Source organism: Panthera pardus, unplaced genomic scaffold, assembly GCF_024362965.1.
Source record: "Panthera pardus isolate Hobbes unplaced genomic scaffold, ASM2436296v1 HiC_scaffold_20, whole genome shotgun sequence".
Lineage (NCBI taxonomy): Eukaryota > Metazoa > Chordata > Mammalia > Carnivora > Felidae > Panthera > Panthera pardus.
This window is the reverse complement of record NW_026526766.1, coordinates 46069711-46141799: the sequence shown is the minus strand read 5'-3', so window position 1 is coordinate 46141799 and position 72089 is coordinate 46069711. Positions and strand designations below refer to the sequence as shown.

The 72089-nt window shown below is 38.8% G+C and overlaps 1 long non-coding RNA gene across 2 annotated transcripts; it reads right to left on the bottom strand.

Annotated features, from left to right (window-relative positions):
- Positions 1–26833: 26833 nt before the first annotated feature.
- Positions 26834–67701, bottom strand: LOC128778586 (uncharacterized). 2 transcript variants are annotated; one of them, XR_008424215.1, is made up of 4 exons: positions 67484–67701; positions 58209–58339; positions 57439–57631; positions 26834–27468 (listed from the first exon to the last, which is right to left on the bottom strand). It is a non-coding gene; the product is annotated as an uncharacterized LOC128778586 (long non-coding RNA). The 2 variants fall into 2 exon arrangements; XR_008424214.1 differs by lacking the exon at positions 26834–27468 and having other exon boundaries at positions 56890–57631; positions 67484–67700.
- Positions 67702–72089: the final 4388 nt, after the last annotated feature.

The following is a 72089-nucleotide window of genomic DNA, read 5'->3' as shown; positions in this document are numbered from 1 at the left end:
GAGGAATGCAAAAAAGAATTGGTTAAGAAAAATATCCTTCACCATAAATAGTTTAAGAAGCACCAGTTTACTACACTAAGGTCTTGGTAAGTACCTCTGGGTCTGCCTTATAAAGCTTAAGAATCATTAAACAGAAGCCACTTTATAAAGAGACATTTTCTTTCAGCCAACAGACTACTCTCTCAAGTGCTTGAAGCCTGTAGGTCTTGGAAATAAAACTGATACCAATAATAGTAATTTTTGAACTTATGTTCCAATGATATATGTGAAATGAAATACAAAATTGTGATGAGCCACTATCTGCATATGTTTTAAGAATGGTGGATTTCATGTGCTCAGGCAGTTCAGCCAGAGTCCTTGGTCATTCTTGATAAGAGTCAGAGCTATTCCTTGCATGCCCTATAAAAAAGAAAGGAAGAAAGAAAGAAAGAAAGAAAGAAAGAAAGAAAGAAAGAAAGAAAAAGCAAACCCAGTGGGCATTTCTTCTAGAGTACCTGCAGAGACCAGCTCCAGGAATTGCCCTGATGAACAGGATTGACCCAGTCTTCTTGAAGATACAGAGGCGGTGGAAACAGCCCTCGTGGTTCTTCATCAGCATGCACTAGAAGGTGAGCAAATGTCACTTATAACCTGCCTGTGTCAGTCCTTTGCTTAGTGAAGAAAATATCTCCCTGATGAATTTTGAAATTCTATGTTTCCCATCAGGAAAGCCAGGGTGGGAGGTTTAATTTGTACCTCTGGGAAGCTCTGGAACATGAAAGCAAATATATTTAATTAAATGTGCCTCTAGGTTGGTAACACTCCAGGATCTTGTCAAAATGAAACACGAGATCTTTTCTGGAACTTTGGGCATCTTCATCCAAGTATCCTCAGTATTCTGAAACAATTATGATTGGCCAAATATGAGGAATAAGATGTTTGCAAAAAAGGAGCAAAAATATGTGAGAAAAAGGAAACAAACATAACTTCCAAGAGTGAAAATCTAATTGCCACAATTAAAAACTCACTAGATTATTTAAATAGCAGATGAGAATAAGCCAAAGAAAGAACTGGTAAACTAGAAGCTGGATTTCAGTAAATTATGCTTAATACTTCACAGAGAGACAGAAAGTTGGAAAATATATGTTAAGAGATGTGGAGGATAGAATGAAAAAAAGGCTAACAGTTGTCCAATTCGAGTTCCAGAAAGAGAAAACAAAGAAAATTGGATTGTGTTAGTTATCAATAACCATGTAACAAATTACCCTAAAATTCAGCTGCTTAAAAACAACAAACAGGGGTGCCTGGGTGGCTCAGTTGGTTAACCAACCAACTCTTGGTTTCAGCTCAGGTCATGATCTCACAGTTTTGTGAGTTCAAGCCCCACATTGGGCTCTGCATTCGCAGCACAGAACCTGGTTGGGATTCTCTCTCTCTCTCCCTCTCTGCCTCCCAACTCAAGCTGTCTCTGTCCTTCTCAAAATAAATAAATAAACTTTAAAAAATAAAATAGCAAAAACAACAAACAGTTGTTTCTCATGGTTTCAGAGGGAAGTTTCAGTTTTGGTGTCAGGAATCTGAGAGCTGCTCACCTGAGTAGTTCAGCATCTCACAGGAGTTCAGGGTCTCACAGGAGGTTTCAGTCTTGCTGTCAGCCAATGCTGCAGTCACCTAGAGTTTGACTAGTTCAATTAGTCAGAATGATATAAAAATTATAAACCTGTATGTAGCTATTAACATGGCCTCATAACATACAAAGCCAAAAAGTTAACGAAGTTGCAAGGGGAAGTTGACAAATGCACCATAATTGGGGGGAATTTTAACACACCTTCTACACAATTAATAGATAAAGCAAACTATTATAATCATGGGAATAAAGAATATTTGAACAAACACAATTAATAATTTATGTAATGGGGACAAATTAAGCCCTGCACACATTATGATCAGAGAACATATTCTTTTCAAGCATACGTGGAACATTGATGAAAGCTGACCACATATCATACCATAAAAAGATTTTCAGTAAATTTCAGTCAGTATACTTCAAACCATATTCTATTTGTTCAATGCAATTATATTTGGAATAAGTAAAAACAAATATTACAAGAAAATAGATTTGGGAAAAGTCATAAACATAATTTATTAAACAATCAAAAGATTAAGAAAAATCATAATGAAAATTAGAATAAAGTTAATACTAGACTGCAACTCTGATAAAGACAAAAGCTATGTGTGTTTAATAACTTTACATTCTAGAATTTAGCAGGGACCTCATCAGTAATTGTCAAATAAATATCTGAATGGATTTGAGTCATAAAAGTTAAAAAATATTGCATGTAACTGTTTATTACATTCTTGTTGCTGCCTGCATTTTTCTGAGGTAATTTTAAAAAAATTGTCCTCTCACACCTGTCAGAATGGCTAAAATTAACAACACAAGAAACAAAAAGGGTTGGCAAGGATGTGGAGAAAGAGGAACCCTCTTGCACTGTTGGTGGGAATGCACATTGGTGTAGCCCCTTTAGAGAACAGTATGGAGGTTCCTCAAAAAACTAAAAATAGAACTACCCTATGATCCAGCAATTACACTATTAGGTATTTACCCAAAATATACAAAAATACAGATTTGAAGGGGTATGTGCACCCCTATGTTCATAACATTATCAACAATAGCCAAATTATAAAGAGAGCCCAAATGTGTATTGACTGATGAATGGATAAAGAAGATGTGGGGTGTGTATATATATATATATATATATATATATATATATATATATATATATATACTGGAATATTACTCAGTCATCAAAAAGAATAAAATCTTGCCATTTGCAACAAGGTGGATGGCGCTAGAAGGTATTGTGCTAAATAAGATAAGTCGAACAGAGAAAGACAAATACCACATGATTTCACTCATATGCAGAACTTAAGAAACAAAACAGATGAACATATGTAAATGTGGTGGGAGAAGAGGAGAGAGGGAAATAAACCACAAGAGACTCAACAATAGAAAACAAACTAAGGGTTGATAGAGGGAGGTGGGTGGGAGATGGGCTAGATGGGTGATGGGTATTAAGGTATTAAGGAGACACTTGTGATGAGCACTGGGTGTTGTATGTAGGTGACGAATCACTGAATTCTACTCCTGAAACCAATATTGCACTGTATGATGGCTACCTAAAATTTAAATTTAAAAAATGTTTATTTAAAAAAGTCCCCTAGATGTTGTTATATTGCGAGATGTCCCTAGCTGAGTTCTTTAAAAAGTCAGCTTGCAGGAAGATTAGTTAGATTATTTTTTCCTCTTCAGTTTTACAGAGACGTAATTGACAAGTCAAAATTGTATATATGTAAGGTGCACAACTTGATGTTTTAATATACATATACATTGTGAAATGATCACCACCATCAAGTAATTAACATATTACTTTTAATTTGTTTAAATTAAACAAATTAATTTGGTAACTTCTTTTTAATTTGTGATGAACACTTATCTACCCTCCTAGCAAATTATAGGTATAAAAGTACACGATGAAGTATTGTTAACTATAGTCACTGTGCTGTACCTTAGATCTCCAGAACTTATTCTTGCATACCTGAAACTTTGTAACATTTAACCAAATTGTCTCCCATTTCCTCTATCCCCTTTGCCCCCAATTACGTGGCAATCACCGTTCTGCTCAGTGTTTCTATGAGTTCAACTATTTTAGATTCTACATATAAGTGAGATCATACAGTATTTATGTTTCCACATTTAGCATAATGTTGTCCAGATTTACCCATTTGTCACAAATGGCAGGATTTCTTTCTTTGTAAGGGCCGAATAATATTCCATTGTACAATGCGTGTAATTTTTGTAATGACCATAACAGGTTGAAGCAGCTATTTTCATGAAATCTGTTTTTAAAAAGAAAAAAAAATATTAATTATAAAATAAAGGAAAACATTAGGAACAATCTATTTTCACCTGGATACAACTACACACATAAAAATGCTATTGTTTCAGAAGGTGAATCATATATCATAGTGAGTGAAACGGCATGAAAATGTTACATTCAGTTAAATCTCCACATTGTCCCTGTGTACTTATCTTCATAAATTCTACCATTTTTATCAGTTCCCAAGGAAACACTGGCATAAATATTTCTGAACCAACTACCTATGTGCTCAGGAGAGGAAATAGGACCGAGTAATGAGCATTTATTCTAGCTGAAGATGTCTGAAATTGGCTGGAAATGTGCCTTTTTTTTTTTTTTTTTGCATTCTGTAATCCAAGCTTAATTTTTTTTAAGGATAGCAGGGATATCACTTGCAAAACAGAAATGGAGGTTTATCTTTCACAGTCTAAAGTATTCCAGTAAATCATAAATCAACTGGTCATTTCTCTATTTAATGATTTACCACCTTATCAAGAGCATCTCCTTGTTAGCTTTTTATGAGGCTTATCATCTAGAGCCAGTCTCCAAAATTAGAGGCTAATAAATTATTAGCTACATGTCTAGATGTGCAACAGCTGACTGAGGAGTAATAAAAGATCCCTCCTTCCTTACCATTCAACTGGGTAATTAGTCTGTATTCACCAGCACAATGTTGTAAAGATCTGAAAGCGATTCTATTCATGCATTCAGTACAGGCAGCTGAGGGGAAGGTCTGGTCAAAACAGCTTTGGAGAAAGAAGCTCAGTAATATTTGACTGTTTCTTCTGATCACATTTAGAAGTCTCAGACCTCTACCTCCCTCTGTCATCTGTCTGTAGACAGAGGCAGATACTGATATTTTTATTTACAATTCTGAAAACCATGGGCTTTTCAAGCATGCTGTCAAATTTCACCATTCCTGATTCGGGTTCCACTAATTTCAGAAGTCCAAATAATGCTAGCAATAGCTGCAAAAGGGCCACTTTTTAAAAGCAGATCCTTTCTTTCCTGGTAAATTTGCAAGTAAATTATGTAAATATATTTTAAGGGAAGAAGATGTTTTCTATTCCCTTAGTAAAAGTTTTCATGCATCTGAGAAATATCCTTTCTAGCCCAATCTAAATACAGATAGAGTAGATAGCTAGGTAAACAGATGGAAGGAAGGAAGGAAGAAAGGAAGGGAAGAAGGGAGGGGAAAGGAAGGGAAGGGAAAGAAGGGAAGGAAGGGAAGGGAGTTGAAGAGAAGGGAAGGAAAGGAAAGGAAAGAGAAAGAAAGAAAGAAAGAAAGAAAGAAAGAAAGAAAGAAAGAAAGAAAGAAAGAAAGAAAGAAAGAAAGAAAAGAAAAGAAAAAAGAAAAGAAAGAGAAAGAGAAAGAAAGAATCTGCAGATGACTAGGGACCTAGGACCTACCATCATTCTTGTTTGTAGATCTAGAAACTTGATACACTTGATTTTCTTGGGATTGATCAACCTCCTGGAAGCTGACTCAGCCTAACAATCCCACAGAAGAATATTTATGTTGATATTTACAGTCATTTTAAAATTTCACTGGAAGAATACTCCCTGACCAAGGTCTAAGGCCAATCGCCTGCCTTCTTATGGAAAGACATATTCAACAGGAAAGTTCGGTCAGTGGAGAAAGAATTTGAACCCAAGGAGTTGGTATTCTCTGGCAGAGGTCACTATTAATATTACAGAAAAAACAGAACAGAGTAACTAAAGTAGGTGAGCTGATGGCTGCAGCAAAAGGTTACAAACAGCCCTGCATTCTCTGGGTCACCACATTCAAGATTCAGTCCAGAGATCTGAAAGGGCAGAAACTCAGTGCTGATGGTGCAGTCACGGAAGATCAACCAAAGAGGGAATAACCCTTGTGGATATCATTCACAATAGCTGAGCGCATATGGCAACACTCTCCACAAAATGTTTCCTGCTTTTCACTTTCCTGATACATGGTAGGATTATCTTCCCTCCCACCACCATTGATATTAGACATGCTCTTTAGTTTAGCCAAGAAAATATAAATAGAAGTGAAATGTGTCATTTCCAGGCTGAAGCTCGAAGAAGCAGGATGTTATTTGCCTGCTATGGTTATTATGGATGCACAGAAAGGACTACAAGGAGCAAGGAAGGCCCTGTGTCAACCTTTGTTGGGCGTGTGTGTGAGAAAGAAAGAAATAATTGTTGGGCTAAGCCCCTGAGACATTGGGGGTATTACTGAACACAACCCAACCTACCCTTCCTGTTGTGGTATATGTCCTGAAATTAAAAAATATTTTACATTAAGGCTTCTTAGAGTCAGGGTACATTGATAACCTAATTAATACTTAGAAGGTGACTTGCTTTTTATATAATCAGAACAAAGAGAGCTGAATAGTGTTTTGAGATGCCTGGAAAAGCATAACGGACCCCTCCTGCACTGTAATAGAGCATACTTTCTGGTAATGGCATTAGATCCACCTGCCAAACACCTCATTTACTCATTCATTCATTCATTCATCCGTCCCAAAATATGTATAGAGTGCTTACTACACGCCAGACACTGTGCTGGATCCTGGGAATATGAAAGGATTGAGACAGTCCCGCTCCTTACGTATGGACTTAGCCTCTTTACTCTCATTCTTCTAGATTCCATTTAGACCATGTACTTTAAACCAGCACATATTCCTTTATCATAACTGTTTAGTATCAAACTGCCACTTTCCTTAGTCATGTTTTCGTTCTAAACACACACTCTACATCAGTGCTTCCCAAACTTATCATGTTTCCTTTCTGCTCAATTCCAGACTAGGGCTTAAGTAAAATACTATACAATACAAATAAGTTACTAGAAAAATATTTCGTGTGATTGAATGCCAACACAATGGCGATAAGCTATAAAAGTTTCTAAGTCATTACTTGCAGTTTCGGGACTTCTTTCCTTCCAGGTGGACAAAAGTTCCCTGACCATCGCTGGTCTGTGGACTATTCTCTGAGAAGGACAAGTAGTGAGGACCTAAGCAAACTAAGGTTTCTGTTTTCATTTGTAAAACCATCTGCCTCTTAATTACCAAAGTTAAAAAGTTTCATGTGCTGGGTACCTCTTCCGATGAGCCCCCGTTGCCTATTCAGCTAACCACTTGCATTATTCTTTAGTTAATGTTTTTTCCAATCACCTCACTTTTTATATGGATACATATTTTAAAAATGTCTACTCCATGTAAATAGAAAATCTGTTTCACTTGCAATAAATAAGACGTAACTGTGCAAAGAAGGGTTATGAATAAGTAGTTATTCAAGCCTAGGGAAAGAGAGGCGGTCGCCTGCTCCGAGGAGAACTTAAATCTTACTAATGTGGAACTAAAACTTCCTACTTGACATAATCAGAAAACTGAGAGAAAACTAAAGAGAGCTTTTTACTCATTATGTATTCCAGTGCTATGTAATCCTCTATTTATATTTCCATCTAAAACCATTTTAAGGACCAAACAGTAGTCTCTCTATTCTTCAGAAAACAGGGCAATATTTTAACTTGCCCAATATGAGGGCTGTTCCAAGTTGTCCACCATGTCTACAGTCACCCATCTGGTGGTCATAATCACATGGGTAACCGAACACAAGCATCGAATGTCACCGCTTCCTTTCCTTGGTAACCCTGTCATAGGGACTACTGGCGCTGTAGACCATAGGCTTACTTCAATTCTGGAAGTAACACTCTCCTCAGGTCTAAACAGTCTTTATGAGATTTTTTTTTTTTCAGCAGACTTCATGCCCAACATGGGGCTGGAACTCACACCCCAAGATTAAGAGTCTCATGCTCTTCGAACTGAGCCAGCCAGGCGCCCCTATGAGACTTTTGGGAGTCCTACCATGAGTACCCAACTAACCTGTATTTTCTTCCTTCTTCCAATAATGATCAGTTTCTTTTCCTGATGAGACAAGAAAAATATTTTTTAAAGACTGTAATTCCCCCTCAGGCTCCTTTGTAGCTACAAGGAGAAAAATTAACTCTTACCCACTTATTTTTTACTGCTTTAAGTGACTTAATCATAATCCACAATTTTTTAAAAGAATGTTTTGCATGGTGGATACACAAAGATATTTACAGAATCCACCAGCAGTTAGATGCCATGATTAAATTAGGCGATTCACAAAATTCACGTGGTTTAAAAAAAAATCATGACCCACAATTAAAATGTTGGTCATATCAGACAGACCTTAGAGGTTTGGCTTGGCCTCTCTGTTTTCATGTACCTACAACACTATCAACTCTGAGCATTACTTTGACGTCAGGGAGCAGGAATTCTAAGGACAGAAGAAGAGTCATTTGGCCTGAGTTTACAATTCAAGTTGTGAATTCTCCGTTAATTACCCCTAACTAAACTCCAGACCCAGGCTTCTGTGTGCACTAGCTGCAAATACGCACAGTGTGAATATTTAAGTTTGTGTGATATTCCCAGAGACGTAAATATGAGCTGAATCTTTACAACAACGGAGAGATCCTTCCGGAGGCATCGCTTACCTAATGCTGACCTTTTATCAAAGAATTTTTTTCCCCAACTAACTGTTTCAAATAAATGCTAACCATACAGGGTCTCTTCTCTCCCTTCAGGATATACAAACCACAGAATTCCGATGACTCACCCCAAAATAGCTTATGAATATGCCAGGGGCGGAAGGGCATGCTGTTTGGTTCTCTAAAACTTCCTGCCAAACTGTAGAAACTGAACATACACAGATATTTGGGGACTAACTGTGAGTAATAATGAGAATTTAATCCCCTTTAGTCTTCTGAGTTAGCAACAGCTTGCCTAACATGTCCGGTTACATCCTGTTTGCTACGCATGTGACTCCTCAAAAAAATAATAATATAATATTAATAGCACAATGTTTCATTGTTAAGACTGCTATTATCTATGTCAATGGTTCTCAAACATTGGCAGCCATTTGTAGACTAAGGTCACTTCTTGGAAGAGCTATAAATCCGTGGCTTTATGAAACAAACATATTATTATTATGTCTTTGAAATAAAAAGCCAGGATTCAAGGTATGGAATTTTAAGGCACCCAAGTCCTTAAAAGGGAAAGGCAGTTACGTATATTGATTAGAATCTTGAGTTGGAATCAGTTCTTTCGCCACCTAGGCCACATTTTGCAGGTACATGGCCTAAGTCCTAATTTCCCCGTATGTAAAATGAAGAGAATGGTAATACTGTCCATATTTAAGGTTAGAATTCTAGGTCCATACAGTGAGGATTAAATAGGGAACATCCCTAAATAAGGACTACTGCTAAGTAGCCCAATAAATAAATTATCTAGTGCCATCTCTTTTCACAAATAAAGAATCTGAAGACCAAAGCTACGAAGTGCCCTATGAACAGCCGCTCACTCCTCACAGCAATGCCAAGGAAAAGCCCTATAAATGCTGTGGGTAAAAACGGGCTCTGAATCCAGTCAGCCCAAATTCAAGCCCCAGTTTTCATTCTTGCGAGCTGTATAACCTTGGGCAAGTCACTTAATTTTTCTGTGCCTCTATCTTCTCATCTATTAAATGTTAAAATAATATTTAAATATTAAAGTAATAGTAAAGTTTATTAAAATATAATGAAAATAAGAAGGGTATTATTATTAAATAATATTAAGCTATTAAAATTATTATATTAATATTAAAATAATAATAGTATTTTTCTCACAGGGTTGTTAGGACAGCCTAAGAATGTAACATGTAATAGTGCCTGGCGTGTACTGACTAATCAATAAATACTACTACACCGATATGGAAAAGTTCTAGTTCTTCTAAAAACAGATTTTAGAGTAAAATACACGTCCACAATGGCAGGCTTGAAAAAGCTATATCCATAAAAGCAACCCAAACCTAAAAAAAATAAAATAAACAACTCAAAAATTTATTTAATGCAATTTACAAGGTCATCGGAATACGTACAGATGTCTTTTCAGATTAAGGTATGTGTCTTCTTTAACCACGTTTAGGTGTCATATTTCCCTTCTCTTATCGGGAAAGGATACCAAAAAACAACTTAATATTCCAAACAACAGCCACAATTGTTCTAGAGTCATTTTGATCGGACTTTGAAAAGAATGCCAGTATCCAGTTGCCCTTGACATTTGTGGAGGAAGTATAAGGCAATGGGAAAAACACCAGACTCCCCTTTCCAGTCTAGGCTTTGCCATTTAACAAGCTATAGACAAGCTACTTGATCTCTGAGTCGCCATCTATAAAATGGGGACAGCTTCTGCCTTGTTACACATACTACACGGAAACAAGTATGAGACATGTTTCATAAATAGACTTTGTTCTATCTATATGCATGATTTGTTATGGTACTTTACCTGAGTAGTTTGTTCAAAACTGTTCTGCAATAGTTAAGCGTCAGAAATATACTTTCCTTTGCTTATTACATACTCAAAGGACACAGAGACTCTCATTTTAAGGAGATGTGTAGAAGAGAAACAGGAGAAAACCTTTCAATCTCAGAGAAAGAAAGAATTTGAAACTTACCAGTATTGACACGTGACAAAGAGGCACACAAGACTATATACTTCTCCATCTCTTGACAATAATAGACGGTTAAGATGTATCTGTTAAAAGAATGGGCAAGACATGAATTAAAGGATTTATGGTGTCTTAAATTATTTTAGGATTTATTGTGTCTAAATTGACACAATTAGTATGCCCTCGTTGACACCACTTTATCCCTACTGCCACCCAATTAGTCCCTGATTTGAAAATCACTGACCCAGGCACAGCCATTGATGACCTCCGAGAGCTATATGCCTATAACTGCTAGCACCTTAACAAAAGGTTTAAAATGGGACCGTGGAATCAATAAAGAATTTCTCCTAAACTCATCATTTGTTTTCTAAGCAATAGACTATACTTTGTCTTTGAATTGTTTTAAAATTCTGCAAGTGATTTCAATCCTGAATTGAAACCAAGAGGTCAAAGGACCTGAGAAACCATACTTCCTACCCTCATAGACGTCATTTCCAAAAGTGAGAGAGAAAAAAAAAAATATCTGCATGACCTTTGTACTCCATTTGTCTCTTTGAAGCACCATAAAAACATGAGAAGGAACGTTTTGTGATGCGGGATGGGGGCCTGGACAGGTATGGACCCTCACAGCTCCTCACACCTCCCAGGAAAAAACCTGCTGAACAGAACTCTGCTTGAAGACTTCAGGAAGCATCACAGTTCAGGCTCCTCCCTCCCAGTCACATGGGACCCAAAGATCAGATGGAGACTGGGCTTCAGCGTTGCACGTGTTTGCTGGCACAGCGTCCTCAGTACGTCAGAGCCTCACCTGACACTGACTCATTGCTGGGTGGAAAGCCAAGGCCTAATTGTGTTGGTCATATGTAACTTGCCACTTCCAGCCAAGTATTCCAAGCCCTTTCAGAAATAGTCCACCAACTTGCTTTCCTACTATACCCTGAAATAGATCCCACAGACTCCTGAATTCTCTTGCCCCCGAGAGTTTATTCCTGCCTCTTCTGATGGCTCCCCCCCCACCCCGCCCGCCCCTGCCCTTGCCCTGTTACTGCTGACCTCTGTGTCAAACTTAATGCAGAGGCTGGGAGGCTCCTCTTTGTGGGCTCTCAATAAATATTCATTCCACTCAATTCAGTCACTCTCAGAGATAAGAGGCAGCAAGGATTACCAGATTTCCTAAATACATCTGAAAACCCATTGCCTGGGGTCAGGGTGACAGGAGGTTGCTTCTTTACTGAAAAACCAATTTTCTCAAATGCACAGCAGTAAGCCTCAGTACAGATACTGTGTCTTACTCGAGCTTTATACAAAATTCAACACGTCTGTCACAGGAGCTTATGGCTTCCAAGGCAGAAAATCTAAATCCGTAACAAATTTCTCCCAAAGTAATAGATGTTTCAAAGAGTCGAACCCAACATGAAATACGTATTGGACAAAAATAGCAAAGAGTCAGCTCTTATTTCTTGATATTTCAAACCATATGTTCACCCATTTTCCATGGTAGATTCCTTGTCCTATTTGTTTGTGTACACACTGTGCCTGCCATGTGCCAGGAACATACATATTTTGGATTTTTTTTGGTCACAGAAATAAAGAACGGATGGGTATGGGATTGCGAGAAATCAGGAAAAGCAAATGAAAAAGGAAAGAAAAAAGAAAGACTAAGCCTGTGGCAAATCAACATTTATTCTATGAACATAAGCACTTTAGTATGATTTTTGTGTGAATTAACATCTTAATCTAAAAAGGAGCCTCTGGAGCCCAATTCTGTATACAGTGGAAAAAGAGACATAACACCTAAGCCTTGAACCCAAGAGAGTAAGTTGGGAAAAGGAATTTTCAACACACACTGTTAAAAAAAAAACATACCAAAGTTATTTATGATAAAAGTACTGGACATGTGGCCAAACAAAGCTAATTTACCCAGGACTGGCATATTCTACATTTCTATAATTCGAGAGGCAAGAAAGGCCATGATAGGCAAGAGTACAATGTGTGTGTGTGTGTGTGTATATATATATATATATATATATATATATATATATATATATAAACAAACCAATAAGAAAAAGTAGGTGGGCCTCAAAAAATTGGGGGGGACTTAAACAAAATAGAAAAGAGAGAATTTCAGGGACAAAACTGGGAAAGATGTTTCCCAGGTGCATGTGTGTGGAATGACTTAAATTAAGACAAACGGTCACCAAGGAGTGAGGAGGAGATAGACTCAGAGCTGTCCCTCCCCTTCCTGAAGAAATCAACGACTTTTTTTTTTTTTAAGTAGGCTTCCTGCCCAATGCAGGGCTTGATCTAACGACCCTGAGATCAAGAGTCAGATGCTGTACCAACTGAGTCAGCCAGGCACCCTGAAATCAATGAGGCTTAATTGTAGATGATAATTAGTAATATTATATTATAAATATTAATAATACCTGTTAATAAGTAACAGCTACAAATCCAAATTGGGTGGGAAAAGGATGGAGAAAGAGAAAAATGTTGAGAAAGATTGAGTCTGGCAAGGCCATTTGGGGATAACTGGGGAAGGCAAGGGCTGTCTCAAGTAGAAGGCAGGTCTGTGGAGCCATACTTGGCCACTGGAGAGGGAACGGCTCTCTTCCGGGTGCACACCTAGCTCTTTTCACATTTGTAAGCCAGAGAAAGTATTCTTATATATTACTGAATTTGTTGTTTTCCTTGCCAAATTTATCACCTCCTGTCATGGTGTTAGCTTATAGCAGCTACTTAGTAAACAGTTGTTAAATGAAAAGAAAATCAACCAACAATAGACACTCTGACACTGGCAGACTTTGCAAGCAGCTTAGGTGGGAGTAAGTTCAGCTCTGGTACAGGCTCTTTGAAAAAACCCTAACCCTGACTCTAAATTTGAGTCTGCCCTCGCATACCCTAAACAAGGAAATTCAGTAAGAATGGTCTCCCAACCTGGACAAAGCTAAACTCTTATCTATTCTCTGCACCTGTAACCGCTTGATTTATAAATAGTTTGCCCTTTTACTTGGCTTCACAGTCAGCTGCACAGCAGAAGAAATGCCTAAGATCACGTTGCTGTCGTGACTAATCTCTGAGAAGAACAGTTCGTAGATGAAAGGGAAAGTATCTCCAGAGCTCTCACAACCAGGAACAGGGTGTGCACCGGCTCCATGCACACAGTTGAAATGCAGACATCTCCTGAGATGTGACTTGTTGAAAGAAAGAAAAAGAAAGAAAGAAAGAAAGAAAGAAAGAAAGAAAGAAAGAAAGAGAAAGAGGAAAAGAAAAGAAAAGAGAAAAGAAAAGAAAAGAAAAGAAAAGAAAAGAAAAGAAAAGAAAAAAGAAACAGTAAAAGCACTGAAAAGGACTGGGGCACCATGGGACAGAAACAGCACCAGAAAATAAAATAATTGACCAGTTTCTGAGGATTTTTGCACTTACACGACTGCTGTTACAGTATATTAGTTAAAAATACACTGCCCCAATTAATCAATGCAATGATACATTACACAGCCACAGAATTATCATGATGCTTATATGGTAGCATAAAAAGCCCCTTATTTGTTGATCTGATGAGTACTTATCGACCTTCTCCTATGTGCCGGCTCTGCTTTATATGGAGGTGTGCACGAGGGGGTGAAACAGGCAAAAATCTCTGGTATAATGTGCATGATATAATGCTATATCAAGGCCCAGGAAAAAAAAATCCAGGTCAGTAAAAATCCAGGGCAGGAAAGAGCTTTCGTGGCCTGGCAGGCACAGTATTAAACCCCAGTTGTGCTCCTGACGTATATAATCTTCAGCAAGCAATCAGCTGCTCTTGCTGATTCCCTTTTCTATATTTATAATAAAGGGGGACATAATAGCTATTTTGTGGTATTCTTGTAAAGATGAAACAAGGTAGAAAATCAATCAGAACTGAATCTGACAATACAATGCCTTAGGTGTCCAAAGAAATCCTCCCAGGAGAGAATACCCCCCATTCACACACACACACACACAAAGTAACATATAAAGTAGTTGCTTTTAATGTAATGCATGGCTAAACATGCAAGCGTATCAGGGAAATCCCCAAAGGCCAGAAACAAGGAGAAAACACACATGCAGAGAGATAAGCAAGTGCTTGAGACAACAGTCCTCTCCTGGGCACCTGCCACACTACTCACATTGGACCCAGGATCAGGGTACCAAAAAGATGGGGGAAAAAACCCTAAAGCTTGGATTCCCCAAAGATCACACTTTCAAAGGGGCATGGAGCTACTTCCTTGTCTCATCCTTAGATCTGGTTGGAGAATAAATATCCAGAAAGCTACTAGCCATAATTCTGCATTCACACAGATTTAGGACCTTCTGGTCTCAGTACCTGTGTAAACCTTAAAAAATAAAAAATAAAAAGGTGAAAATTTAGATGAAAAGATTCTTGGTTTGCTGGTGCCTCTGTCCTGTGGCCCACTCCCTACCCCACCAGCACCTGACAGCAGTAAATATAAATTCTTTCTACAGGACAGCTCTTTAAACTCCATCTTCGAAGCGTTTCCACAGATAAGGTGGCAAGGCACATGGTGTCTACACACAACAAAACCAGCCACTACGGATGAAAAATCCATAGAAATAATAAATGTTAACAAGTAGTCGAAAGTATTAAGTCTAATAAATATTTCAAAGAAAGAAATTAGTACAAAAATACATAAAAGGGAATGAGATTTATAAAAATGGCCAGGCAGATTTGTTTAAAAGTAAAACTCCTAGAAATGAAAGATACAATCATTGAAATTAGCAATGTGCTAGGGGAGTGTCCAGCCCATATATGGGGGCATGTTTATTTCTGTACACTTATATCAATGAGCCTTATGTTTTCATTGTTACTTTTAACAGCTTTATTAGGTACAATTGATATACAAAGAACTGCACATGTTGAATGTACAATTTGATGAGTTCAGGCAGATGTAAACACCTCATGGTATCCTCACCATAATTAACACCTTCAACACCTCCTAGTTTCCTTGTGTTCCTTTGGGTTTTTCTTTGTTTTTGGTTTGTTTTGGTTTGGTTTGATTTTTTTTTTTTTTTTTTTTTTGTAGTCAGAACACCTACCATGAGGTGTGTGTGCTCTCTTAACAAATTTTGAAGTGTGCGATCATTGTGTATCGTTTTGTTAACTACAGGTACTGTGTTCTACAGCAGATCTCTGTAACTTATGTACGACATAACTGAAACTTGGAACAATCACTCCTCCTTTTCCCCAGCCCCCAGCCCCTAGAAACTATTATTGTATTCTCTGCTTCTTTTTTTAAGTTTATTTACTTATTTCGAGAGAGAGAGAGAGGTGGGGGAGGGGCAGAGAGAGAGAGAGAATCCCAAGCAGGTTCTGCACTGTCAGCACAGAGCCCGACGTGCCTCACGAAACCACAAGATCACAAACTGAGCCGAAATCAAGAGCCAGACACTGAACCGTCTGAGCCACCAGGAACCCCAGCTTCCAAGTTTTTATATAGATGTTTGTCACAAATTTAATAGTGAAAGAGGAAAAGAGTAAAGAGAGAAAGAAGAAGTAGAAGATGTGTTTTGCAATCTATCAAGCTATAAACTCTTACCTCCTGTCTTACAGAAAAAAAAAAAAGTCATTTCAATGCCTCTACTTTCCTAGTTATTTCCAATTCACTCATCTAAAAATTTTTGCTGGAAACCGGGCATACTTTCAACCTCTTGAGGAAGCAAATTGCTTACATTTACTACCCGATGTTTAAAATGCAATTAGTCTTGAGATGTTTGTCTGAGTTTGGTATTCCGTGCTGTGTTTAAAAGGCTGCATGAAAAATTAAATAAATAAATAAATAAATAAATAAATAAATAAATAAAAGGCTACGTGATCACATTGTCTTAGATCTTTTTCCAAAATACAGAAATGAAATTCAAATATTTTCCCTTCACACTGATAATTTTACTCACTTTAACTCCCTCTCTGGACCTTTTGTATGGCATTCTCTCTTAGTCCTCGGATGTCTACACGTTTGTGCCTCGGGTTCATTACACTCAGCTGACCCACCACACCCCGGCCAGAACTTCAAAAGAAGCTGGGAACAGCCGCACTTGTTCTAGCTGGAAGATCATCCCAAGTCCCTCCCTGTTTACTCTTGAGATGTTTGGGCCTTTCATCTCTAGTTCTCAGATTCTGGCACAATAACCCAGCTCTGACGTCAGGATCTAACCCTCCGGATTCCAGGCTGTCACTGAAATGTTTATGCCATGATGATTCTGTGGCTGTGCTCTCCACACTAATTGTACAGTTGCCACCGCCTTGAGTGAGAAATCTCCCTATCTAGGACGAGCCTTCAAATCCCCAGATGACGGGGATTTGGACATCTACTGTTTCTTTTCATACATCCCAGCCACACCTGGAAAGATTTATATCATTAGCCACAGTTGAAACAGGACTTTTAAATGATCCACTGTATGATATCATTGATTTTTTTCCCTGTAACTAAAATAAAATCAACGTTCTTGTTACACTTTCAAGGTATATTTTTGTTATTTGTTTGTTGTTTTATTTTAGAGAGAGGCAAAGGGGGGGGAGAGAGAGAGAGAGAGAGAGAGAGAGAGTGAGTCAGTCTTAAGCAGGCACCACACTCAGCAGGGCCTGATCCTGTGACCCCTGGATCGTGACCTGAGCTGAAATCAAGAGTGGACCTCTCATCTGACTGAGCCACCCAGGCGGCACCTTCTTGTTACACTTTAAATTCTACTTCAGCAAAGTGACATGCCCAATATACGTGAAAAGTGGCCTTCTCTGAAGTTTTCTCAAGGGTTGGAAAATGCAAGGATTTACACCTCACAACCCAGGGAAAAATTTCCCAAAAAATGTTTCTTACTCATCTTTCCCTATCAAATACATCATCCAGCAGTAGCCTCCCCCACCCCCCATCTCTCTGTGCCTCTCTCTCTCTGAATCTCTAGCTGATTGCTGCTTTCTAACTTCCATGCAATTATAAAAGAGAATGAGGAATATCACTATGAACTGATTTGAAACAACTTCCCAAAGACGTCGTGAAGTGACCAACAACACAATGCATAACATCATATATATTATACTACCTTTTGTGTAACGAGTTATACATATACCTGCATATCTTTACAAAAAAAAAAAAAAACAATAAACGAGAAACCTGAAAACAATGCACATGGTTACCTACAAAGAGTAGGGAACCGGGTGGAAGGAATATGCAAGGCAGTGACATTTCCCTGAGAATTCCTATTTTTATAGTTATGACTTGAAATCATGTAATTACATGCTCAAAGAATAAACATAAATATAAAAAGGGGATAAAAAAGAAAAACTAACAAAGCAAAGTGAAACAAATGAATCCAATGTTATTTCCAAAACAAAAAGGCCCATAATATTACAGGGATGGAACAGCAGTGAAAGAACTAGCCCAAGTCCCTAATGACCACAGTATCTGACTCTTGGCCTTGGGCCCAGCATAAAGTAGGGAGTGGAGAACAGCAAACACATTCTAAATTCTTATTAACAGGTTTGTTTTCTAATTGCACAGGCAAAAAGGTCCTGGAATTATTTTATATGTATTATAGGATTTAGAGAATAAAGTAATGCATCAAGATTGTTGAGAACCATGGTTTTGTCACTGGGAAGAATGGGCAAACTGATATGAAACAAGGAAGGCAAAAACCCTGGAGGATGCAACTGAATTGGTAGTATCAGTGTGGACTCCAGATATCTTTTTTTGTTTTTAATTGTTTTACTTTGAGGGAGAGAGAGAAAGAGCACATGCACATGTGCACAAGCTGGGGAAGGCAACGTGTGAGAGAGAAAATCTCAAGCAGGCTCCACACTCAGCACAGAGCCCAACAGGGGGCTCAATCTCACAACCCTGGGATCAGGACCCGATCCAAAATCAAGAGTCAGATGCTCAACCGACTGAGCCACCCAGGTGCCCAAGATTTCATATATATATATATATATATATATATATATATATATATATACACACACACACACACACACACATACATACATACATATGTATATATGTCTACATATATACATATATATGTCTACATATATACATACATATGTATATATGTCTACATATATACATACATATGTATATATGTATATATATGTTTCTATGTGCATGTGTATGTCCACATATATATGTACTTATGTATGTGCATATGTATTTACATATAGCCTGTATTTTCATAATTTATATATGTGTATATGTATGGTGTGTGTATACATATAGATGCTGTCAATAGAATTCTATTCACAAAATGGCTTAAAGGCTATCATAGTAGTAATGAACACCCCTAGTGCCCAGATATTAATCTCAAATACCATTCCTCAATAAGGGAAACAAAAATCCTAGTTTCCTTGACACCAGACTTCATTTAACTGCTCAAACTAAAACTTTTTAATTAACTTTTAAAATGAATAGCCATTACTAATGATTAAAGATCTCCAAATGCTCTCCATGTTTTTTTGAAAGGTATATAAAGACCTTCAACCTTTAATACTTTAAAATCAAATCAAATTCCTAGAGTACTTTGGCAAATAACTTATTAAAATCCTTAAAGAACCTTATTTTATCATTTGAAACAGAAATAAGCTGTTGATATGAGTTTACTGGGTTTGGGGATAGCAAAAATGTCAGAATGCTAGAAGACATAAAACTCTGTCTATATCTACGTCACCAAAGAAACTATTTAGGAAATTAACTTGTAAATAGAGTAGTCTTAATGTGGAAAATACATCTATCTTTTGCTTCAACAAACTTTTCCTAGATTAGATAGAAGTTATTCAGGAAGATCTCTGATCTACGAGTTAAGCCAAAGGTTTGTCATTAACGCTTCTTCTAACCTCCTTGAGAATAACTAAGTGAACATTTTTTTTTTATCTAAGACAGATGACCATATAAGGAGAGTTGTACACCTTTGTTCACTCCAGGCGACCTCCTGTTTTGCATCCTATTTCACTTGATTTAACTTTTTGGCACTAAACCTACAGTTTTGTTCCCAGTAATAGTTAGCAGACTTAGCAGACTAGCCGATTGTAAAGAGTGGCTTACCATAAACATGGTCTTAGCGTGTTCTTCTTTTAATGAGGTGTGACCTTGGGTTCCTTCATGGGACTTAGGTTCAGATGGCATCAGGAAGCAGCCCTAACTCGTCAGCAAATGACTCAGCCTGCTTCCTACTGATAAGGCCAATGAAGAAAGGAGTGGCCAAAGCCTCAAGGGGGGAAACCCCTAATTGGGACGGACCCAAGACACCATCCCAGGCAGTTAAACCTATAGTCTACCCGGGATCTGACTACAGTCAGTTCGCCAGCCAGTCAGCGTGGGTGTCCTGAAAACTCAAAACAGGAAAGACACCTGGATTTCATTCAGGTCTACTAGTTCATTCTTCAGAGATCAAAAGTGAGGCGAAGCGAATTGCCCAAGACTAAACAAAACAGTGGCACACCTGGGACTAAAACTCTAATCTTTGGTCTAGGTTCCAGAATTTTCTCTGGAACAGAATTTGTGTAATGCTGGTTTTTTATGTAAGCTGCTTTAATCAGCTCATGGATATAATGTACACAAGTTATTAAATGTATATAAAGGAATTGTTGAGGTAAAATTGCCTATTTTTGAAAAACATTACAGATGAAAACAAAGGCAAGTGATGTATTGTAAAGGAAATGAACAAAAATTCTTAAAGCATGGCGCGTTAGCGCTGAAAACATACTGAAAGATTGTCCGCTTCAACGATTTTACAAGGAGTTTTTGTTACGGCTGTGTGTGTGGGGGGGGGGGGGAGTGGTGGTTATGTTTTTGGGGGGAAGGGGAGAGTGTTTTGTTGTTTTGGTTTTGCTTGTTTAGTTCACTTTAAACAGCGCCCCCTGAGGCACCTTTTTCATTCCCAGGGACTCAATCCGTTTGAAAAGCCCCATCTACTTCAGCCCCGGGTTTTCTTTCAAGGGAACTGAAGGCCAGACACCGAGGTCTTTCCGTGAGAAGCAGAGACGTTACTTAATGAAGTAACGGAATAAAAATACTGTCTTCATCCGTTCTTACTAGGCTGCAAAGGGAGACGGAGAGAAAGGGGAGGAAGTGGGGAGGGGCATCTATCCTCTGTGCCCCTTGCCCGGAACCGTGTGTTGTGTCCGGAACCGTGTGTTGCGTCCGGAACCGTGTGTTGCGTCCGGCCCCGGGCCAGACCCGCAAGCCCAGAGGCCGAGCCGGCGCGGACGCGCAGCCACACAGTGCCAGGGACGCCGCGGCCTCCTGGAGACTGGGAGGAGGTAGGAGGTGGCCGGAAGGCTGGAGATCCGCTCCGCTGCTCGGGTGGGAGGAGGAGCGCAGCAAGGTGCGGGCTCATTCAAGAAGCCAACATCTGGAGAGTGAATGCAATACTGCGGGAGGCTGCAAAAGCAGAAGATCGCGTCCCTGCGGGGATGTAGGTTACGGTCAAGTTGGATCGCTCCGGGGGGGGGGGGGGGGGGGGGGCGCGCGCGGGACGGGGGTGGGGGGGCGCTAAGAAAGAAGCCCCAGAGGCAAATTCTTAGGAGAATTTTGTTGAGCTAGTCCAGAACTAGTTGGTATATATGGATATCCTGCTGAACTGATAAGACACAATGCAATCTTCAAAGATCTTTTTGCAAAAGATGTCTGCCCGTTACGAGGGTTTCAGAAATACCAGCCTGCGTCACAATTGCTTTGGATGATGAATTAAAATGCCTTAGATCCAAATGTTAATCTTGATCCTGGGGACCGTGAGAATCTAGCTTGGTGCTCCGATTTAGTAAATAACTATGAAAGTTAGTTACATGAAAGAATCATAAGATGGCAGGGTCATTAAAAAACCCATCAGGCTCAGCACCTTTTTTTTCCCCCAAAGTTAAATATTTAAAACAGTCAAAGCAGACATTTATTTAACTTAAAGTTAATACCTTCTCAGGTATATTAATGACTCATTAATCGCTTATTTCACACAACACATTTTCACTGACTACCATGTTCAAAGTAATGAAGGACAATCTACCAAGGAAAGAGAATAGTAGACAGCCCATTTACTTGTAAATCAATGCACCATTTATAGGCCAAAGTGGAGATAAAAGTTTAATGTGTGAAAAAAAAAAAAGCTTATTGTGTGATAAAGAAGTTTAGTATGTGATAAAGTTACTATCAAAAAAATTAATAAGGAAAGGAAAGGTTATCCCTTAATATGATATGAAAATGAAATAATTGGCAAAAGTCCTGTTTGTGCTTTTCATCACACCACACTCCTAAAGTTAATTCAGAGAGAATGAAGGATAAAGTATTTTTAAAAATCATAAATCAACATGAGGTAAATTTGAGTATATATTTACTATTTGAGAATGGGAAAGACTAAGTAAAATCTTTGAAATAAATAACAATAAAAGCCATTGATAGGCTTGACTGTAAAAATGTAAAAGTTCTTTAGGAAAAAACAAATGAAATTAGAAGAAAAAGAAAAATATTTCCCAACATAAGACACACAAAATGTTTATATCTTCACTATAGACAAAATATTAACAACTCAGTGAGATGAGCCCTGAAAGAGAAAGTTGGTCACACATTATAATAGGCAAAAACTTACAGTTATGGATATAAACATTTGAAAAAATATTTCAAAAAACACCGAAACATAATTCATTCTCACAGAAAGTTAAAAGAAAAAAAGAAAACAGATGTAGTATTTCATACATCAATTTATCAAAAAGATTGCATTTTAGTATTTCATGCTAATGAAGTTGAATTAAAATAAGTGCTCATTTTCTGGAAAAGGAAAATAATTTCTGAGGGATAATTAAGCAATAGATACTAAAAAGCTTACAAGTATTCATACTCCTGAACACAGTAATTCCATTTTAGGGACTTAGGCCATGGAGTAGTCATAGATTCACACAAAGATTTTTAAAAATAATAATTGTTGCTCAATGGCTTGGGAAATGCATAAAATAAAATGTAAATTGTAAAAAGTAGGTTACAATAGCCACACCAAAGACTGCAGGAAATATTCCAGGATATTGAACAGTCATCACTGGGTCATGAAGTTATGATTGATTTTCCAACATTTTTATAAGGAACATGAATTACTTTCATAACCAGAAAAATAAATATTATAAAATGGAAAGCAATGCAAAAGAACAAAAATAATCTATCCAACATTCTCAGGAAGCCAACTACTATAAAAATTAAAAAAGAAAAACTTTCAGGGGTACCCGGTTGGCTCAGTCGGTTAAGTGTCTGACTCTTGATTTTGGCTCAGGTTGTTTTCTCATTTGGTGAGATCGAGCCCCACATTAGGGTCTGGGCTGACAGCTTGGGATTCTCTCTCCCTCTCTCTCTTCCTCTCTCTCTTTCAAAATAAATAAATAAAAACTTAAAAAAAAATTTTTTAAATAGCGAAACTTTTAAATTGACTCTCTAAAGTATTATGCAACTTAAAACTAAGGACTTTTTGAGCTTAATCCCAGAGACAATAATTATTTTTACCATAATAGATCACAAGTCTGTCATCACCATCATCATATATTATTAGTATGTTCCTTCAAATAAGTGGCTTTTATGATTTCTAGTGACTTTTCACATTATTTTTGCATAATTATAACACAGGGAACTTATTGTTAAAATATGAGATAATGATGTAAATTTGAATATATTGACTATATTAAAATTGAATATATTAAAATTGTGAATTGACTGTATGAAATATATATTGAATATATTAAAATTGTTAATTTTGTTAAGTTGTGATAATGGCATGGTTTGTACATAAAACAGTCTTTTAATTAGCAATGCATACTGAAGTATTTATGGGCAAAATGACACAATGTCTGGAATTTGCTTAAGTGCTCTAGGCTCTCCTCACACACAAAAGTGAGGGTCAAAATGAAACAAGATTGCAAAAATATGTATAACGCTTGAAGCTGGATGATCGGTTCATGAGAACTTACACATTTTTCTCTACTTTTGTGTATGCTTTAGATTTTTCACAATTAAAATTTTTTAAAAGGCCAATGGAATAGTTTGGGTAGCTACCAATAAATACTTTTCTCAGATAGGAAAGAACATCATCCAAAAGAAATCCGACAGAATGACACATTTGAAGGCAGCAGAATCTTTCCTCAGTACTTTGTATCTTGTTCAAGTGTAAAATACCACTTGCTTCTGAGTTGCCTCCCCTCCACACCCCCCATGTTCTTCTCCTCTCTATTAAAAATGTTTGCCACGGGGCGCCTGGGTAGCGCAGTCGGTTAAGCGTCCGACTTCAGTCAGGTCACGATCTCGCGGTCCGTGAGTTCGAGCCCCGCGTCAGGCTCTGGGCTGATGGCTCGGAGCCTGGAGCCTGTTTCCGATTCTGTGTCTCCCTCTCTCTCTCTGCCCCTCCCCCGTTCATGCTCTGTCTCTCTCTGTCTCAAAAATAAATTAAAAAAAAAAAAAAATGTTTGCCACTACATGAATACTGGCAGTGGGTCAGGAACCATGGTGAAAATGTCTCCCTCTCTCTCTCTCTCTGCCCCTCCCCCGTTCATGCTCTGTCTCTCTCTGTCTCAAAAATAAATTAAAAAAAAAAAAAAAATGTTTGCCACTACATGAATACTAGCAGTGGGTCAGGAACCATGGTGAAAATGTTTTAAAATCTGAATAACCTAAATGCGGTGTAACGTATTTTTTAAAACCATGTTCTCTAATTTATATATTTTTAATAAGTAATAGAAGCATATTACTCCATTTCTATTTTTTAAATAAGTCAACATTCCCATCAGTTATAAATGGAAATAAAAATGTCTTTGTGGGGCGCCTGGGTGGCTCAGTCGGTTAAGTGTCCGACTTGAGCTCAGGTCATGACCTCACGGCTCGTGTGTTCGAGCCCCGGGTCAGGCTCTGTGCTGACAGCTCAGAGCCTGGAGGCTGCTTCTGCTTCTGTGTCTTCCTCTCTCTCTCTGCCCCTCCCCCACTCACACTCTGTCTCTCTCCTCAAAAATAAATAAACAATTTAAAAAAATTTTTTAATGTATTTGTATAACTGTTGCCAATGTCAATCTGCAAAAAAGTACCATCCCCAGAATTGGCGCTACTGTGCTATATTCGGTAAAGTGTTCCTTATTGCTAGAGCAGGGAGCAAAGTTTGGGAAGACCATTAAGATGAGATGGACTGCTGTAGATCTCTTGTGTTCTTCCAATTTTTTTCTTTTCCCCCGCTATAGATTTCAGATGGGAGGTAGTACAGAAACATATTATTACAGAAAACGAAACCTCTTACTTATGAAAATCTTTCATCACTTTAAAACCGATATGAGACTTCCTCCATATGGCTGAGCGGACTCTGTCCCAGAGTCTTTAGCTGATCTGTTTTAGTGGTGATATGCAAACACAATGGGACTTGAGGCCATCAGGTTTCTTTGATTCTAACACATCCTCATAGTCCTTACCCGTCTCTGAACTTCTGGCTCTGTGACCCACTCCCATCCTTGGCTGCCGCACCACCATAGGTCTTGATGTTTATAAGTTTTTCCCCTTCTGCAGTTTCCCCCCAAAGGCCTTGATTTACCATGCTTTCGGTTATTCCCTTTTGCCTTAACTTTAGTTCCAATGCGTTCTACATGCCCGCCTCCCAGTTTTTTTTAGCTTTCGTACTTCCCTGCCCCTCCTCCAGCCACTCAAACCACAACCCAATATAACTCAACGTAAGTATCTGATGCTCCCAGGGCTACGGGCTTGTGATATCGCATCTACCAGCCCTAAGCACTTGATTCTCACAACATGTCGCTTTGAAAAGTATTATAAAAGATATGCTGATAATACGTATTCTCTTGGGGTGTTTTGACCATCACCTTGGTCAGAAGGAAAGGATGTGGGCTTCATGTACAGTTGTGGGAAAAATGACACATATATTTTGAAAGTAGGACTTTCCTCATACTCGCTCAATGCAGATACTGCTTCCTGGTAATAAGGAAAATGAGTAAAAACTTAAACTTGAGGCTAAAACCAAAAGCTTCATTTGAGTCAGTATTTTCTAATTTGCCAGAAACCAATCTTACACCAGAAAAGTGGACCAGATTAAAAAAGAACTTTACTTTGAATTTCACTTAATGTCCCTCAGTTTGCATTTAAACATTGTGTAACTTAAAATATTTTCTTTTCAACTCTTCATCTATTCCATGAAACACCTTTTTTTCTGTGGACCACTCTAGTCAATACAACCAACGTTGCCTAGGCATCGGTTATGTTCAAAATACTGAAAATATAAATGTGTCATAATAATCAGAGCTCAGTTATTGAGTGCCTACTCTGTGCACAGCAAGTGTCGTGTATTATTTAACCCTAATGGCAAAACTCTGAGGTAGAGGGCCTATTCTTTTCAACTACTAAACTGAAAATTCCTTCTCAAGCTAAAAACTTTAGAGATCGAAGTTTAGAGATACTCTAAAGTATTATCAAAAAAATGAGTTACATTTTTAAACGAAAAAATGACATAAGAAACACATACAGGCTGGAGGCAAAGGTACTGAAGACCGTCTCCCACTTACGCAGAGTCTGAGTTCACAATGGGCCTTACCATTGATGTCCTACTGTAAGAGTTTCATTGTTTGTTAGCATTTCTTCCAGGAGATGGGAAGGTGTGGGGATAAGAGGAGAAAGGAGAGAAAACTAAAATTAAATTTTTTCAGCTGCTCTGGGGAGAAGTTGGTTAAGGGATAATTGGAAATGACTGATTTGGTCAAGATTTTGAATTCACCATAATCTCCAAGATCCAGATATATATATATATATATATCCATATATATATATATATATATATATATATATATACATATATATATATGATATATGGATATATATATATGGATATATGGATATATATGGATATATATATAGGATATATATATATATATATATAGATATATATGGATATATATATATCTCCAGATATATATATATACATATATATCTATATCTATATCTATATCTATATCTATATCTATATCTATCTATATATATATATATATATATATATACCTATATATATATGTTGGAAATTAAGCTAGAAACCATTCACTTTTGGCCACCTATAAAAACTAAAGGCTTTCTCTACATTATCCCATTTAGTAATTACAACTATACGACGTAGTAGGTTTTCACATTCCTATTTTATAGATAAGGAAACCAAGTCCCACAAAGATAAAGTAATGTGTTGACGCATCAAAACTGTGATATCTCGGGGGTGGGTAGCTGAGAAGCCTCAAGGAAAAATTGAGTTTTGAGCTCAGGTAGGTATGAGTTCAAATTAGAGCTCTGATACATTCTCGCTATGTAACCTTGGACCAATTCCTTAACCTGTCTGAACTTCTGTTAACTATAAAATGGAGAGAATAATGCCTATTACATAGAAATACTGTAATAATTAAATGAGGTAACATATGTGAGGTAGATGATAGTTCTTCAAATGATAGTTTGAAATGGTAGTACAGATTATATTTCTTCAGATTCCTACCCAATGTGATTAATGTAATAAAGGGAGAATCTAGGTCTGCCTCACTTGGGCCAAGAATTTCCCCCAAATGGCAGTCACTGTGCCCTGGGGTCAAAATGTAGAGAATGACAGAAAATAGGATGAAGTATATATGAGGTGTGGCCAAAAAAAGGAGGGCCAGAGAGAGCTATTCATATTGAATGATACCGTATCAAAGTTTCTTTCATTTCAAACAACGTAAACCACATTTTGAAAGGAATTTATTGGAAAGATATGGGATGAAGTACCTCACAAAACCAAAAAAAAGAAAAAACAAAAACAAACAAATAATGAGACTTCTCACACAATGACTGCCTCACCAGTCATAAAGGCAGGTTGAATAATCTCTTCAGATACTGCCATGGCAATGAAGCCTCCAATCATTTCCCCTTCTTAAGACACTCCCTAGGATACAGGATCCTGGGAGAGAGTGTCAGCCTATGTTGGGTCACATACCTGTTCCTTGGTTAAATAGTCACCTTGAGTGGTAGTCTGGTACACTTCAAATGACAGGTCCTAATTGGGAAGGCATGATTCACCAGGGAAAATTGGGGCCCTGTTAGAGAAGGAGTATGGACAGGTGAAAACAACTGGGTCTACAACAAAGTATATGTGGGTGGTGTGAGAAAAGGCACAGGAGGAAACCTCTTTTATATCATTGATCAAAATGTTTTACAAATGTTCCTTTACCTGGGGGTTCCATGACAGTGTGGACTTCTTGAGGGCTAGAGGCTACTTTGAATATTTGTCCTCAGTGTTGGTCACACAGAGAGCTCTCAATAAATCTTAGACTCACAGAAATTTCCTAATTCGCCGCACGAGTGTCACCATGGAACCATCATTGGTTGGATCCCATAAACAAAGGAAGAATATTCATTTACACAAATGCTGCATATAGATGAGTAATATTCAGGATGAGAGGATGAATCTAAATAAATTTGCTAAAAATTATAATAAAGTTAATAAATAATTTAATAATAAATTAGTTAAAACTTCACATTTCATTCTCTAGAATTTGTGAGTAATATAAGTGAGAAAGACTGGGGTTCCTGGGTAGCTCAGTTGATTAAACGTCTAACTTCGGCTCAGGTCATAATCTCACGTTTCATGAGTTCGGGTCCCGTGTTCAGCTCTGTGCTGACACCTGGGAGCCTGGAGCTTGCTTTGGATTCTGTGTCTCCCTCTCTCTCTGCCCCTCTCCCCCTCACACTCTGTCTCTCCCTCAAAAAAAAAAATATTAAAAATGTTTTTAATATATATATGAGAAAGAAAAAGATCTTAAAAGTCTGGTAACCAACAATAACAACTTTTATTGTGTACGTTGATATGCACAATAAATTTATTCCTGGCTAGTTTTAAAAGAAAGTTGAAATTTCATTTAAAGAACAAATGTGATGCATCCAGAAAGAGGCTGTTCCTTTACTTCCATCCATGGAGAGGTGATGACATCCTTTATCAACTACCACTCCCCAACAACCTGCAACTCTGAGTTGTTTTCTCACAGGAGCATGTGTGTATATTGATTTTCCCACACCTCTTGCCCATTCCCCTTAGTGAGTAAGACGATATTTCAGAGGGTTAGAGATATAGTTTAAAATGTTGGGATGCAGTCTAAAACATGGGCCTTAAAACTATATGGTTCATGTGGGAATCCAACTCAGGTTTATTGGCCTTGGCCACTAGTAATTGATAATAAATTACTTGCCTTTGGGGATGTTTGTTTTTTTTAAAACCTGATAGGAATGAGTTTTAGAGTCAGAATTTAAATGAAAATTTATAAATACTATTAGAAATTGTTATGATTATTTTTATTTCAAATAATCACAAAGTGATCTTTAACTTTCATGTAATTAAATAATGAGTCCATTTTTCTAAGAAAGTAGAATTTTTTCTTGTCAACTTTAGATGATCTGTATTGAGTATGGGACCATTATAGGTTGGTGTATTTAGCATCATGATTCCAAAATGTACAGGAAAAGACTTTAAAAACTAGAAAGCAGGAAGAAAACTCTCCCTCTTCTGTCATCAAACAAGATTGTTAGCAAGCTTCCAGAATCCATCCCAATACCCCTTTTCTTCTTTCTTCTTTCCACCTGGTCATTGGGGTTTGAAACATTGCCTTGTAAAAAGAAAAGACTGTTCATTAGAAATGGAGGCATTCCTTTTTTTCTAAGTGGAAAATCTCAATTAATCTACAAACCATCAATTTAATGGGGTTCCACAATATGTCAACAGTGAAGCTAAAGGGTATTTAGCCGTTATCACAAAGTTGTGAATGAAAGGATCATGTGATAATTGGACAAAAAAGGGAAGTGTTCAAATAATGGTACTTGTCACCTTGAATTTCGGGGCAGGGGGGCAGTTATAAAATGCTCTTGCTACTTTATGCCTCCCTTCAAGTGTGAAGCAGGTAAGGAGAGGGGCCCTCTTTCTTACTGTTTCAGCCCTGAGGTAGAAATGGTCAACTGACTTTGCTTAAACTAACAAAGTCACCTCTCAACTAAGGGTAACATCATAAATTCTTTCTGTCAGCAATGGTTAATTTTAATGTGTCAATCTGGGTAGGGTGTGGTCTCCAGTTGTTTGGCCAACCACCAATCCAGATGTGATACTGTGAAGCTATTTCTTAGATGTGATTAATGTTTAATCAGTAGACTTTGAGTAAAGCAGATTACCCTCCATGATGTGGGTGAGTTTTGTCCAATCAGTTGAAGGCCTTAAGAGCAAGGACTGAGGTTTGGGGATATATATAGAAACATATGCTATTGATCTGTGTCTCTGGAGAACCCTGACTTCTACAACATCTTAGAGTGTTTTCAAGGTTTTCAGAAGTGCAAAGTAAGTGACTCTCCTTTTAACATTTAAAATAGTTTGAATAGATTATTTTCTTCTGATTCCATATTTTATAAATCTATAAATAGTGCCACATTTTCTCTCACTTCCTTGTTTAAAACCCACAAATGGCTTCCCAGCCCCCCCCCCCCCAATCCTTAGCATGGTCTACAAGACCCTGTGCAACCTGCCTCAGATAAAAGGTTCATCTAAGAAGATTACTGGCACGAGGTATGTGCCCAAATCACTTCTTCCTGTTGGGTATGAACAATCAGTGGAACAAAGGATGCCTCAGTCTGTCCCTTGTGAACACAGAATTAGAGCACTTAGGCATAGATGCTCTTAATAGCCTCAGTGGAATATCTGAGTGGATTGTCCTATCACTTGTTAGAGATTTCTGTCCAGACAATAGGGGCCTGGCCTCAGACACAGACTGCTGTCTACTCTGAGAACTGCTAACTGCCCAGTGACAAGGCTTTACTCATGGGCACTCATTTCTCCGGACTCCATGTCCGTAACTCTTACCGGTTTTGACAATACAACATTCCTATAGGTGGGTTGCAATACTACTGTCCTGTTTTCCTAGGGAACACATGCTGACCACTTTGATGGAAATTGAGAAACATCCTAGTGCCTATTAATTAATAGAAAGGACATCTTTGTCTCATTAGCAGCACATTTAAAAATCTATCTCTTAGGTTATTGCCACGGAAGTTACCTTACATCTACTTTGGATCTGTTTTTATTTTCTTCAGTTTGAGTGAGAAATGTTTTCTAACACAGTCCTTATGTAATCTGAGGGTAATGTTCCCTTGTGGGATTTAGAGCTCCCTGTGCACTGATTAGGTGGTCTCATTCCTGAGTAATATGGCCATGTGGTTTGTCCCTATCTTTGAGTCATTCAGCACCCTGTCCTAAACCTGTCTAATAACACTCTGTTGTCAAAATATTGGAAGAACTTAGATTATTCCATTCAAACCCCTCAATAAGCATGGTGCAGTGCTTACTTTTTGGGAGATATGCTGATAAAATGTCCCATAACAGAAGCAGAGATCTATAGAAATTTCTGAATAAAAACTAGTAATAAAATGAATGTGTGGAAAGTTGCAAGTACACCCACAGCCATCAGGGCTGCTACCATATCTCAGGGCTATACCACACACACACACACACACACACACACACCCTCACCATCACCACCATCACACCAACAACAAAAAAGGACAAGGAAAAGGGACAAATATCACATAATCTTAATCAATTATAATCACAGGAGGAAACCCTGACCTAATTAAGCAAAATCTGAATTGTGTGGCTGTAAGTGTTAAATGTATCAACAGAAGGAAGAAGGACCTTGAAAAAGAGAAGTAAAAAAGCAAGAAGTGGTCAGTGTATCTCATGTATCATCCAAGGGGAAGTACCTTGAATCTTGAGCTTGGAAATTCCATTTTTCTAGGCAGATAATAAAGGTAATAGCTTCCACCCATATAGTTCCTACCCTGTGCCAGGCAAAATTCTAAGCAATATGCATTTACTAACCCATTTACTATGCATAGCAGCCCATACGTAAGTACTGCTCTTCTCCCCATTTTCAGAAAAGGAAAACTGAGGCACAAAAGATTTATTTATTTCACTGGCTCAAAACCAAGAGTAGAGCTGGACTTGAATCTAGATAACCTGTCCCCAGGATCTCAGTTCTCCAATATTAGAAGAGTAAAACTGGAAAAGACTGCTTCCCTTTCTATTTAGGAAGCAAGAAGAGAAAAGTAGCATTTGTTGGGCAACTGCTAATTTCTTAAGATCATGCCAGGAGTTTTATATACATTACGTTGGAAACAACCACATGAATCAAACCATCTGCTCCCTATTTTATAGAGGTAAAAACTAAGCCTCAGAGAGGTCCCTGGAGAATCAAGTACTTTCTCGGGATTACCAAGAACTTGTCAAAATCAAAGCCAGTATTGGTTTCCTTTCATTCATCTTGAAACTAAGCAACAAACACGTTTAGAATATATTAAACGGACCCTGGCAAGAACAGACTTTGGCTCATCTGTTTTTTTGTTATGGACCAGTTGATAAAACACACACACACACACACACACACACACACACACACGAGAACAACAAAAACAGGAAGTTTTAGTTCGGCTGTCTCCTGAATTGGTCAAATTTTGTCGAGCATGGCTTAATTTAGTAGATTCCATTCTACTGATTATGTGTTGTGTTTAATGAAAAAGATGTCTCAGAATCTGCAGAATTGAGCACATTTTAAATCACTCCAATTGTTTGGTTAACACCACAAAAACTTGTTTAGGTGTAGGAAAGAGATATAATCAAAGTTACAATAGAAGTCAAAGCTGGAGCCAAGATTAGCATCCCATGAATCTCTTCAAGTATAATGACTTATCCAACGACATTTCTTTTAAACAAATTTACATTTTCTTTTATTTAAAAAAAAATTTTTTTAACGTTTATTTTTGAGACAGAGAAAGAGCATGAACAGGGGAGGGTCAGAGAGAGAGAGGGAGACACAGAATCTGAAACAGGCTCCAGGCTCTGAGCTGTCAGCACAGAGCCCGACGCAGGCCTTGAACTCACGAACCTCAAGATCATGACCTGAGCCCAAGTCGGACGCTTAACCGACTGAGCCACCCACGTGCCCCTACATTTTCTTTTAGGATAAAAGTAGTGGATCTTCTAGAAGGGTCTATGGAAAATAAAGACAAAAATTGCAAGACTCTAAAACTCACTATCCTATGGTGATCATGTTAATATCTGAGGCAGAGATAGTATTTTATGATGCATTCATTTTAGGTAATATTTAGATCACACCACTATATATACATTTCTGGATCTTTTTCAGTTAATATTTATTCAGAATATTGTCCTATGTTATTAAATATTTTTTGAAATTTAAAGACTGCACAATATTTATAGCATAGATATATCATAGGATATCTTCCACTGTTGGACCTTTATGTTGTTACCAGCTTGCACTGTAATGAACCAATGTGGATAAAGGTAGCAGGAGCATTGACACATTCCTCTGAAAATTGATAAATAAGGGAAAGAATCAAGATGTCTTTCCAGCATGAACTGTTTCAGAGTAATCAAACTGTTGGATAGGGAGTTTTTCTGTATAAAAATTTTCCAGTTAATGCAAGAGGTAGAATTAGAAAAATACCATTTTGTAAATTCTAATGAAATAATGCATCTAGGCAATAGTCATTAATAAATGTTATAACTAAAAATTATATAAAAAGTCAATAGGGACTTTGATAAAAGAGGGCTCATCAGAACCTACAAATCTTAGCGTCACTGAAAGTGGGGCAACCAGAAATTATGTGCATGCTGTTATAATATAACAGGAAGTACAAAACACCACACATACAGTATTCTTGCCAAAAAATAAAACTGAAAATGAGCCTGTCTGTAATCAAGCCTCATTCTAAGTACTAGTTTACAGGAAATAAGAAAGAAAAAGAAAAACATTAAATGATACCATGAGGCAGACATCAGCTAAATCTAGAATGTATGACATTCTACAGGACAAATGACCTAGTTTATTTATCAAATAAATAACAGGAGAAAGAGAAAGGGGAAGGAACTGTTATACATTAACTTAAGAGACGTAATATCGACATGTGCAATGTGCAGAACTTTCTGAGATTCTAATGTGAGCAAAGCAATTATTAAAAGACATTCTTTAGTCGATGAAGAAATGTGAACATCAATCTGTTTAATACCCTAGACTTAATAGCGGCCTTTGAACTTTTTAAGGCTTTTATCATACAGAAGTTTTCACAAATAAAATAAGAGGTCTTGCATTCGCTTTTAGCATAGTCCTGGAGAGACAGAAAGCACACAGAAACAGATGAAATAAGAGTGGAGAAATATTAATAATTTCTGAAGTCAGGTAGTGGCTACATAGAGACTGACTGTCATATTCTCTCTACTTTCATATTAGTGCAAAATTTTCCATATAAAAGCTTTCCTAAAATACATAAATAAAAATCTTTGCATATATATAACACATATATATGCACAGACACACACACACACATATACACATAAAGCTATATATATATATATATATATATATATATATATAATTTATATATACATTGATATATATATATATATATTTCTGTGATATATATATACATTATATGTTTGAATTTTTTACTAAAACCACAGAGTATATTCCCAGAAAGAGAATTATGAGGTCAGAAGGTACAAATTTATTTGAAGTTTTTTAAAAAAAATTTTTAAGTGCTTTTCAGAAGGTTTGTGCCAACTTATAACCCAACCAATATGTGTCCATCTCATGAGACCATTACCAAAATGGAATATATATTTTGAAACATTCATTCTATTTTGGTAGAGAAAGGCTATCTTGTTTGAATTGATGCTTTTCTTAGAAAATGAGTTGAAATCTTTTCATTAAAATTAGTCACTTATATGTTGTCTTCACTGAATTTTTCTGGTTATACTTTTTATCTACTTTTTATTGCAGTCTTAGTGATTTTTGTCTTTGATCTGTAAGAACTTTTTATATATTAAAAAGGCCTGCCTTTCTTAGTCTGATGTCAAATATTTTCCCATTTGTTGATTGATTTTCATTTTGTTTATTTATGACTATTCAAAAATCAATTTTTAAGTACTCAAATCTATAGACATTTGTGCTTTCTTTCATTGCTTTTATGCTTAAAAATTCCTGTTCTCTCCTTAGATGAGGTAAATATTCATGTTCTTGTACTTTTTTAAATGACTGTTTGCATTAAAAAATTTTTTTTAATGTTTATTTATTTTTGAGAGAGAGACAGACAGAGCATGAGCTCTGAGCAGAGAGAGTGGGAGACACAAATAATCTGAAGCAAGCTCCAGGCTCTGAGCTGTCAGCACAGAGCCCGACATGGGGCTCAAACTCATGAACCATGAGATCATGACCTGAGCGGAAGCCAGAGGCTTAACCTACTGAGCCACCCACATGCCCCTTAAATGACTATTTACTTTTTAACCCATCTGGATTTCATCTTGGTGTGTGGTTTATGGTGTCAACTGGGATCTTTATTATTTTTCAAATAGCAAAGCAATCATTTTTCTTTTTCCTTTTTAAGGTTTAAGATACTTCCTGGCACACAATAAAGTTCTCAATATACTCTTGTATATTTCTGACCTTCTCAATAACAAGGCACCCTCTTACTAGTGAATTTTGTGCCTACACCATATGATTAGGATTCTGTACCTGGTGAATAGAAATATTTGCAAGTGGCATATCCAATAAAGGGTTAGTATCCAAAATATATAAAGAACTGATACATCTCAGCACCAAAAAACCTAAATAACCCAATTTCAAAAGGGGCAGAAGACATGAACAGAAATTTCTCCGAAGAACATCCAGATGGCCAATAGACATGTGAAAAGATGCTCAACATCACTCACTATCAGGGAAATGCAGGCCAAAACCACAATGAGATATCCTATCATACCTATCAGAATGGCTAACACCAAAATACATAAGAAACAACAAATGTTGGCAGGGATGTGGAGAAAAAGGAAAACTTGTGCACTGTTGGTGGGAATGCAAACTGGTGCAGCCAGTGTGGAAAACAGTATGGAGGCTCCTCAAAAAATTAAAATTAATCACCATATGATCCAGTAATTCCACCACGGGGTATACACCCAAAGAACATGAAAACATTAATTTGAAAAGATATTTGCACCCCTGTTTACTGCAGCATTATTTATAATAGCCAAATTATGGAAGCAACCCAGTGTCCATTAATAGAGAGGAATAGATAAAGAAGATGTGGTAGATATGTTTAATGGAAGATTACTCAGCCATAAAAAGGAATGAAATCTTGCCATTTGCAACAACATGGATGGAGGGGGAGGGTACAATGCTAAGTGAAACACGTCAGTCAGAGGAAGACAAATGCCGTATGATTTCACCCCTATGCGGAATTTAAGAAACAAAAATAAAGGAAAAAAAGGCACAAGCAAAAAACCCGACTCTTAACTAGCCGGGTGGGGAGATGGGTGAAACAGGTGGAGGAAGGGTACACATACCGTGATGAGCACTGAGTCATGTAGAGAAGTGTTGAATCACTAGCTTTGACACCTGAAACTACCATAGCACCACATGTTAATTATACTGTAATTAAATTTCAAAAATAAGAATAAAAAATAAAAATTACTCTTTTGAAAAAAGACATAGGGTTGTTAAACTAGGATAGGAACTGAGAGAAACAAGGAGAGGGCAAGAGATTACTACAGCACGAACAACAGATTCATATCTATATCATCTATATCACTAGATACAGAATACCAAAAACAGCTATACAAAATGTGTGCTCTAAAACAGCAATGCCCCTAAGTTGGTGTCCACAGATTCAGAATGTGATTTTATTTATTTACTGGCTGTGTGTTCTTGGACAAAGTACTCAACTTCTCTGATACTTCACTGCAAAACCAAGATAATATCTATACCGTGAGGTTCTTACAAGGTTCAAATGTAGGTGAGAGATAGCTGAGAAATTCTTGTTAAGACATAAAATGGTGTATTTTTTTATTTTTTAAACAGAAATGTTGTTAATGCCCAGGATACTATAAAATAAACCAACCAATTAATTGGGAAGATGCTAGAAATGTTTGCCATGTCTTTTTCAGTAATTTCTGTTGTAAAGATGTCTACTTTTGGGACAAATGGGTATTATGTAACCTGCCAGCTATGCTGAAGGGAGTTAAAATACACACACAAAAGGTCTTGTTTAAGTTCCGGCATCATTAAGAGAATTAAAAATTTTGCAGTTGACTCCAACTCTATTTGGTCAACTTGGCTGAAGTGTATGATAGACTAAAATCTAACTTCATGACTCTGCGTCTTTTGGCCACTACGACCATGGCTTCACCAGCACACTGAGGAACCGAGAATAGAAGAGAAAAAATCCCCACCAGAGCTGTAAACAGATGGAGCAGAAACAGAGTCATCCTTAAAAATACTTCAGCAAGTAAGCATTGTATGAACCCTCTTCTCTGCTATCAGAAGCTGTGATCTGTGCCTTTAAAAAGATGGAACCAGCACTCACCAGTGCAGCTAGGAGGACTGAAACACAGCTGAAAACACACTTGGGGAAGCAGCCAAGCTTCCAGCAGTAATCTCGAGTGCTTGCTTTCTTTCCCTCCTCCTGCTTTAGCAACTTTGCGGCTACCTACGGCTGAGCACCCCGCCGTCCTTCTTCTTGTCAATCCTCGGTTTTCCCCCATGCTGGCTTCTCTTCTCTTCTCTTCTGCGCATCTGGGTTCTGCCTCCTCACTGGCTTCCCAAACTTCTGCTGTCCTCACTTGGTGTGGCTGGCTTCCTCCCTCTGTCAACAAGCCCCAGCATGGGGAACAGAAGGGGGAGCAAACTTTCAATTAATATACTTGATGAGAAGAACTGAACTTCAAGTGAAGAAAGAAAAAAAAATGTGCTACTAAAATGGTAAAAGATGTCAGGCTCAAAATAGAAGAATGCAACCTTAGGGCAACCATAGCCATAAAGTTATACAAAGGCTGAATCCTCGTGGAACAGAGATTCCCTGACTGCTCACGTTTGCATTTCTCTTAGATCAAAGAAGTCTGAGTGGAAAGAATATATGTTGAAATGAAACAGGTACGAATAACTTCTCAGCCCAGCTTGGGTTCTTTCACTTTTAGTCATGAAATCTCTGGAGGGATTTATTAGTCTTCGCATGAAAGCAATTGAAAGAAGAAAAGAATAGCATAAAGGCTATATCTATATAAGAGTGTGAACTATCCTGGAAATCCGTATAAGATCCAATACTTAAATTTAATTCATCCAATGTGTTCCCTGTTGATCTAGATTCATACCTACATGCATAAGATTGAGTTGAATGTAAACAAACTCATCCTTTGCATCCTACTCTAAAACCACCAAGCACAAACCAGAGCCCCAAATTGACTACAGTCCAAACAAAGCCATACCCTTTCTCCTTATACTTAAGTCTTGAAGTTAGAAGCACTTAATTATATTTCTTTCTAATTTCTCAAACTCCTATGAAATGCCTACCATGTGATGATAAGCACAGCCAGGCATTTGCCCATACATTTTCTCACTTAAACCACATAAGAACCGTAGCATTATTATTTTGAATTCACAGAAGAATACAAAGCTGAGACAGATCAGGCAGCTGTAATGAGCAGAACTAAAATTTTAGCTCAGGTCCTCTGATTCTAAGATCTTTGCACAGCTTAGCTTTCCTTTCCTAAAATCCTTGCTAAATTTAGTCAGTAACTGGGTGTAATGTTTTCTCACCATTAATAATAGCAAACATAGAAAGTATCATGATAGAGTGTGCTTTAAAGTGTAAAATTGTTTTCCCTTCTATTTAATATTGGATCGAGGATTTTCAAGTAGAAAAAAAGACCAAAATCCAATCATTCTCATTAACATGTAAAAACAGAGTGAAGGCAAAAACCCAGACTCTAAAGATAAACAGAAATTCCTGAGAACAAACTCTGGCTCTGTGTGTACTTACTGTTTCTCTGGGTAAGTCACTTCACCTCTCAGAACCTTGGCTTCCTCATCGACAACATGAAAATATAATTCCCGCAGAGTGGTGAATCAAGGATTAAATCAAATATCACATAATTACCGTAATACGTATCCAAAAAATCATAGCTGGTAAAGTATACTTTCGGGCTTTTAGGAGCAAATTAACTGATTTGCAGGAGGAAGATGAATCAAATTAAAAAGGGGTGGCGCTTGGGTGGCTCACTCAGGTGAGTGTGGGACTCTTGATTTCAGCTTAGTCATGATCCCAGCATCATGAGATCGAGCCCCACGTCAGGCTCCATGCTGAGTGTGGAACCTGCTTAAGATTCTCTCTCTCTCTCTCTCTCTCTCTCTCTCTCTCTCTTTCCCTCTGTTCTCTGTCTCTATCTCTCTCTAAAATTAAAAACAATACTAAAAATTAGAAGAAGTAAGGGGTGCCTGGGTGGCTCAGTCTCTTTAAGCTCCCGACTTTGGCCCACGTCACAATCTCATGGTTCCTGAGTTCAAGGCCCTATTCTGACAGCTCAGAGCCTGGAACCTGCTTTGGATTCTGTCTTCCTCCTTCTCTGCCCCTCTCACGCTCATGCTCTGTCTCTCTGTCTCTCTCTCTCTCTCTCTCTCAAAAATAAATAAATGCTAAAAAAATTTTATTTAAAAAATCAGAATAAGTAAATACATACATTCACATACATAATACTATATTATATATGTGTGTGCATCTGTGTAAATTAGGAGAATATACATGATATTTTTTAATATCATGATAATTGCAGCCTCTGGGATCAAACATGCCATACAAAGTTGCAGCTTTGTCTTCTAGGCCTCCTCAGCCCAGGTCCTTCTCTTCCTTCAGTCTTGCCATGCCCACTTCATGGCTCTCTTCCAATCCAGGTCAAGATTTGACCTCTTCTCCCTTTTCTATCCTAGCTGCTGCCTAACCTTCCCACGCATGCAGCTCAGCTGGGGAGGTGACAAGGGACCAAGTTCCCTCTGCACCCAACAACAGTTAACTGGCACCTACAAGGCATGGAACTAATATGGTTACATTTACAGATTATTTGGGATTAGTTGTGACATTACAACACCTTGTCCCACTCCAAGCCCCATACACAAAACACCATATGCCACCGTTATCAACACTTTCATCTTGGTTAATTTATGTTTGACTCTTGCGTTTTCTTCACCTGGCCTTCCAAATGGCCCTTCAGCCTGCCTGCCTATACCCTGAAAGATAGGGAAATAATTTATTCTTAAAGATGCATCATATTTAATATTTTTATAACTCTGAAAAATTCCTTTCTCATACTAGGCCAGAGTCTTCTTTTGGATAATATTAATGTATAGGTCTTCTTCTCTTTAATGATCCTTAAAAAAAAAAATCTTATTTAATCCCTTTTCTATAAAGTCAGCTTTTCTGATGAGTTCCTATATAAGTCAAGCTGTACCACAAGGGCATTATCCTAAGTGAAAGATGCCAATCTCAAAAGATTATATACAGTATGATTCCATTTATATGACATTCTGAAAAAAAAAAAAAAGCCAAAACTATAAGGACAGAAACCATATCAATGGTAGCCAGGGGCTGGGATCTGGGGAGAGAGGTTGGCATTAGTATGTGACCACAGGGAGGTGCATGAGGGAATTCTTTTGAAATTGTTCTGCATCCTATTGTGCTGGTATGTTCATGGTTACAATAATCTATGCATGTATTAGAACTCACAGAACTGTTTACAAAATAAAGGTGAATATTACTATCTGTAATTTAAAATTTTTTTTTAATGTTTATTTATTTTTGAGAGAGAGAGCAGAGCAGGGGAGGGGCAGAGACAGAGGGAGACACAGAATCTGAAGCAGGCTCCAGGCTCCAGGCTCCAGGCTATCAGCACAGAGCTGGATGCGGGGCTCAAACTCATGAACAGTGAGATCATGACCTGAGCTGAAGTTGGATGCTTAATCGACTGAGCCACCCAGGCGCCCCACTATCTGTAAATTTTTAAAAGAATTATGTTTATTGATCTCTTACTGTATGCCAGGTGCTTATCATAATTCTTTCATTTTAATCTTCATAATAACCCCATGAGATAGGTAGCATTATTATCACCCCCTTTCTCCAAGTAAAGAAACAGAGAGAGAGAGAGAGCGGTTAACTAACTTGCCCAAGGTCATAAAACTTGATAAAGGCTGAGCTTGGATTTAACCCAAGTAGTCTGACTCCAGAACTGAATATCTAGTCTGTCCTATGCTGTCTCTGAAAGAAAGTGAAAACGAGCTTCGCTTATTCTCTGTCAATGAAGCCACATGACCTATTTAAGGAGTAGAACATCACACAAAACTGCATCGAAACAATTAGCTTGCAATTGGCAATTAGCATGCCACCAAGACAAACATATTTCTGGGCCACAAAAAGTCTTCACTGCTTTTTTAATAACTAATATTTCAACTCTGCATTTTCCCATTTTCTTTGCAATAAAATGCCTTGTTACTATACTAAATAAATTGTAAAATCAACTTTCTAATGCCTATGTACACTGCGAGTAAAATCTTTCCTTAACTGTCCCTTAAGAAATCCTGGTTCTGATGTAAAGAAAATGGAATATATCTGTTGAAAGCTCAAATAAATTGTTTAAAATTTCAAAAATCTCATTCCACTCCTTCTCCCTCCCCACTTCCCCAAAGCTAAATCCTTCCGGATATTTTTTAGAACTAAAACCTCTTAGTAATGAGACAAGCAGATAAATACACCCACGTTGGGTGCCTTGTGGTCATTCTTACACATTCACTTGGGTTTCTCAGTGCCTGCATTCTATATCCCCACAAACTCCAGCCAGATCACTTTGCAAAAATAAAGCCATCACTGCAGAAGTGGAGCGTGGCATGCCTCAAATTCAGTAGCAGCAGCAGCTGCAATGACAAAACAAAGGGAAAGAATTATGATGGCTTTGAAAAACAAGCATTACAAAGGATGTCTTGGTAAGGGCAATCTTGAGATAATCCAGGTTGCTTACTTTGGATGCAAAAAGTTGGTGCCAGAAAATCTGCTTCTGGATTTTTAGTGTTCAAAACTTGCTCCTGTTGGATTTAATCCCTTCAGTGCTATCCCCAAGACAGATGACAAATGCAGTCACGTACGTGTTTGCCCATCTCCAGGCAAGGTCTGGAGACCTGAGGTCTCTGTGGCATTTCTGCCTGGGACCACCTTCCCTGAAATATTCAAGAGCTCAGCGAAGCTATTTTCAGCCTACCACCATTTCAGCTACCAAACATCTGAAGCCTAAAGTCCCTTACTATTCAGAGACAGTTCTTCTAATCAATTCTATACCTTATGCAACCTACAATTAAGTTTCATGAAAAGTCACATCAAAAAAGGAACCAAAGAGAGATTTGTGGACTCTAGCTGGTTGTTGGAGTCCAACTGTCCTGGCCCCATTCATCATTCTATCATTTGCCATCAGTGTAACACAAGATACATTATTGAATTCTCTGGTGACCTTTCTTCCATAAAAGTGCTTTAGCCATATTTATGTTTCAGGGCTCCCTTAGAATAAAATAAGATGATGCTGACCTAAAAAAGTTCTTGCCACATACCGGGCTCTCTGTAAGGGATCATTATAATTACAATCAAGGAAAGAAATCCCACGGATGGAACAGTGTTCATCTATGGCCATTTGCAGCTTTGTTTCACAATATTTCCTTAGGCAAATTTGCCTACTCCCTTCCTCGATATCAAGTTTGATCTTGTTACAAACTCCTGGGTTTTTCAGTGTTAATTATTAGTTACCAGCACATCTCTCATGGAATACAATGGCTTTTGGTTTATGAAATCAGGCTTGCTAGAGAAATATTTAAGGGATCTGAAATGTCTTTGCAACCTGATGCAGCTAGCAGGGAGATTGCACAATTGTAATTCACAGGCGCAAGCACACACGCCCACACACCCAGGAAATGTGGGGGTTCTTGTGGAAATCAGTAGCTTATCTATTATGTGCACTCCGGAGCTATAAACAAGACCATGTGAGGACTCAGCTAGAATGCTTCCTCTGAGTCAGTATTAAACAAACTTCCGAACTGTTAGGAAGGAAATAAAGCCACCGTACCCCAAAAGACACCCAAGACAGAGAGCCAGGGATCATAGGAGTTGTATTTAATATTCTGCCACAGACAGATACAATCATTCATGTAAGTTTTTAATGAAAACAAAATGTTGCTTAATAAACAAAAGCTAGCATGAATTAGAATAAATTATAAGATCCACGTGGAGTGCCCTACCAGAAATTTGCACAACCTATGTGGAGTGGCAGGATTTTTTAAAAGCTTTGATGTTCTATTCCATGAGAACGCTAACAAAACTTTCTATTTGACGATAATAATATTGGTCTCTAATACAGTGTGTTGGCTCAGAATGAATCAGAGACAAAGATCTCATCAGTGGTGGGGAAAAAAAAAAAAAAAAAAACACCAGAAAATCATAGATTCTCATAGACCGCGTAGCATGATGCAGTGGAAAAGACACAGGCTTTGAAATCAGGAGTGTTCGAACTCTGTTTTCTAGTGTTGTGATCTTGGGCAAGTTACATTTCCTTACGGAGATTCCATTTTCTCACCTGTAAGGCCATGACATTGATGAATCTCTTGTTAAGAACAAAGCGGATATTCGATGAGTAAGCATTTTGACAAATACAGCTATACGATTATGAAACATTACAGTTCACTGCTTTATCCTACAAATGTCCTCATATCAACTAAAACAGAGTTATAAATCAAGTTCAGAACGCCCTGGAATTGTTGTTGCTTGAGGTAAATAATGAATTCTAAAGATTACATCCCTTTTGGGCCTTACAACATTTTGGGGTTTAGAAAGGAAAAAAGGTGGAAATCACCTATAACTGGAAATCTGAAGTTATAGCTGAATCCAGAGACTCTAGCTCTTACTTATATATAATTTTATTTCTGAGTTTTAGAAGACTGAATACAGAAATCATCAATCATAAAATAAGAGGAAATAGTTAAAGCTCTTTAATCCTTACCAATGTCCACAAAATAGGATGTTTTATTAAGTGTTGTCTGGGTGCTCAGACAGTAAAGGACATTACCATTTCCGGCAACCCAAAGCTTGACCTCACACTTGGACTTCTGAAGGTAAACTTCCTGAGAGGAAATTAAATACAGAGAACCTCTTCCAGTTTGAGTTACCAAAAACACTGTAAGAAACGTTTAGACTAAATTAATTTTTTAAATTTTGCCCTCAAAATATTAAATCCAACTGAAAAGTCTGTGTTTTTTAATTTAGAATAGGAAGTGAAATCAAAATCAAAGATGTCCAAATTGTCCGTTTCTTCTTGCCTATGTCCCTATAAAAATATGCCCTAAAGTAAGATGAGCGTTCTTCCTTCTTTCCCTATAATATTTTTACTTAAACCTAATCTCCAAGCCTTAAAAATGAAAACATTTGACCAAAAGGAAAAGAAAGAAGAATTCTAACATTCATAATTTACGTACGTGACTTATGTAAATCACATCAAATATGAAACTTATTCACCCTATTTTCATTACTCAAGAGACCCCGGGTCATTCAGGCTTGCTTTCTTCTCTAAGGTATGGTGCACCTTCTGGGTTCAATGGACACTTTGAAAGGTCAAACAGAGTCCATCCTTCAGGCAGATGAAACACTGTTCTATTTTTAAAAAACCTCTAGAGAAGGAAATTCCACAAGCTTCCCCAGCTACACATTCCAGTGTCTATCAAATCGCACCGTCTGAAAATTTTTCCTTTTCTCTTATCTAAATCCCTCATTCTGTAATTTAAGCCTGTTGCCTCCTGTCTGGTCCCTGATAGAGATAGTCATCATCCTTCATAGATCAGCCTTCTCGCACGAGGCTCTTTTCAAATTCTGCAAGCCAGAAACCACTTTATTTCCAACTCTCTTTGTCACAGCTCTTAAGTGATTGCTGTTACTCACCTGTCATTTTCTGCCAAGTTTTCTTCCTTCAACCTTGTATTCAATTCATATGTCCCTTAAAAATAATACTTTTAAAAAGCAAAGGAAGTGAAAATTATCTGGTAACTTTACTACACTAAGCAACCTATATTTTATTTTCTTTGTTCTTGCCCTCCTCCATACACATTCACACATCATCGTAACTGCACTGTGTACTGAATTTCGTCAAAGTTTTAAAATCTCTCCTTTAGTTTCACAACCCAAAGCATGTGGAGGGCGAGCTAGTTTATTGTCATAACTTTAACAAAGCTGGTACAAAGTTCATGAAGAATTTCCTCCTTCATTCAATAAAATTAAATGATGGATTACATAGTGCTGCAGCACCGTTAGGTTCTAAGGACTCAAAACATTTAGCATTGTCCTTGCCCACACACCGGTCATAACAGGACACACAACCAACTAATTAGAACGAAAAAGTTCCTGTGTAAATGATTCCTGCATCTACCTATACTGTGCAAACTTTGGTTGATTGAGAGAGCAGGACCTCAGAAGAGGGCTGACCCTGCAGAAGCCAGGAGTGGAAAGTCAGATATTTGAGAGGGACTCCTACCATCTACTGGGAGATCAGATCATCTAAGGACAGAATTTTCAGTGATACCCAGAATTCATACTTCCCTGCCTTCAAATTTGTAGTTTTCTCTTTCAGGAATGTTTCTCCTCTCCTGGCCCATGTATCTATTCCAGATAATTCATTGTTCAAGACTCAGATCTAGGAATACTTGACTCAAGAAGCTGTACCTAATACCCTAGACTGAGTTGGCTTTTCCTCTTCAGGGCTTCCACAGCAACTTCTGCATGTAGGAGCAGAGATTTCTTGGGTGGGGACTATGTCTGATCCATCTTTTAACTGCTCATGCTCACATAGCTTCTGCCATCTGAGTGGCTTACTAAATGAGTGAAATAAATATAAAAAGGTATTTAGTAGAGAATGAAGTCACTTCAAATTGGGTAGATAAGAATAGCTTTCATAGAGGAGTTGACATTTGTGTTAGATCCTGAAGGACTGTAAGGATTGGGGCATGCAAATTTAGGACAAATGCTTTTCTAAAGGATTGTGGGAACAAAGGAGCATAGCAAAATAGAATGTTTGGAGAACAGTTCAGTTTGGCCGGAATATAGGGTCTATGGTGGGGAGATTTTTTTTTAAACACAAACAAAAAAATGGAGTGTATTTAGCCTAAAGAATCTGTTTTTATTCTTTTGACAAGGAATAACCACTGAAGTTTTTTAAAGAAATACATGACAAGGTAAGAGCTAATTAATAGGAGAGTCTGGTTCTAGAAGTGGCTGAATACCTATGTTAGACCAAACCTCCTACAGATAACAATTATGAACTCCAAACTAGTATAAAAAACAATTATTTGAAGTTACTTGAGAACATCCAAAAGGAGTCCCAGATGGAGGTGATTCAACCCTTTCAAGAAGGCGGTTGCATTGGGTGAGATTTACTTTTAGAAAGCTTTTCTTCTCAGGGCATTTCTCAGTTCATGTGGCTCAGGGTGGCTAAAATTCATAAAGAGAGCCATTGTCTTTCTGACTGAAGGAGTCAGAGAATGAATTCACAGATGCCAAAATGACTGAAATGAGGGAAGAGAGAAGAAAGCCCCCAAATCTCCATACAGACTCCCTTCAAATCCTTGACTAACCACTGAACTGTGGACATATGGAGGAGGCTCCAAATAGCCCAGCAGAGAGCAACTGTTAAAAGGCTGAAAACCTGAGGGGTGCCTGGGTGGCCCAGTCCGTTGGGTTTCTGACTTTGGCTCAGGTCATGATCTCACGGTTCGTGTGTTTGAGCCCCGCAACAGGCTCTGTGCTGACAGCTCAGAGCCTGGAGCCTGCTTCGGATTCTGTGTCTGCTTCTCTTTCTGGCCCTCCCCCACTATTGCTCTCTCTCTCTCTCTCTCTCTGTCTCTCAAAAATGAATAAACATTAAAAAAAATTTTTTAAAGGCTGAAAAACTGAGCAGAGATTTCAGCTGATTGCCCCACCCCCACCACAAAAAAATCAGCATTCTTCAGACAAAGGGAGCAGACCCCAAAACCTTTACAACAAATTATCTGCAATGCCTTGTATATAAAAGCACTAGAAGAAAAAGGAAACTGCGACCTTCAGTCAATAGATGAAATAGTCAAGACAGAGCAAACTCTGAAACGATTGAGATGTCATAATTAGCAAAAAGGACTTCAAAGCAGCTATCATAGTATGTTCAAAGACTGAAGAGAAATATGGTCATCAAGAGAGAACAGATATGGAATATCAACCGAAAAATGAAAGCTATAAGTACAAAATGGAAATTCTAGAATTATAGCATATAAAATCTGAAGCAGAGAACTCCTCAATGAATTTAAAAACTGGAGACTGGAGATTTCAGGGGGAAAGTAGGGGTCGGGGAAGAGTGAACTTTAAGATTGACTTGCTAAAAGAAAAAATATTGGGGAAAAAATGAGCCTTCATATTTCAGAGCCTTTATGGCTATGGAACAATAATATCAAGAAGTCTACATGCATATAATTGGAGCCCTACGTGGAGAGGAACAAGAAAATGAAGAAGAAAACATTTGAAGAAATAATGGCCTAAAATTTGCCAATTTGTTTAAAATACTAATGTACATACCCAAGAGTCTTGGTAACTCTTAAGCAGGATAAATATAAAGGAAACTAGACCTAAGTACATCAATAACCAAACTCCTGAAAAACAAAGGTAAAGGGAAAAGTCTTGAATGCAGCTCAAAGGGAAAGAACACCTTACATACAGGGGAACAATGATACAAATCATGCCTGATGTCTCATCACTCACCACAGACACAAAACACAATAGAACATATGGAAGTAAACAAACAAAAATCCAAACCAGCATTATATATCCAGTGAAAATATCCTTTGAAAAGGAAGGTAAAATGGACTTTTTGAGAAGAATGGAAACTAGAAAATGTATTACCAGCAAGTCTGCTCTAGAAGAAGTTTTTCAGGTTGAAGGAAATGACGTCAGATGAAAGCTCAGGAATTATAGGAAAAGAATGAAGAGCAATCAATGTGATAAATGTGAGTAAATATAAAGACTATATTTTTTCTTCTTTTGTTTTTTTAAATTTATTCTGAGAGAGAGAGAGAAAGTGAGCAGGGGAGGGTCAGCGAGAGAGGGGGAGAGAGAGAATCCCAAACAAGCTCCCCACCATCAGTACAGAGCCTCATGATGAGGGGATCGAACCCACAAGCTGTGAGATCATGACCTGAGCCAGAGTCAGACACTTAACAGACTGAGCCAACCAGTCGTCCCCATCTTTTCTTCTTTTAATTTATTTAAAAGACAACTGAAAAAAGTAAGGCCTTCCAAGGATTGTCAAACATCCGTGGAAATTTTTAGCATAGAGGTCAGAACCAAACAACAGAGCTTTATCAAGACACTTCATTTGAATCTTCAGAACACTGGAAACCAAAGAAGATTCTACAAGCTTCCGGGGGTGGGGAGGGTCACATATATAGGATGATAAACAAAACTGCTTTGGCATTTTTCAATAACACTGAAAATCAGAAGATACTGCCTTCAAATATTTAAAGGAAATAATTTCTGACCTGTAACTCCATATCCATTCAATCACATAGAAGGCAAAAATAAACACTTCTTCAGACATTCAAGGATTCAAAAAAAAAAAAAAAAAAAAAGAAATTACCTCCTATGCATCCTTTCTAAGACTATTGAGGAAGTGCTCCAAGAAAGAAAGCATGGGTTATAAGAAATAGAAGTTTTGGCACAAGAGGATAATAACGAGAAATCTCAGGATACCAGCTGTACACCAGATGTGGAGATAAAAACAGACTTTTCAATGGAGACAAACTTCAAAACAATCTATTTTCAACCATTCTCTGGACTGCTTAGTGGACCTTTTCAATTTGGCAGCTTACATCTTGTGGAAGTTCTATTCAATTATTTGTTGAATTTCTCCATTTATTTCCTTGGTGTATACCAAGGAACCAGCAAAGACAGACAGCATAAAATAGGATAGAAAATAGAGGACAGAGATATATGGGAATGTAAGGATTTTTTTTTTTTTAGCTTGAATTTTCCCAAAAGTAGTGCTTGAGGCAAGAAGTTGTAAGCAGGGAGCAGAAGTGAGGGAAGAACGAGGGAAAGTGGAAACAAAGCAAATGCACAGATGCATTATTAAAATAACTATTGTACACACATACACACACACACAAAGAATAAAATGAATAAAAATATGCAATATATAATTATAGAACATCACCATTGTTTTCAAACATACCAAAATGTGTACATTCAAATAAATGGTATCCACCTCAAGTATACTTGCTACTTTTCAAAAAAATAAATAAATAAAATAAAAACAAAACAGAATAAAATAAAATAAAATAAAATAAAATAAAATAAAATAAAATAATTATAGGCAACTGGCACTCGATTGTGACTGGAATTTTCTAAAGAGGATAGAGAATACCTTTTGGAATTGTTTGCCTGAGAATTGATGATTTTTATCCACAGCTTATAACCCACATTAGTTGAAATTTACTGTGGGATATATAAATCCCTATATACTTCCAGACTGAGCATACCTGCTGGAACAGAGGACTTCCCAAAGGCAACTGTGGCTTTGGAAAGTCCCCGGGGGCAAAAGTGCAAAACAGCCAGTGCTTGAGAAAAGATGTCAGCATGAGGTAAGCCAAACTACCCACTGAATGTGCACTGAAATCAGAGACGAGGCTAAGCGGATGTGAGTCAGGAGTCCAGAAGCAATCCGCACAGTCTGTCCTTTGTACCCCTCAGATATACCTGTGCCCTAGGTAAGCCCCAACTGCCGCTGAGTCTTCAAGGTGGTAGTCAGCCACAATTTCTACACATGACTTAATAGATAAAGATTACTACAATAAGCTGCAGTCTTTATTGCTGCAACTGGTCCCGAAGTCATAACTGATATTTATTTTATCACCTCCTTCCTCCACCGCCCATATTAAATTTCCCTCTCCTTCAGCCATTACTCCTACTTGTCCAGGTTTCTATCCTAGTGGGGTGATGTAGCCTTCATCCCTGAGCAGGCTGAGCTCTTGACTATCTTGCTGTTGTCAGGCTGCTGTTGCTGTAATTGTTACTATTATCACTAGGCATGTGAATGGCAAGAAATGCCCATGATTGACCCATACTTTGCCAATGTCTTAGCAACCTCAAATTGCCCAAGACTTCAGTTTCCCAGGTCTCCTTTTCATAAATCACTCCCATACATATATCTCTTAGCTTGAGTTGTACCAGAAAGCAAAGTCCTGGTCAAGGAGATAATCCCAGAGTACAAGTGGGGAACCAGAGAAAATGGGGGAAGGGGAAGAAGTCTGTATAAAGCTGCCTTTCTGATATCACAGCTTTTGGATACCGGGGTTTAATTCTGGTGTCTAAGGAATATACAGAATGTATCTCCGAGTTGTCCTCTAGAAGAACAGTTGGGGAAAACACTGATCCTTAGGTTTCCATCCCTTGTTGATTGAGGACTGCTCTTAGAGTTAACTCTCATAAATTTGGGGGCTTCCTGTTTGGGCTTAACAACTAGAATCTCATGCCCAGCTATAGCACTGGAGAAGTTAGGGAGCACATTTGAGATGAGACTCTGTTGTAATATAAGTCAAATCCGGAATACCCACTACATCTAGGTTGGAATCAGAGAGGAGATGGAGAAGATGTGAGTTTGAATCCCAGAGGCTCTGATACAGTCTGTATGAGCTTCTCAAGGAGTTTGGACTTAAGATGTAAAACACAAGCATATAGCAAAGGTGGAGAAAAAAGGTGGAGATCATTAGGTTTGTATTGTAGGAAGATTACACTTGAGACACTGAGGAGGGTGAATTAGGCAGAGAATGGGACAGTAAAGTACATGAGACCATTCTGGAGACCCCACCTATAGCTGATTGTGCACTAGGGCAGCACCAGTGGAGGAAAGGGGAGGAATGAATTAATGAGCTACTTGAGATACTAAATCAAGGGGGCGGGGGGGGGGGGGATTTGGGAAAAGCTCCCCTCTGATAATTTGTTCAAGACTACTATTTAACAAAGTATCAGCAACTAGGCACTGCCTGTCAGTTGGTAGGAAGCAGGGTTTGTTAATACAATCAATGTGGTTTCAAACTTAGGTCAACGAATAGATCATGAGCCCAGTCATAGTACGTGCATAGAAAAAAAAAAAAAAAGAAAACAACTCATGTGTTAACTGTGGTTACATACAAAGAGGTGGGTAGAGGAGAAATTGAAGTGATTTTTCAAACTTTCATTTTCTAAATTATTATCTTTGTGGCATTTTTATCTTTCAAAATGAGATAACAGTCAATATTTGATTCTAAAATCAGGGGCAGGGGGAATAAAGACATCAAAAATTTAAAAAAAGGAATAGAACTTTTCCCATATACTCAGAAATATATACAAAAAAAAAAAAGAGAGAGAAACTCTTGGGTCTAAGGCCTAGAAAATTTAGTGTTATATACTTGAAAGAGAGGGGGGTTTTAAATAAATAATATAAAAGGAAGTATAAAATAATGTATGAAAAGCATTCCTGCAGGAACAAACCAAATGCCACGAAAATGCTGAAAGTACCAAAGTCTATCACTTCATACGGTAGTAAAATAAGGTGGAAGGAAGTCTACAAAGCTCTTTAGTTTCAGGGTTTGTCAGTTCTGATGTGGCTTTGTGCTATCATCGGCTAGTCATTTCTTCAGCTATTATGTGAACACTTATCAGGTTATATGCCACTTTATTTTCCTTTGTGGAATTATAGCCCTTCAAATACCTAGCACCATCATTTAAAAAAATTTTTTTTCATCAGTAGTATTTAATGAGCAGCTACTATTTACTACTGGGGTAGGGGCTGTTGATATTATCATTGGTAACACAGACATGGTACTTACCCTTCTGATAGTAAATACCTAAATTTGTATCTGACTTTAGCACTTAATTAGCAGTGTAACTTCAAGTAATTTACTTAATCTTTTTTCTGAGCCTCAAATTCCTCATTGTTAAGGGGAGGAGGGAATATTACATACACAGGAATGCATTGAGGTAGATATAATTCATTCATTCCTGCATAACTTAATTCAGTAAACATTTGCTAAGTGCTCTCTATGTCTAATATATGTGTGTTTTGTGAACCAAAAATAATATGTCAATAGTGTAAGTTACTATTATGTGTTGAACTGGTATTTTTTTACTTATTGGTCTGCTTTGTTTAAAAAGCGTTTTTAGCCATAATGTTCAATAAATTCAAGCACCAAAATGTGTCATCTTCTAGTTCAGGTTTGCTAAACATTTTAATGTCTAAATTCAACAAGTTTGTGAATCTGATGCAACAGATAACATTTTATTTTGAAATAGTCAGACACTCAGCCAACAGAACTGGAAAGTAAGTTGAACCAAAAAGAAGAAGAATGAGTAAAAAGAACATAAAGAAAAGCAGGAAATTTGGGGGATAATTTTAAAATGTGCTATCTCAAAATCACATGTGCTCACTTTTTACTATTAATATTTTTAATGTAAAGACTACCTAAAGAAAGCCACATGCCTCACTGATAACCAAACTGTTTGTTAATTGAAGGTCTGTGGAACATTGTATAAAGTGACTCAACATGAGAAGTCTGTAATGTTTATGTTTTGATATTTGCATTACTTGATTTTTGAGACTAAATCTCACACTTATCTTTACATTATAATATTTAATATAAGTAATAGTCATGGCAGAACATTAATGGTACAGAAATTGCACTTATTTTGCTGAGAACATCAAAAATTAAAAAAGATTTTTAACATTTATTTATTTTTGAGAGACGGAGCATGAGTAGGGGAGAGGCAGGGAGACAGAGAGAGAGGGAGACACAGAATCTGAAGCAGGCTCCAGGCTGAGCTGTCAGCACAGAGTCGGATGTGGGGCTCAAACCCACAAACCGTGAGATCATGACCTGAGCTGAAGACGGACTCTCAACCGACTGAGCCACCCAGGTGCCCTGCACATCAGAAAAAATTTTAAGCTTATTTCCTTATTTTGAGAGACAGAGAGAGAGAGAGAGCAAGCAGGGGAGGAGCAGAGAGAGAGAGAGGAAGAGAGAGAATCCCAAGCAGGCTCCACACTGTCAAGGCGGAGCCCAACTCGGGGGTTGATCCCACAAACCGTGAGATCATGACCTCAGCCTAAACCAAGAGTTGAATACCCACTGGACTGAGCCTACACGTGCCCTGAGAACATTAGATTTAAAGGGAGAGAAATATTTTATTATAAAGCCCACAACATTCATCCAACTTTACCTTTTTACACATATTGGTGGGATTAATTATGCATAGACATTTTTCATACCATTTTCTACCTGCAGTCTAATATCAGCTTTTCTGCTTGATCAAGGCTTTATTATAAATACACGCACATACACATACATTTTATGACCTCAAAGAATTTGAAACTCTCCCACATATACCACCTGTTCCCTTTATCACTATGTCAACATCATGACTGACAACCAGGAACAAGAGGCAAACCTAGACAGGAAATGTAATAAAATAAGAGTTAAAAATCAGTGGACAAACCAAATACATTTGGAAATGAGTGGGGTCTCTGACTCACAGTAAAAGGTACTGTGCATAAGGACTCTACTCCAGTTGATAAAGTCTTTTGCCACAGGAACAAGGGTTAACGAGTCTTTTGTTTTTTAAATGTTTATTTATTTATTTATTTTGAGAAAGAGAGAGGGAGAGAGGCAGAGAGTGTGAGCAGGGGAGGGGCAGAGAAAGAGGGAGAGAGAATGCCGAGCAAGCTCCACACGGTCAGCCCAGAGCCCGACACGGGGCTCAGTCCCATGAACTGCGAGCTCATGAGCTGAGCCGAAGTCAAGAGTCGGTTGTTTAATCAGCTGAGCCGCCCAGACGCCCCAGGGGTTAACGATTCTGATACTGCTATACATGTATATTGGATTTGGCAGATGGTGGGAGCAAGTTTACTCGCTGTTGGAGCGTGTGCATCCAGATAAGCAAGAGTTGGGGGGGGGGGGGTCGCTAACATGATACGAGTGGTAATGGATTGCAGTTGGAAACGTCAGTACGAACTCATGTTTAGGTGGAGAAGGTAGTCTCATCAGACAAATGCTGGCAGAAGTATCAATGGATACATAACCTTTTAGTATATGTTTACAAGAGCCTTACAGTTGTTCATGTGTGAATCTAATCATCTATCCTAGGGGTTAGCAAGCTGTTTCTGTAAAGCCCTGAGAGCAAATACTTTAGGCCTTGTGGGCCACATGGGCTCTGTTGAGACTACCCCATTCTGCCCCTGCAGCATGACACAGCCATCCACAATTCTGTGAATGAATGAATGTGGCTGTGTCCACTCAGCGCACCAGATTTGGCCCACAGTCGGCCAGTCTGTGATCTCTTCTAAAGAGTAACAAAAGAGGGGCGCCTGAGCGGTTCAGTCGGTTAAGTGTCCGACTAACGCTCGGGTCATGATCTCCCAGGTGCGGGTTCAAGCCCCATGTGGGACTCTGCACTGACAGCTCAGAGCCTGGAGCCTGCTTTCGATTCTGCGTCTCCCCCTCTCTCTGCCGCTCCCCTGCTTGTGTTCTCTCTGTCTCAAAAATAAATAAACATTAAAAAAAAAACATTTAAAGAATAACAAAAGTGAAAGAAAGTGTATGAATAAAACTACATGTATGTATGAGCTCAAATATTTAAGAAGTACTTGTAGAAAAAATGCTAGCAGAAACAGCTTTAAAATGTTAACCACATTCTTCTCTGGCTGGTAGAATAGGAACCTTTCCCCCTCCTTATTCCTACAGTTGCACTTTTTATGTATTGAAAATTTGAAAAAGAAATCCTCAAAACCAGTGTCTGAATTTGTGCTTCCATCTGTAAGCTAGAGATTCCCAGGCCAATTTAAGCTTTGAAAACTTTCTTACTTGTGATATTTATATACATTCAAAAAAAAAAATAATAATCTTCATCCAAGTCTCCACAATAATAGACTTGTTTTGACATTCAGAAGCTATATTTTGAAATATTTACTTGCTTCTGATCAATTTGGATTATGATTCTCAAACTATTGTTAGTCATTCATGAATGCTTCACTTCGTCAAGAGCTGCTGAAACTTTATGAGGATCGCCTAGAGCCACAATATTGGAGAATGTTGCCTGCTTTCCTAAAGCTCTCTTTAATGACCCGTGTTCTTAACAGCCTCTGTTTAAGCGACAAAAGAGGCAGTGTTGTTAGGAGGGATGTACAGTGCATTGCACAAGTTTACCCTGGCAAGCCGCAGGCCCTGATCTGCAATCCTGTGTCAGCAGTTTTCAGTCCCACTAACATGGATACAGATGGGTGTGCGGGCTGCTCCGGGCTCCTCCCGGGGCCAATCAAAACATGGAAAACAAAGGCCTTTATAAGCTCAGCACTGACCACAGTCCCTACAGTGTTGCTAAAGTCACATTTTTCCTTTGACTTTCCATCTACAGAATACCTCTCACCTGAGAGAAATCAGATTGCATTCACAGCCAGGGACGTCGGCCTGTTGTTCTGGGGAGGGGATGTGATTTTTCCCTTCGGAAAAGGGAAAATGAAGCCCTTCTCGCTCTTTCTGTAAGAACTTACGAAACAACCCAATAGCTCTCTGAACACAGGATGCAAACCAAGGACACCTAGTCAGCCCAGAGCACGGGCACACAGTTGGACAGACACTATGCAAATAAAGGAAAATGAAGCAAGTGAAGCTGTTATCTGAGACCATTCGAGGGAGAGAAAGATATGCTCGCTCAACTTCACTAGCATCTCCAAAAGCCCTACCTTAGCCACCATAAAGGTCATCCTCTCCAGTCCTTCACCCCACCCATTATTCTCTCTCAGAAAGACTTTTGTGCTATTATAAGAATTTGTCATCATATTCGGGTTTAAATTGACTTGTTTTTGTCTATTTTCCTTATTAGAAATCTGTTCTTTGTGAGGCCAGAGACTATAGTCTCTTTGTTTTCAGTTTTTGTGGTGTGTGGTGCTGTTTTCCATAGTAAAATGTGATAAATATTTGTTGAATCCCTAGATGAATAACAGGATAATTGTAGCAAGACACCAGATTACTAGTCAGACAGTGTGTGTTCTAGTCTGGCCCTACCACCAACTAGTCAGGTGTAACAACAAGGTTCCCACTCTGATGGGAACACCCACCCCAAACCTCAGGGACCTACATCAGAAAGCATTGACTTTTGCTCACAAGTCTGTACATTTGCTGGGGCTCCACGAGGCTTGGTTCCAGCCAGCCTTCAGGGTAGAGTCAGGTGTCTCCGTATTCTGGGACCGGCCGCCGTTTGCGGCATGTTTTCATCTGTTTTCCTCGAGAATGGCAGAGCCACAGAGCGGAAAGCAGAAACACACAAACCTCCCAAAGCCTCAGCTTGGAACTGACACACTGTCGCTTGTGCCTACGTTCATTCCACTGACCAAAACGAATCATATGGTCAAGCCCAACCCCAGGGGGCAGAGAACATACTCCACACAGGATACACCACAGCAAGGATGAGGAGGGAAGGGAGAATTGTGGACAAGTCACATCACCTAGCGCATGACACAAGCAAAATTCTGTTTCAATTTCCAGGAAAAAAAAAAAAAAAAAGACTGACAATTCCAGTCCTGATAAGCACAGGGCTCTTCTGAGGGCCAGATGCTCTCATGCAGACATTATGTAATTAAAATTGTTTAACCAAGAGCTAAACATTGTGTAGGCACCAGATAATGATTGAAAATGACCAGTGACAGGGCGCCTGGGTGGCTCAGTCGGTTAAGCCTCTGCCTTGGGCTCAGGTCATGATCTCACCGTTTGTGAGTTTGAGCCCTGCCTCAGGCTCTGTGCTAATGGCTCAGAGCCTGGAGCCTGCTTCAGATTCTGTGTCTCCCTCTCTCTCTCTCTCTCAAAAATAAATAAACATTAAAAAAAATTAAAAAAAGAAAATGACCATTTGCTTTTTCTTATAGAGAAAAAGACTACAATCAAAATACAATATGATCGGGGTGCCTGGGTGGCTCAGTCAGTTAAGCGTGTCTTCAGCTCAGGTCATGATCTCACAGTTCGTGAGTTCAAGCCCCATATCGGGCTTTTTGCTGACAGCTTAGAGCCTGGAGCCTGCTTCAAGTTCTGTGTCTCCCTCTCTCTCTGCTCTTCTCCCACTCATGCTCTGTCTCTCTCTCCTTCAAAGATAAATAAAAACATTTAAAAAAATTTTAAAAAAACAAAAAAACAAAAATACAATATGATCATTACTTAACATAAGTTGTGTATAAAATACTGTGGGAACAGGAGACAGAGTTGTTGAGTTGGCCTGGGTGATGTTCAAGATGTTCTGCAAGCTACTTTACAATTAAGGAAGAACAACCATTGTGGAGAACAGGGAAGTGGAAGTGTGTAGGAAGAGAGGAGGCATTAACTTTATCAGTAATATTTCCTTTTTAGGGTAAAAAAGGAAAGATTTGAAGCAAATATGGAAAAAAAGTTGTCATCTGATAAATCGAGATGTTGAGAAAACGGAATCTGTTATATTATTTTCTGTGTATGCTTGAAATAGCTTATAACCAAACATCAAAAATTTTTGAATGTTTATTTTTGACAGAAAGAGATAGAGAGATAGTGGGGGAGGGGCAGAGAGAGAGGGAGACAGAGAATCACAAGCAGGCTCTGCAACTGTCAGTGCAGAGCCCGACGTGGGGCTGGAACCCATGAACCGGGAGATCATGACCTGAGCCGAAACCAAGAGTCCATTGCTCAACAGACTGAGCCACCGAGGTGCCCCCAAACATTAAAAATTTTTGAGTTATTTTAAATTATTTTAAAATTATTCAAAATAATTATTTAAAATTATTTAAAATTATTTTAAAACAGACAAAGAAGGGAATGAGGATATTCTTGGCAGAAAGAGCACAAGTGGTAGGAAAAGTAACTTGGTCTTAACGGATAATAGTGCAAAAGGGACAATGGTGGAAGAGAGTCAAACAGAAGAATGAGAAGGCACTGTAGTCATTTCTCAGGGCTGCTGTACAAATAAATACTGGGTGGTTTAAAACAGCAGAAATTTATTCTTCCACAGTCCTCAAAGCTAAAAGTCTGAGATCAAGGGATCAGCAGGGTTGGTACCTTCTAAGGGCGCTGAGAGAAATCTGCTCCATGCCTCTGTCCTAGCTTCGTGATGGTCAGGAATTCTTGGCATTCCTTGGCTTAGAGAAACATCATTCCAACCTCTGTCTCCTTCTTCACATGGCATTCTCCTTGTGTGTCTGTGTCTTCACATGGCCATCTCTGCACCGTCTCTGTGTCCAAGTTGCCTCTTCTAATAAGGACACCAGTCAGGTTGGATTAAGAGCCCACCATACTCCAACATGACCTCACCTTAATTTAACTAATGACATCTGCAATGACCCTATTTCCAAAAAAGATCACATTCTGAAGTACTGAGGATAAGGACCTCGGCAGATCTTTGGGGGAGACCCAGTTTAACCCGGAAGAAGAATCAAGATGTTGCCACTACTTTTCTTAGCTATTATTATCAGCATATTTTTGTACTAACTAAAAAATTCACAGGAAGGGCATAGTATGTGGTTAACCAATTGAAAGACCTCCTCAGGGGACCTGTGACTTCTCTGACTCTGTAGAGGGAAGGAAATCACACGAACGATGATGCTTTCTGCGTTTCTTCCATTTTACTATTTATTCATGTGCCTCCCAGGCTAACCCACATTATGCTCTGCTTCCCTGCTTCACACCAGCCCACGCTGGGTGACTCACCATCCTGCCCCATCAGTTTCGTCATCCAAAGAAAAAACCCTCTGGCTACTACCACCAGTGTTTTGGACTGCAGTGCTTTGCCCTGGAGTTAATTTTTAACCCCGGGCCCTTCAGAAACTCACTTGCACACCAAGATCCGGCACCAGGGGTCCGCTTCATACTTGGTGTCCAATTTAAGAAACTTCCTCAGGAAGTTCTTCACAATGTATGGGCAGAGTTTTCAGACGTTCCTGACCTGTTTTCTGGTTTACAACTATAGAAACGGTGAATTACTTCAAATCAGTCATTCGACTACTTGGCCCATGCCTTACCCTAGCCAAATGCTTTTCCCCTCCAACTGTATGATCCAGCCCTTGTCAATTTCTCTATCCCCCATTTCACTCCACCCTCTCCTTTGCTCCCTATTCTTAAAATCCTCTTCCTTTTGTCCTTTTCACCTCCAGGTCATTCCACAAGGTTCTCCCTCCAGCTCCTCAAATTTCTACCCTTTCTCAACCTTCACTCTCGGTGGTCAAATATCACTTCTTTGGAGAGGTTTTCTCTACCCCTCTCTCTACCCCTCTTCCCTAAAACAGCTTCCTCACATTCTCAGACTTACTGTGGCATTTATTTTCTTCTAGATTTCTTTGTTCATTTCATTATTTACCGGCTTATTGTATGTCTCCTTTAAAAAATGAGATCATCTGTCTATCTAGTTCAGGAATAGCCTCTGCTGCTCATACAGCACCTGGCACATAATAGGTGCCTAGTAAATATAAATTGAATGAACAGAATAAAACGCTGAGCTTCCCGAAATCGTTACAAGTTTGGGGTCTAAGCAGGAAATGTAGGTCCCTTGCATTACTGGCCTGTTAGTGCTGGTGTCCTAGGCCTCTGGTTCTGTTTGCTGAGTTACTGACACTTTATTATAAATCCCTTATCTTGAGTTTTTGACTCAGTTCCAAAGTTCTGGATTCCAGACCCTGCTTACAAGAGACAGGGACCTAAAGAACCAGCTGGTCTTCTCCCTCTCTCTCCCTGCACTCGAGCTTTTGCGTGCCGGATATTGTAACTGCTGCTCCTATCCGCCTTGACCCCAAACCCACCAAAGTCCTTCTTGTCTGACTCAGTTCCTGTCCTCCTCTCTTGTGCCTACCTTTCCACTATAAATCTTCTTTCTTGTGTCTACCCCAAACATGCCATGATGATAAGCATAAAGGAATGGTTAATCTGAACACATTTTTAGAAGCTAATCATTCCCACTCACCGTGGCCTCTATTGGAGGCTTGTGCAAAACTGCTAGTATATCTGTCTCACTAAATACAAATAAATGTCCACATCAATCTATGCGTTTGCCAACACCAATATAGATAGGGACTAAAGCTGCGAGGTTTTCACGTTTGGGTACTTTTAGACAACTTTCGGGTATAATTGAGACCATTTATAGGATTGATAAGGGGTATGCCTTGAAGACTCTTCTCTGTAAACCTAATTATATCACTTTCCTTAAAATCCAGTGTCCAGAAAGCATTTGAGAAAAGCTACTTTGAGTTGCCTGGATATTTTCCAAGCTCTGGATACCATAGTTAGTCACATGGAATGTGGAATGGGCTAGACGTTTTGGAATTGTTCTTGTTAAACTGGTGTAAGCGATTGACCCAAAAGCTTTAATAATCATTATTTGTTTAACAAGTTCCTGTGAGGAAAGCTATGCAGTTGTCTTGTGAAGTAGCTTCTTAAAAGGCTTTTATTTTGTCTGGATATGATAAGAATCATTACATGGTATGTCTAACCGATGACTTAGTGCTCTTTCAGTGCATAGAAACTTCTATGGGAAAAAGAATTAGACAATAAGCACCAATGACTTAATACATGCCCTGTTTCCAATTCAATTTGCTTTGATAAAAATCTAATAATCTCCAGGAACACAAATATTTATCTACAGTGATTGGACAGTCAGTTAAAATAGGCATTCTCGGTCCCTTCAAAACATTCATTTGTCCTTTATACGACCCACACATTGTCAAGAGGTTAATAATGTTGAAAAATTCCTGTGGTGTTTTTAGTTTTTGTGCTATCTGGCACAGAAACATCAGGATCCTTAATTTTGTTTTCAACATAGCATATTCCTTATTCACAATCAATGCTCCTCTGTCTTAATCAACAAAATAGGAAACAGATTTTTAAATTCTGAAATCACTATAAATTCATAGCATTTTTCCTTTGAAGTAAAATATTTTACATGACTATAGTGAAACAGGAAAAGAATTTGTTTGATCAGAAGGCTCAACAACTAAAAGAATAATAATTTGTCTCCAGAGAAACAGATCAAGATTTTAAAGGTAAACAGGTATTATTTAAGAATTTGGTAAAAATGATTTTTAAATGTGCTAGGTTTTATGTTATAGAATGTGTTTCAGAATATAATTCAGCCCTAAATACAATTATATACCACATTGCCTGTGTGCAAATATTATTCTTTCCTATTTAGACATTGTTTTAAGTATGACATTCTACCTTAGTAGCAAATATCCTGGCTCCACGGTAAAATGTACCTTAAAAAAGATAACTTATCTGCTCCAATAAAACCATGGCAGATAAACCCTTTCATTGAATATGTCAAGCACATGTTAAATCATAAAATCTCATAGGACTGACTGTACAGGATACCTGTATACAAGGTTCTATCTTTATATACATTAGATCTCTAATATGTTTCAAGTAAGCCTTTGAAAAAAGAATAATTTATAATTTGTAAGATGCGGCAATTAATATTAGACATCAAATTCAAAAGCATAGATGGGCTTCACTTCTTTCAATAAATCTCAGGTGTCTAGAAGAAAAGTACAATGGGAAGAAAACGCCGCGGATCAAAACAGTGGGTAAAGAGGAACAAACCCAATTCTAACCCATCAGAGAGATGGAAGCCTCCAGAAACAGGATGCTGTATAAGCCTCCCATTAGTCTATATGATAAGCATGTTGCTATTGAAAAGCAAAGCAACTGACCACCATTTCTCTTAAAGTATGTGAGGGAGCCTAGAGATGTTTCCATTGTCCCCATCTGTCCCCAGCTTCTTGTTTGGACTTGAAATCTCCTCCATTACCTTTATTTACCTAATCCACTGACCACCCCTCCTCTCATATCTACCGCTATTTTCTCACCTCCTTAACTTCCTTCAAAGTGATCTTGCCCCATGGGCCCATCCTGATCAACCCCAACCAACCATGTTCACGCCTTTCCCTATTTTTATCCCTACAGTTTCACTCTCAGGCACAGCTCCTCTGCTCAAGGCTATCTTGCCTTGGGTCCATGTTCAGCAGCTGCTGTGTCTGTGTGTGTGTGTGTGTGTGTGTGTGTGTGCACGCATGCCCACGTGCCACAGCTTGTGTTTCAGGGTAACCATTCTCCCTGTGCTCAAACCCCAGCTCTGGTCTTCTGTTGTGAGGTACGTCAACTAAATCCATTAAGCTTCGATGCTCCCTTTCTGTAAAGTGAGGATTATAATAGAATTTACCTAGTAAGGATATTTTGAAGATAGAAGAGGTAATGTAGTAAATCACTCAATACAGTGCTGGTAAAGAGTAAACACATAATAAATACTGGTTTTTATTATTCTTATTGTATTTATTATTTCATCTACACAGAGGCAATTCTCTTCAGTGTGGACGCAAAATATTTTATATTACTTAGTATCACCTGTAAATGTGGTGACTGCACTGTTTGAACTAAAATTGGGACAAATCCAGAAAATCACACGTACTTATGCAGGAAAGAAGCAGAAGCAGTGAAATAAAAACAGTACCAGGTGATTTGAGATGGGGAAATCACTGTGTCCCTAAGTCCTGTGCTATGCTTTTTTAATAAAATTGAGTCCTCAAAGAAAAGTATGCTGGGTCTACACAAGTGAAGTGAAGGACTAATTGGTTTGGGGTTGGATTCTGAATTCGCAAGCAGGTTAGAACAAACTTTTTCCCCCCTGCATGGGATGCATAAATACAGACACCTGTGCAGTGTACTAGGCTATTGCTGTTAAAGAAAACCTTATCTTCTCTTCCGACAATTTGTCGTGAGGACAATGTCAGGAAGAAAACCTTCCCAGTACCAGGGTGGGAGGGGCCAGCAGACAGAACAAAGTCGTGAAACAGACTTATTATCATGTGAAAACCAGAGCTGAAAGGAAGTTTTTGATAGAGCTGGAACCCCTGTTGCCAAGGAAAATGGGCCAGGAGGTCTATGATATCTAAGGTCTTCAGTAATTGTATCTGAGAGCAGACTTGTAACAAATGCTTTCAAGTCTGTTAACTGGATTGCTTTGGAAAATCCCAGCTGAACTCTTAGAATCTCATCTGCCTAATTCCAATTTTGCCAATATTTTAAATGTGTATATAGTATAAGAACCAGGGCTTTCTGAAACCCTGCCATTAAGGTAATACCAGAGGAGGAGACAGAGAGGGGAGCAGGGAAGGTGTGTGGCTGAAGGTTGGTGGCACAAGAAGGCAGCTCCAACAGAGACGGACTATAACAGAATGGCCTTCTATGCTTTTTAAAGGGAATTTCCAGGATAGACACACCTCACAGACAAATCTAAGTATGGCAATACCTTCCTCATTTTCTATAATCCATGCCTCTGTTCTCAAGCATTTATGTGGATAATTGAAAAATGACAGTATATCGGGGACCTGGTGGCTCAGTCAGTTAAGCATCCAACTTTGGCTCAGGTCATGATCTCATGGTTCGTGGGTTCCAGCCCCACGTAAGGCTCTGCGCAAAGAGCTCAGAGCCTGGACCCTGCTTCGGATTCTGTGTCTCCCTCCGTCTCTGCCCCTCCCTGCTTACACTCTATCTCTCTCAAAAATAAATAAACATTGAAAAATTTAAGAAAAATGACAGTATAACACATTTCTTTCCTTGAGTCTCCATTTCCCTAAAGGCAGATGAGCTTCAATACTGAAGACAAATGCTCCATGTGGCAAAGGACAGTCGTGTCTCAGGTAATCCAGTGATCTCATCCTGATAGCCCGGCCCTACCGGTGCCCTTCCCAACAACCCTGAATGGAAGCAACACTCATGCACCCATGGGAATAGAATGGCTCCAAATGGCCTTTTGTTTTCATGCTCCTAATCTTCAGAGTCCTCATGCTCTTCTCTTGACCTTGCTTTGTTTCCAAGGTGAAATATTTATATTCCTACTGTACCTTATTTTGATAGCTGGTTTATGGTGTCTCTCATTATGCTCTTTAAGATGTCGTTACTGATAACCCATTAAGACTTTGTAATGGAGGAAAAAATATCCATCCTGTACTGGGATAAGAACTAGGGCCTAGGGGCGCCTGAGTGGCTCAGTCGGTTAAGCGTCCGACTTCAGCTCGGGTCACGATCTCGAGGTCCGTGAGTTCGAGCCCCACGTCGGGCTCTGGGCTGATGGCTCACAGCCTGGAGCCTGCTTCCGGTTCTGTGTCTCCCTCTCTCTCTGCCCCTCCCCCGTTCATGCTCTGTCTCTCTCTGTCTCAAAAATAAATAAACGTTAAAAAAAAAAAATCTTTAAAAAAAAAAAAAAGGACTAGGGCCTAAAAGGTAAAAAGCATATGTATGGTCCATTATCTACTCACCATCAAATGCAGACACACCATCCATAATTTATGCCAACATATATAGAGTATATAGAGAGCATAAAACTAGGGCATGAACTATTATTGTTTTGAGAGAGAGAAAGAAAAAAAGAGAGAGTGGGGTAGGGGCAGATGGAGAGGAAGAGAGAGAATCTCAAGTAAGCTCCACGTTCAGCACAGAGCCCAACTCAGGGTTCCATCACATGACCCTGGGATCATGACCTGAGTCAAAATCAAGAGTCAGATGCTTAACCAACTGAGCCACCCAGGTGCCCTAAGGCAGAAATTATTGAAGCCAGGTCCAGGTACCCAGTTCTTCAATATACTGTTCTCTCTACTGTAGTGTATGCTTGAAAATTTCCATCACAAAAAACTGCAAAAATATATATGGGATCCGAGAGACAAACTCAGAAAAGAAAAAAAAAAAGTGATCCGAATGATATTCTCTGATGTTAGATTACTGTAGGCAGCATTCCTATGCTTAGGAGACCTCCAGTGTTCCTCTCTGCAACCTTGGGAAGCTCGTGGGAGGAAGAGGGGTGTTTATTTTTAGTGTATGTTACTTTAGTGAGTGCCCAGTTTTCTTGCTGAGGTGGTCCAGGCACGAAATGCTATGTATTTGACTTTTTCAAACTACATGGCGGCAAGGAAATAAAAGTATAAAAGCTTCGGTATCGGACAGACTAGATTCAAACACTCTTAGGGTACAACTTGGGAGCAATTACTAATTTCTCTGACCTTTCATCCCCTACCAAGTAGAGTTAATATCAGTTTCACAAGGTTATTATAGAAAAAGTGCCTACTGATAGGTCTAGCAAATAACAGATTGTCGATGCATTCTCGTTTCCTTCCTACTTGTCATATTTTCAGCTGCCAGTCATATAGCATGTTGAAAAAATTCCAAAGACTTTCTAGATATAACTCGGAAACCTTTTCAGTTCTCCAAAACACCAGCAAAATCTTGGCATATCCAGTCACTGCACATTATTAATAGTAGAGCTATTAATAGACAAGGAACCCACGCCTTTAGATAGACACCAGATTGTGTGGTGTTATTAGAAAGGACAATAAACTCTCAGTTAGGGACATGAATTCTCATCTCCACTCTCTCACTAAGAAGCATTGCCTTTAAAAGGGACACCTAGCCATCTCCTGTCCTTGGAGAAGAAATTTTTCTAAAGCATTTTTGAGCCCCCAACTTTCTAAAACAGAATGATAAGCATAGAAACAGACTAAAATATATATGCCATTAATAATTTGATATGTTACTATACTAAATAGACATCAGTTTGATTGTCCTCAGGTATGAAAACCACCCTTATTAGATTTTGACAAAGTAAAAGCACTATACAAATATGAGGTTTTGACTCTGGATCAAATGGCCTTGGCCAGAGGCCACTGCAAATAGTTCTGTTGTGTGATTATTACTGTTTTTACTATGATGAAAGTGGGATTATGAATTTAATGCAATAAATAGCTGCAAAGTAGCTAAAGCTCAGCATAGAGAATAATTAACAGTGTGGGACATCAGCAGGCCCCTGGCCTGGCCCCGTGCTGTGGCCTTGGCAAGTTACAATTGCTTGATTGCTACAATAAAGCATACCCTGTCTTTAAAAGTTGTTAGAAGTTAAATGAGACAATGCTGGTAAAATGTTCCTGGTATTTCTAAGTGCCTAAGAATCTATTTTCTTCATGAATTTCCACTTTGGAAATATTATATCAGTACTTTATCAATCAGGTTGATTTTCTGGAGTTAAAATTCAAAATTTTACTTTTCATATTTATGAGTCATTCACTGTTACATGTGTATGTGAGAGAGAGAGACAGAGACACAGAGATTACACATTTATAGGGTTTCAAAAAACAGCAAAATCTTAATTAAATAGCAAGAGGACAGTATTCAGCTGAGCTGAGCAGTCATGAAGGCCACATGGAACTCACAGACAGACTAGAGGGAGTTAAGGAGTGGGTGACTCTCAGTAAGAAACTGCTTCCTTCCATCAAAAGTCACAGATGTCTCTACAGCCCCTGCCACCACAGCCCCGGTCACAGGCAAGTTGTGCACGCACATCAGTCAAGATGATATGCAAATCACCCTTGAACAACAAAGGAGTCACATCTCCAGCATATTCCATATCTGAAGAATTGAAAGCTAAGAAAAGAAAGAGCCTGCACAAGGCATGTAAACACAGTTGAAGGGTCTACATTTGAGATGCTACATTTTGAACAATTGCCGGAGACAGCATTCTCTTCTGTGGAAAATCAAGCTTTCATTCAAGAGAGTGACCCATAAAACCTAGACAGTGCTGGATGTGACCCAGTACTCTGCTACTGACACAGAGCAGCAGGTGACCCAAAACCCAGAGGACAGGAAGAAACCAACACACAAATGGAACCACCCAGACCCAGCCTTCCTCCGACCTCATTTATCATAATCCTAATGGATGGGGACAGAGGACAAGCCGCTGCTGGTGTGTGCTGTTTTTGCTACGTGTGAATTCAAGGCACAAATGAATCTATGTATTTCCACCGTTTAGGCTGAGGTCTTCTCAAAGATGGCCTGCAGTTTTGTTTTTAAAAAAAAAAAAAAAAGAAAAAAATCAGGTGAACTGGACTGATAACCATACAACATTTGCAGAGAAACACCCATGACAAACGATGGCCAGACAGCCTAATCCTATCTGAGGGCACCACCTCTGATGTGTACACGACAGGTATTGATTCTGGCCCTGACAGTCTTCAGCCTCTCACCACAAGACAGGATTTGGAAACCTCAGGCAAGCTGGCTGTCTTTCCCTAGGGGCTCAGTATCATGCCGGGGACTCCCAGGGAAGAACAGACCCCAGGGCTTTTACTATTTGAGGACAAAGGGATTATCTTCCTGTCTCCGCTCCAAACTGAAAAAGCAAATCGTCTACCTTTACGTTTCTTCTGGCTCATAAGTCTTCCTCAATGCTTCTCTCATTTTTCTTCTTCCTTTCTCTCCTCACAGTTTCTTTTCCCAGAGCCATTCATCTTGTCCTCACCTCCTATCAACCAGGAAATCATTTAGCTGCTGAGACGGGTGGCCCCAGTTTACTTTGTTTTAAAGATAGACTTACCCCCTAGTGGAATCCCTGCCAGAAAGCCTGCTCCACCGCCGCCCCCACTGCCCCGCCGCCCTCACCTCCTCATCCTTGAGTAAGAAAACCCAGACATTTATTTGGGCCTGCAACTGCCCTTGCCGGAGGAGCCAGAACCTCCCAGACAAGGGAGGAAATGCTGTAGACAATAGCTGAAGCCACTCGGTCCACAGCACTCAACTTTTCAACCACACCCATTGGTGGAATTTGTTACCGGTAAACACGCATTGCTCTAAGCACCATTATTTGTTAGAGATGAAAGGGAAAAATCATCTGCTCCTGAAGTCAGCCCAGCTCTTACAGATGATTCTGGATCTGATACACATGAAAAGTGGATATTTGTGCTTCTCTGAGCCAGAAACTAGACAGGGAAGCCCTTTGCTACCTAAAGATTGCCCTTTTCTCTGTACCTGGAGCCCAGTTGGTCTGCTGAAACTCCAGGATGGGCAATGACTTCAAATCACATTGTAAAGTAATGAGGGCAGGGAACATGAGAAACCTGTGCAACACTGCTTGGAAACCTTATCAAAATCCCCTTTAAGAATTACATGGTGGTTCGAGTTAGCCTTACAAAATTACATTGAACCTAAGTAAAATGATAATAAGAATAGTGAAGAATACGGAAAAAGAACAATGAGAGTACCAGCGATGATCCACATCCTGAGGGCGTCCTTCCTGACTCACCCAGCCCGTCTCCCCATAGGTGAAGCTGCTACCTGTCAGAACTTGCAACATCTCTCGGGATCCTCTTCTCTTTCGTGGTATCTCTCAACTTAGTCCAGCAGCCATAGCTCCAACCTCTCTCCAGCAACTGGCAAATAATGAGCAAATCATTCAGTCAATGTATTGCATTCAATGTATTTCAAATACTTTGCAGTTCTGTGTAGGGTCTTCAAAGTCAGCATAACCCTGTTACGTTTCTATCTCTTCCATGGTAAACGCTCTGTCTTTTAATGACGGATTTGATTTTTCCAATAGCCAAGAGGTGTTCATAGCCAGTCCCTCTGGGAAATAAAATTGGTTATCAAGCGAGATAAAATATTTTCTGTTAAAAATAAAGTGTACTCTATTTTTTTTAATGTTTATTTATTTTGAGAGAGTGCAAGTGGGGGAGGGGGCAGAGAGAGGGGGAGAGAGAATCCCAGGCAGGCTCCACACTCAACACAGAGCCCCACGAACCGTGAGATCATGACCTGAACTGAAATCAAGAGTCGTGTGTTCAACCAACTGAGCCACACAGGTGCCCCCAAAATATACTGTAAAATAATGTGTGTGTGTGTGTGTGTGTGTGTGTGTGTGTGTGTGTGTATGTGTGTGTGTAATAAATTGGCTCTGAAAGATGTTTCCACTGGTAGGTTTAAATATGTTTTATACCAGTAGGTATGAAGTTTCCAAGGGTCACAGCTCTGAAGGACAATTCACATTTGGATATGCACATTATGCTATGTTTGCTTTAAAAGATTGATTATTTTATAGCTACAATTCATAAAGCCTGTGGTCATAAAACACCTCCCTCTATCTTGGCGGCAGACTACACTTGTACAAATAATGTTATCAGGTTCTAACTCAGCGAAGACCACTTCTGGCCCTAAACATGGCTAGACTCCATTCCACTCTCAAGTAGCCAGGACCACAGGATCCATTCCCAAACATGACTTCTAGCTTACACAGGAAAATAAAAAAAGGAAATTTCATGGCAAAGGAACCAATCCTGTAAAAGGATAAGAAGTTACTAAAAAATGGAAACAGCTTCAACCATAGAAAAAAGCTTAATATTGGTTTGGGGGCATTTTTGTCAATTACAAAGGGCTTTTAAAGAGACAGGCAGCAACTTTATCTCGATACCACATCTGCCACTTGCCAAGGTGTGGCATCCATCTCCAATAACCCTGCTTTGTCACCATCCAGCTCCAACGGACTCAACGGTGCCCTTTGTCACTCGCGAGTCTCACTCCTCAAACCTGCTGCTTGCTACTTGAAAAGCTCCTAATCTACAATTTCGTATTCTGTGCCCACAACCTCCACGTTATGTTTACTCATTCTCTTCTTAATTCTCTAAAAAGTGGGATTCTGGTTTCCAGAAATGAAGACTGGACTTGAGATGGATTCAATTCTTGGCTTTTAGTTGTGGCCTCAGAAAATGTCATTAAACTTCCTAAGTCTTTCCAAATAAAAAAGAAACTAGTATAGGCTGTCCTAAATTATTTAATATATATTCCTTAAAAACTGAAAAAAAAACATGACTATATAAGGCAAGTGTTTATGAGTTTGGTGTATTTTCGTCTGCATATGTTACATACATAAGTTTTATGATGTGGGAACATAGTATAATATTTATTGTTGTGCTGTGTGCTTTGCTTCCCTTTACAAGATTACCAGTAATGCAGCCTCCGCTTATATATGTCTTTGCAGTGACCAAGAGCCACATAATTGTGAAAGTAATCCCTTCTGTTGTGGCTGCTGAAATGCTGGCATTGTATCTGATATTGAGAGGTCCTCCCCATTTTGGTTTTAGATCTTCCTCCCTCTACCTGCATACATTTGCCCTCCTGCGGTCTTCTAGAACAACACATATAAATCTAATCCCTTTGCCATATGACAACCCTAAAATATTGAAAGTGAGCTTTCATATCTCTCCAGCTCTTTTCTTCTCCAATCTGAGTAGCCTTGGTGTTTTTGTTTTTCTTTGTCTATTTCTCCTCCGACGTTATTTGTGGGTCCTTGGTCGTCCTCACCATAGCATCTGCCAACTCTAGCTTCTCACACCCCTGAGGCCTCCTTCAGTTCCATCTCTCACCTGAAACCCTTACCCTGTCAGTGTAAACTCCTGTCTCTCCCCCAACTTCTACTGAACTTTATTCTGTTTTCATAGGTCTCCTCATCTAGGCTGTAAAAGATATGTCTTGTATTTCTTTTGGAACAAACCACTACCCACTTTTCACCTCTGCCATCATCAACCTCATAGGAGACTGTCTCAAAGCTACCTTTAGATTCTTTTGGTTGACTTTGGCAGTTATTTCCTTTTTTTTTTTTATGCAACCAATACATTTTCTGTGCATTGTTGCATCCTTTAGAACAGTCTCAAAAGCTAATAAACTAATCAAAATGCTTTATGAAGTGGAAAAAGGAAGGATCAAACATAAAGAGAATTGTATTCATCATCTGGGCCCAGTTTTATTTTCTTTAATGTGCATATGTATACATAGTTGTCAAAATGACTACTCTGGAGTCCAACTGCTAGGGTTCAAATCCCTATCACTTAATAGCTCTGTGTCCTCTCTTTACTTCTGTTTCTTCATCTGTAAAATGGGGATAATAGAAACCGCCTCATGAGGTTGTTATGAAGATTTCGCGATTACCAGTAATTACGTGGGAAGTGCCTAGATCGGTAGTTGGCACTAGGCAAGCAAATGTTTGCTACTGTGATGCTGAAGAGGACAATGATCTAGGCGCTCGGGAAAATCACTTTTCATCTTTCCAGGTCTCAACTCCCTAACCTGTAAAACGAGAAGGAAAAAGGATTAAATGCTTCCAACTGTGATAGTGACAACTGTACGATCCTAGAGCCCTTGACATTTTACAAAGCACGTCCATATGCAGCAGCTCACCGGGAAACACTCATCAGTATCCCATGCTTTCAGTATACCTGACTTGCTGAAACAGCTGACCAATGTACTGGAAAGTCTAAATACTGACTCTGGGCCCTGGCCTCCATTTAGCAGAAAGATCCAAAGTCCTCAAATAGCTTATGCCTTCTCCAGTATCTGGCTTGCTATCTGCTATCTGCAAAATAACTCACCTTGAAAATCTGGACTACCAAATGGCATGTAAGAAACTGGAAAGAGGCAGGCAACGAATAAAACAAGGCAAGGATATTTATTGAGTATCTACAATATAGATCATTATAATGTCAATCCCATTAAGCCCTCACAACAACCCGCATGGAAGGTTTTACTACCCGTATTTCTGAGATGATTTCCTCATAGAGGCTCAATACGAGTGCCCAAAGTCACACAGTTACTAAGTTGAAATCAGGTTGGAAGTCTGACTGAGCTCAAAGCTTGACCTCATGCTAAAGTTCCACACTGTCTCCCTGAGATTTGCAATCTACTAGGATTGGGTTGCCATTTTAACTTCTCTGCTCAACCTTAAGCCCACTGAAAGGTTTTGTTCGATAAATGGTGCCAAGAACATGATGAGGTATTTTATCGTAACAACTGGCCTATAGGTGGCAATATTTTCCACTCGTGACTGACCCAATCCAGCACTCATCAAGAAAGCCTCAATGCAAAAATGTCACTGTAATTTGAAGGCACCCTGAGACAGCTCTACCTCACAAGTCCACCCCGAAAGTGATCCAGACAGCTATTGAGCAATGACATTTCTTCCATATTTACAGTGTAACAGAGAACAAACACATCTAAACCATGATCATTGTTCCATATAATAAATATTGTCATTGAATGAGCTCAGGCCACTTTTTTTTGTTCTTGTTCTTCCTCATTTATTTCCCACCAACACATTTTATTGCTCTCTGGCTTGATGGCTGCTAGCCCTGAGGGCACGTGAAAGTGAAGTCAGCAGAACTGTTGCTGAAAAGTCTCCAGTTGGTCAACAGACTTGCTTGCCCATTCAAAGGAAGTAGCATGAAAGTGAGGGAGCAACGAAGCCATGGTCTTGAGATCCCAAAGATATCACTGTGTTTGGCAAACTCCACCGAACTAGAACGTTTGGCCTTAAATAGGTGAAATTATAATTATATGTTAAGCTACATCTACATTAGGGGCTCCTGGGTGGCTCAGTTGGTGAAATGTCCAACTCTTGATTTCAGCTCAGGTAGTGATCTCAAGGTCTGTGAGTTCATTCAAGCCCCAAATCAGGCTCCCCGCTGACAGTGTGGAACCTGCTTGTGATTCTCTTTTCCTCTCTCTCTGCCCCTCCCCCGCTGTCTCCCTCTCTCTAAATGAATAGATAAACCCTAAATAAAAAAAAAAATTTTTTAAAGCTACATCCACATTATCTTCATGGTCATTTTAAGAGACAGTTACCTGATGCCAGGCAGGGTACACTATATATTACTCTGTTTGGGCCTCACATGTAATCTTGTGAGGTAGGCACAGTTGTTATAACCATATTTAATGAGGAAACTGAGGCACAGAAATGTTTTGTAGTGTTCTTATTGTCATAGAACAAAACAATGGTAGCATGAGGATCCACACGCCAGCAGCCAACCTCCAATGCCCATGCTTTTTCAAAGCAAGTTTCTGATTGCTTCTGGAAGATGGTAAGA